The sequence below is a fragment of the Salarias fasciatus genome, chromosome 18 (genome assembly GCF_902148845.1).
Source record: "Salarias fasciatus chromosome 18, fSalaFa1.1, whole genome shotgun sequence".
NCBI classification, from domain to species: Eukaryota; Metazoa; Chordata; class Actinopteri; order Blenniiformes; family Blenniidae; genus Salarias; species Salarias fasciatus.
The window spans coordinates 4,622,035-4,682,366 of NC_043762.1; the positions used below are offsets into that span (position 1 = coordinate 4,622,035).

At 41.4% G+C, this 60,332-nt stretch overlaps 3 protein-coding genes across 4 annotated transcripts; all 3 read right to left on the minus strand.

Annotated features, from left to right (window-relative positions):
• Positions 1 to 1,074: 1,074 nt before the first annotated feature.
• LOC115405146 (uncharacterized) lies at positions 1,075 to 17,573 on the minus strand. Its single transcript, XM_030114623.1, has 4 exons — positions 17,449 to 17,573; positions 8,924 to 9,036; positions 1,678 to 1,986; positions 1,075 to 1,628 (listed from the first exon to the last, which is right to left on the minus strand). The coding sequence occupies exons 2-4, from the start codon at positions 9,030 to 9,032 to the stop codon at positions 1,432 to 1,434; spliced, it is 615 nt and encodes a 204-aa protein (XP_029970483.1). The 5' UTR covers positions 9,033 to 9,036; positions 17,449 to 17,573; the 3' UTR covers positions 1,075 to 1,431.
• A 16,144-nt stretch (positions 17,574 to 33,717) lies between these two features.
• Positions 33,718 to 41,927, minus strand: LOC115405144 (uncharacterized). Of its 2 annotated transcripts, XM_030114621.1 has the most exons (4): positions 38,972 to 39,185; positions 37,860 to 37,970; positions 34,530 to 34,829; positions 33,718 to 34,441 (listed from the first exon to the last, which is right to left on the minus strand). In XM_030114621.1, the coding sequence occupies exons 2-4, from the start codon at positions 37,966 to 37,968 to the stop codon at positions 34,275 to 34,277; spliced, it is 576 nt and encodes a 191-aa protein (XP_029970481.1). In that variant the 5' UTR covers positions 37,969 to 37,970; positions 38,972 to 39,185; the 3' UTR covers positions 33,718 to 34,274. The 2 variants fall into 2 exon arrangements, with proteins under 2 accessions (XP_029970481.1, XP_029970480.1); XM_030114620.1 differs by lacking the exons at positions 37,860 to 37,970; positions 38,972 to 39,185 and adding an exon at positions 41,687 to 41,927.
• Positions 41,928 to 49,826: 7,899 nt separating this feature from the next.
• LOC115405145 (uncharacterized) lies at positions 49,827 to 55,934 on the minus strand. Its single transcript, XM_030114622.1, has 3 exons — positions 55,696 to 55,934; positions 50,393 to 50,692; positions 49,827 to 50,304 (listed from the first exon to the last, which is right to left on the minus strand). The coding sequence occupies exons 1-3, from the start codon at positions 55,835 to 55,837 to the stop codon at positions 50,138 to 50,140; spliced, it is 609 nt and encodes a 202-aa protein (XP_029970482.1). The 5' UTR covers positions 55,838 to 55,934; the 3' UTR covers positions 49,827 to 50,137.
• Between the last annotated feature and the right edge of the window lie 4,398 nt (positions 55,935 to 60,332).

Consider the following 60,332-nt stretch of genomic DNA (forward strand, 5'->3'; position numbering starts at 1 on the left):
AAGTTTTATGTTTATGAGACCATCAAAATTGGTTCCGTAACCCAAGTGGTCTTGTAATGCTGGTGAGTAAACCTGAAAATTGGTTTCATAAACCATGTATCCCTACTCACACACACACACGTTTGTACAGCTATAGCTGTGAGAATACTCATTCACATAATGCATTTCCTAGCCCCTTACCCTAACCTGTGCCCTAAACCTAATGTAACCCTAAACCAAAAATCAAGTCTTAACCCTCAAAAAGGCCAAAAAAGGTCTGTCGAAAAGGGAGGACCGGTAAAAATGTCCTCACTTTCCAAAATTGTCCTCACTGTCAGGTTACAAACCCATGGTCCTCACAAAACATCCTCACAACTATAGCTGTACAAGCACTAACACACACACACACACACACACACACACACACACACACACACACACACACACACACACACACACCTGTTTATCTAAATATGAAAGCATTCATTTTTTATTTCTCATGAGGTTTTTGTCTCCATTTCTCTGAGCATTATTTGCATCATGTAAAAGTTGCTCGCTGTCAACAAGAAAAGCTTGAAGTCAAGAAGAGAAAAACAGAAGTTAACATGTTGAAATTAGACAAAGTTTTATTCTTTAAATTTAATGAATATAAAACACAGCATGATTAAAACCAGTAGCAAAAAAAAAAAAAAATTTTTAAATTAATTCAAATATCTATAAGACATCAGAAGATTGGTTGTTTGTTGTACTTTACTGTCATTTTCATAAACACTTTAACTTGTTAAATTGAGCAGTTTTTGACATCATATGAGTATTTTCAACAGTAACACCTAAGATAGATGAAACGACAAATGTTTGCTATACTTTTTTTTTTTAATTCCCATATTTTCTTTTCCTCGCTGATGCTGAACTTCTATGTATCTGAAAGTTTTAGTGGTCAGTTTCAATCGCATTGATCGCAATTTAATCGCATTGATCGCAATTAATCGTGATTAATTCATGGAGAACTGTCAAACAATTAAATTTTTTAAAGTTGAGATTAATTGCAATGAAGAATCTAATGCTCATAAATCAGTCCCAATGTCAGGAAAAAACACTATTATCCTCTAGTTCTTTTCTTTGACTCAATTGGCAGACCTCAATGGATTAATCGCGATTAAAATTGACAGCACTAGAAACTTTATCAAAACCAAATAACAAACCACATTTTATTGACTTTAATCAACAAAAGAAAGCAATTTATTTCAATAAAAATTGCTGGACTTCAGATCCTCTTGTTGTCTGCATAATTGTGTTGTTAGATGTGTTCAGGATAATGTTTACTTCTAAAATGTTTTTTGTTCTTGTTTGAGTAGAAATTTAAAAGCAAGGCTCTGACTTGACATTTATTTATTTCATTGTAAATTCTGTGGTTTTATGCCAGGTGTGAGTGAGACGTGAAGCTCTTGGAGGTCAGTCAGCATGTGTGGAGCTGGTGGACGGTCCTTTGTTTCTGAGGATCATCATCAGAGAGAGTCCAAAGCAGTAGACCACACTCTTCACTATCAGCACTGTGTACTGCAGGCAGAGCAGCCTCTCTCTGTACCAGTGTGGTGGAGGGACGGCTGGAGGATATATGACTGAAACAGACAGAGATAAAACAATCGGCACTCTGCTCCTCTAAATAATGACAGTGAATCACAGCTGAAGTCATCAAACCTTCTTTACCTTGCTCTGTTTCAGCCTCCACTGTTCCTCCCTCGTGCTTCACAGAGCAGCGATATTTTGTCTCAACATCATGCTGACCGAGCACCAAGATGGAGGTGGAGCGTCCCGACTCTCTGAGCTCCAGCTGCTCTCCCTCTCTGGAGTTCAGCTCCTCCAGGCCGCCGTTCTGCTTCAGTCTTTTCCAGGAGAACTGGACCTCAGGAGGGAACATGGCTGAGGCCACACACAGCAGGTGGTTCTTCAGGGGATCTCTGGAGGCTGCTGGGTACACGCTCACCACAGGCTTCACTACCCGCTGCTCTGGAATCAGACAGCAGCAACAAGCAGCACACACACACAACCACAAAGTCAACAGCAGCTTCCAGCTCTCAGCTACATTCAGTCTGATCCTGGAAACCACCTCAACTCTGATCAATCAGCTGATTGATGTGAACACAGTACAAAGGTCACTGCTCACTGTGTTCATGTTGATATCAGACTCTGTCTTCACCTCAGGTCCTCATGTGTTGCAGCTCACAGTGATTTTAACAGAGAAATAAAGTGGTCAGAGTTGGGGCCACACAGTGGAGTCAGTGTGAGAAAGTTCCTGCTTCACATCCAGGCTGAACTCAGAGGCCCTCATCTATCAATCGGTCGTACGCCGCCATACGGCCATATGAAAGACAGGATCAGCATTTGTCATTATGATCGTGATCGTACGGAAAGATGAAATCTCACGACAGGTCTGACAATCTTGTACACAATTTTGAGTCACTGTGGATTTGCGGTGCAGCACAACAAAATGTGGCGTGAAGATTATTACAAAGCAAACCTCAAGCATGTCATAACACACAAGCAGCACACATTCAGTACAGATTAAAAAGAAAAAAATAAAACATAAATAATGGTCTTACAGAATATCTAATAAAATTTCGCTACACAGCGCCGCAAGTGAGTTTTATCGCTGGTGTGTGAATTCATTTGCGCAACAAAATGGCGCCGTGCTATAGGCGCTTCAGTGTTATCGCTGGTACACAGGGTTGGGGAGTAACGGTGTTACGTAATCAGGATACAAAAAAATTGTAACTGTAATCCGTTACAGTACACGCAAAAAAAATTTAATCTCATTACAGGCACTTCTGATAAAAACACAGATTACTGAGCGGGATTACTTTTGAAAATCAAACGGAATATACCAGCTACAACAGACGCCATTAGGCGCGTCATCGACCCAGAAGTCGCCATCTTGGAGGTACTCCGTATCATACCGTATCAAAACAAAGCACGAGTCCTAAGGAAGATCCAGAGCGTTATCAAGAAAAATGGTAAATTATTGCCGTGTCATTGGTTGTGCCAATAGGTCAGACCGAGAAAAACATTTGGAATTATATAGACGTTGCCCTTCGACAGACTGGCGACCTGTCCAGGGTGTACCCCGCCTTCGCCCACAGCAGCTGGGATCGGCTCCAGTCACCCGCGACCCCGATAAGCGGTAGAAAATAAATGAATGAATGAATGAATAGACTTCCAAAAGTTATAAAAAAAAAAACCTGGGTGAGGAATGCCAAAAACTATGAGAGGAACGGAGGCGCTTGTGGTTAGCAACGCTTAACCAAGATCTACGAGGGAAAAATCTGGACAGCATCCGAATTTATTCAGCACATTTCTTGTCAGGTAAGTGAAACAGAGCGCAACAGTTTAAGCTTATTAATGACTTCATATGTTACTTTGATCATTCATAAACATTTAGCTTCTACAGAAACTTGAATTTTTCTGTCCCTAGCCTTAAGAGATGTATTACTCCTGAAAAAACAGTTTGTGCTAGATTTTTAAAGTATTTTTTGCAAAAAAAAAAAAAAAACCAAAAAAAACCAACATATTTCAGCTATCACACTATTTGTAGCCATCAGCCTGGTAATATTTGCGTTTTAATCAATTATTTAGAACCCCAACCCCTACGAAAGTGCTGGTCCCCAGTGAGGGTCCAGGAGGTGGGAGCCAACTCCTACGGATCTTTACCACCAATAAACCGTAGCTTCTCGAAATATCGGGCTTTCTCTTGTAACCCAAGGCCTTCCCGATATTCCTTTGCTTCTTCACTCCGTTTTGACGAGCTTTCGACATGGCTGAACGCACTCAAATTGTTCCATAACACACAATCGCGACTAAAATGAATGAATGAATGAATTAATTAATTAATTAATTTATTTATTTTTCGAACTTGTAAAAACGTATGCAGCTAATTTGTACATACAAAACAAAAAAATATTTAAAAAAAGTTAATACAAATCAAAGAAAACAAAAGAAAACATCAACATAGTTCGAAAAAAGGAGTAGGAGGAAGTAAAGACTTTTTTTTTAAAGATTCCTACCCCTTTTTAAGTTTTAAAGTCATACTTCAAGGAACATCCTGTAATATAATGACATAATATGACCAAATATAATATGCATAAACCGTGCAGATATCCTTATAAATACACAAAATATGCCCCCACATACCACAGAGTCATCCCCATAAATATATACTATACAATAACATAACTACAGTATAACAACAATATATCACTTTACACCACATGCATAACACTAAACACAATTCTTTTTGTTTTTTTATACTGTCAGTATGATTGTTTACACTGAGTATCTCCAATATGACGGCGCAGCGAGGGTACCGCCCAAGTCATGACGTTGGTGAAAACCCTCTATACAGACATTGTGACACTTTACGGCACTTTAGAGCACTTTACGGCACAAACCGCCACATCGTAGATCTATAAACAATAGACACCGTAGATATATAAATGATATGACGCCGCATCGACCGCCATCTTGGAGCAGCCTCCCGCTCTACTGATATGTTTAACCGTGAATGAAACAACCCGAGTTGCCATGAATTTTACCCCCTGCTGCTGGAGTCATGGCTGCTCCAGAGAGAGAGAGGAACTCATTTTTTTGCTGGAAACTGAGACATTTTGTATTTAAGTCAGATGAGGACCAGAACTTCTCTCTCCGTGGTCGACAATTCTGCCTCCCAGCTGTGAAAACGCTCTCAACATCCAGGGACTCATCAAACCTGAAGACACATCTACAGGTATGAAACACACCTGAACTCACAGTGAAGCTAAAGTGTTATTAGCCTGCTAACAGTAACCTGCTGCTGAGAACCTCAGCCTCACCAGGCTGAACTCAGAAGAATCTGATGGAGGCAATAATATCTTCAGCCTGTATGGAGGATTTACTGGAGACTGCATGTTTCCTTCTGTCACTGAGGAATGAATCAACTCTGAACTCTTGAAAAAATACTTTGCATGGCCGACCTGAACACAAAACCTGCTCCTCACTGCAGCAGTACAGCTACACCGCAGACTGAGGATAGAATATAAATGTGTGTTAACACTGTCAGCCCGGCTCCTGGTGCTGCTGCTGGACTGTAGAGCTACTAGAGGATCAGTCTGAACTGATGGTTCTGATCCTGAGTCAGAAAGAAAGAAGTCAGATTCTCAGTAGGGTAGAGGTTAAAGGTCATGTTGTTGGTATCAATTGGGGCTGAACACAGAGTTCAGCAGAGTTAAGAACCCTCAGAGCATTTAGTGTTTACTGTGTAGAGTTTCAATACACTGTGAGGACGACAGACGGTATTTGTCTTTATTTTTATGTTTGCTGGTGAAGTAATCTAAAAGTAACTAGAAGTAATCTGGTACGTTACTTTTTAATTGAAGTGATTAGAGTAAGTTACTGATTACATTTTTTGACAAATAACTTGTAATTGTACCGGATTACAATTTAAAAGTAACCCTCACAACCCTGCTGGTACAAATGTGCAAAACAAAACATCCTGCAGAAACATCACAACCCTCCTCATCGCCGTCTCCTGCACAGCAGCAGTGGGCACAGACCTGCGTATTCGCAGTGCTCCGTGGAAGGATATACCGGAGCACAGCAGTAGCAGCCGTAGACTCAGCCGCTGTGCGCCGGTATATCCTTCCGCTGAGCACTATGTTTGTGTTCTGTTGGAGCATTATTTAATTTTTTTATTCTTGTACTTTTTAATCTGTACTGAATGTGCTGCTTGTGCTTTATGACATGTTTAAAGTTTGCTTTATAATTATTTTCACGCTCTGCCTGGTTTTTCTGTGTTGCACCACAAATCCACAGTGACTCAGACTTGTGTACACGATGTCAGAGCTGTCGTGAGATTTCATCTTCCCGTACGATCACGATCATATTGGTAAATGCCAATCCCTTCTTCCATATGCCCGTGTGCCCATATACCGCCGTACTAACATTTGATAAATGAGGGCCATCGTGTTTTTGACTAAAATATGTTTTAGATGATACATTTAATGCTCTGACTTTACCTGGGGACCTAGATATACTGACAACTATTTTAATGATGTAAAACAGATCAATGAGATGAATCTATATATTTTCAAATAGTGGTTTGGAAACAACTAATACTTTCTACATGATATAATTAATGCTTTGTCTTTAACAGAAGTTCTGATATTGAATTATATGTGGAGCACATTTACCACATATATACCAATTTGAATGCTTTATTCAAAGGAGATAAGTCTAAAACAGATGTATTGAAAAGTGATCTGTTCAGTGTTTTTCGTCTCATTGATGGATAAAGATGGAGAACAACCGTGTTCACTCACATTCATTCATTCATAACCTATGCATGAGGGCAAAGTCCGGCCTGGACAGATCACCGGTTCATCTCACAGCGTTTGATTCTTTATTTTATTTTCATTTTAATTTATTTTGTTTTTCATTTTATTTTTGAACTTGTTCAGGAATTATGAACAATATTTCTAAGCTTATAAATTAAATTGACAGGCCCTTCAGCAGGAACTCAGTGTCACAAAAGTAAATCCAGTTTTGATCAAAATTTACATCCACCTTCAATAGTGACACAAGACTCAATGTGAAGAAGTTTTTAATTAAATTGTATTTTATCATTCCATTTTCAGATTTCAGAATTTTGGTTGAGATTAAAAACAACGTCCAGCAAAAAGAATTTCAGGAATCTCCAGTTTTATTTTGAAATATCCATTATTTCATGTAAAAGAAGCTAAACTCTATCTATCTATATATAAAGGTGATGTATAAATATTACCTTTTTTTTGTTGTTTTTATGTGTGTGGCTATGTTGACATGCAAAATTTCTTGATGTATTTGACAGATTAAGTACAACGCAAATATTTGTGTTTACCATGATGTAAATAATAAATTATCATCAGTGTGTTTTACATTTTGTTGTTTTTGTGGATCAGTGAATGACTGTTGTTTCAAATTACAAAAAATATCCGTTTTGATTTATAACAATTAAACTCATATTGTCACAGAAAATTTACACTGAAAGCCAAACTATTGATTATATTTTCAATGAAACATCAGCTTGTCAGTCAGGAAGTATCAACTTTCCAAAGTATCTGAGTTTACGATGAATTATCCCCTGCACTCTAAAAAGTAACTCAGAGGAGCTTCTAACACCACTTGATTTAATACATGGATCCAAGTAAAAAATTGTAATGAGTTGATTTTGAGAAACTTTCTAAGTTCCAAACCTATTTTTTTCAAGTTATGAAAAAGTTCTTAATGACATCAACTTAATTTTGCTTGCAGTTTGAACTCAAAATTCATTGTTGATGTGTTTAAAACAAAATTCAAGTTGTTATAACTTAACAAACTTGGCTTGATAATTTGATTTTGTCAATGTTGACTTCTCAATTTTAAGTTCCCTCTCGCCACACAACATGCCTGGACCAGTTGGACAGTGGGTTAGCAGGATGAAACACCTTGATACAAGCAACATTTCATGGTGACTAAAATTCATTTTTAGTCGGGTAAGGACACCACATCGGCATGGTTAGTGCTGGTCACAGCATAAAGGAAACAGGCTCTTTGAAGAATTTAACAATGATGATGGTAGTGCCGCAATGCATCATGGGAGTTTGGGATGAGATATTCAAGATTTAAACATTGATTTAATTATTTATTTCGATGTTCTGATGTTAATAGTGTTATTGGTAGTTGTGTTTGGTTGTGTTCTTGTTCACTTAATCTAAATAGTTTAGTTACTTTTTGTGTCAAACCTGGAATGAGAAGTATTGAGCATTTAATCTGCTCCTGCTACTACTCCAAAACTTGTAGTTCAACAAAACAGTTCCCAATTGCCACTGGGCTTATTAATAGCCTGATATTGCCTGTGCAGAATCGTATTCCCAAATACTCACAACATTACGGGTCAACAGAAACTGGCCATTTTAACAACTTAAAAGTGGACAGCCAATTTATTTGAGTTATCAACATAAAAATCTTGCATTTATTAAGTAAAGGCTCGTCCATGCTTCACATGTACGCGTTTCCGCGTCCGCTTTGGAAGGTCCGCGCACCACCGATGCGGACGCGCTTTCTCCCATGCTACATTTTGAGCTCAGCTGTGCGCGTCTCATGCAGGCGCGGTGATCCACGCAGCCTCGAGAAGCTTTTCCGGCTCTACAGACTGTTTATCTGCTCCTTTATTACGGTTTAGTTAGAGAAAATTAAGCACATACATTGTCAGTCCATTATCTTTAAGTATGAAAGTTTATTTAGCCTTTTTTTTCTGTTTCTGAATCGCGGGGGCGGCGCCGGAGCGATTAGTTACTTTTTCACTTCTGTCTGCAGACCTTCTCCTCCTCCAGACAGTCTGTCTCTCTTTCCACGAGTTTTTTACTCTTTCGGTGTCTTTAAGTGGAGCCATCAGGCTGGAGCTCCATCTACTTTCACTTTTACCGTCATGTTTTGTTTGCTATGGCGCTCTGGCGCACACTTCTGCGACCTGCGCGCTATGCACAACGCGGTCTCAATTTCTGGCTGCTGCGCGGACGTTCGCGGATCGGTCCGCGCGGACCCTAGCGGACAGGAATTCATGACGATTTTTATGTCACGCGGACCAACGCGCAACGCGCACCCACGCGGACATGTGAAGCATGGACGGGCCTTTAGCGGTACTTAAAATGATCTTTGCCTGATGACAAAAAATGAATTCACTCAAAGCAATATAGTTTGTTGATTCAATGTAATTTCTGAGGTTGCCATAACTTAAAAAGACTAATGCAAACTGTTGCGTTGATTTTTTTTGTTGAGTCTAGACATTTGTTTTTAGACTGTGCTGAAAAAATAAATTACCTTGAAATACACTCAAATGACACAAATGTTCCAGGTCTGCAAATAAAACAATGAATATGTTTTAAATGTTTGTTCTTACCTGTTACATACAGTTTAGTCCCAGAGCCAAAGATGTCCCACAGTGAGAAAGAGTGAAACAAAAACCCTCCTGCAGCTGAATGTGAGCTGAGCTGATGAGACTGTGTCATATTTCTGCTCCATGAAGAGTTTCTCTGATTCCATATCAACACATCGGCACGTACCAGGGCACCGCTGTGGATGCATTTCAGTTTTCAGCCCAACTAAGGGAGCCCAGTGACGTGGAGGAAGCGATGTGTTAATTTTGCTGTAAAACAGTGCAGAACAAAAGCGCGAACATGCTAATGCTAATACTACAGTGATCATCAACTGGCAGCCCGCGGGCTTTTTTTAAAAAAAAATTTTTATAGAAATTTTTTTTCCCTTGTCCTGTTCGGCAGTTGGGGCGTGCAATATTGTATGATTGTAGCCTTTTACTATCCGAACAGATTTTAATGTTAGCAGCAGGATGAGACTGAATCTCCTCCTGCTGCTGCCTTTATTTAAAGCTGGCATCCGGCATGGCTGCCGGACAGGACCGGGACGGAAACGCTCAGAGAGCGAGAGACAGAAAGAGATAAAGATAAAGAGAGGGAGGAAGGTGGGGGGGGGGGGGGGGCGGCACACATTCACAATGCAAAACAGTGTTGTCGACGCACCACACGCAACCAAGAACAATCCCAAACCCCAATCTAGACAACACCAAAACAGAGCTGGCAACCAACACAAAAAACTGACAGAACCATACATATATATATAATTTTTTTTTCTTTTTTTTCCCCCCTGACGAACCATAGTAGTGAACAGACCAGGCCACAAAAATAAAAGGAGGTGTAGGGAAGGAAGGAAATGCAAGGACACCACAAACCCTTTTTTTTTTTTTTTTTTGAGAATATAGCTAGTAGTGACTAGTAGTAAACTCAGGGCATGCATCAAGAGAGGTCTACTACAGATCACCATTAGTCTAACCACCACAAGAAGACGAGCTAACCGAGTTAAGTATGTGAAGAGTGATTAAAGATCAGCGTGATCATGCAAATATGATGGTGATAGTGATGGTGATAGTGATCATGCATATATGACCTCTGACCCCTGAGAAGGCCAGAAGCAGGCCAGAGAGGCCCTAAGAGCCCAGACAGCCGGCGGTCATCACAGAGCCCGGATCCAAGCCGCTCCCCCAGGCAGACGCCCCCGCTCCGGTTCAGAAATGGGGCAGAGGAAAGCCCCGGCCGAGGACCCCAGCAGTCCCGGGGCCCGGGCCCCGCGGAGCCATGACCGGCATGAGACCGTCCACCCTGGGCGCCGGACACCCGGGGCAGGCAGAGCCGAGAGCCCAAGGCCCAAGAGCCCTTGGGCTGAATATGGCCCGACGAACCGTCCAGGCAGGCCCGCAACGAGATTCCAACACACACACACACACACACGTGTGCACTCCCCCCCCCCACCATCCGCAAGTGGATGCACGCATTCCCCACCCCCAATATATTCGTCAATCGCAATTTTTTTTCCTGACAATTAAAGCTGCTGTAGGCAGGATTTTGCTAGTCAATGCTAATTTTTCTGTGTTTTCTTTGGATTAAATGTTAGAGTATCCATTGATAATCCTTTAGGAGTGTAGCATCCCAGATAGCATACGGATGTGGGCCACTTCAGGCAACAGTCTGGCACTGTAGGCATTCTTCTGGGCCACAAAAAACAGATGTAAGCCTAAACTGGCCCATGTGGTAAATACTACATTTGGCCCATACCTTATAAAACAAATATGGCCCATGTTTGGCAAATACGTGGCAGAGTAGGGAATAGTTATTCTGCAGGTGAACCAAGGCTGGGGCACATATGGTTCGGCACACGTGGCCCACCTTTGCTGAAACTCATTTGGGCCACTTTTGGCCGAAAGACGGCAATCAGCATCGACTAATCTGGATGTGAGCCTAAAGTGGCCCACATATGAGAAAACGCGCGTGACCCACCTTTGCTGAAACACATTTGGGCCAGTTTTGGCTGAAAGACGGCAGTGAGCATCGACTAATCTGGATGTGAGCCTAAAGTGGCCCGCATGTAACATGGTGGGGTCCATACTTTGTGAAGTACAAATGTTGCAGGGCAAGAAAAGACAAGAAAAGCTATGTTAGTTTGCTTCTCTCATTGAACAGCTGTCCACTATTACTTGCTCCTAGTTGTATCTACAATTTCAATTAGCAGACACTTTTGTCCAAAGCAACGTACAACAGATATAACATACAAACATTACACTCACATTTAAAACTAGGGACAATTTAGGGTGACCAATTAATCTGACATGCATGTTTTTGGACTGTGGGAGGAAGCCAGAATAGGGAACCCATGCAAACTCCACACAGAAAAGCCCCAAGCCCTGGCCAGTACTTGAACCCAGGACCCTCTTACTGTGAGACGAGAGCATTAACTACTACGCCACCATGAATAGCTATGCAAACTGCTACTGCTTTTCTTTTGTCCAGATCATCCGTTATTAACTAAACCATAAACATAAGATAAGATAAGATAAGATAAGATAAGAAAAGATGACTTTATATTCCTTTTTCAGTGGAATGTTCCATGATGTACCTGAACATATCACCCACAGTGACAGGTTTTTTTTTTTTTGTTTTGTTTGTTTGTTTGTTTTTTGTTAATGAAGTCAACTACTAAGTCTGTATGCCGTGAAGGATCATATCTTTATTCAAACTCTACTTTCCGTTATGGTTTTTCCTGCTTCAAGTCGGAGTTTTCCAAATTACCGAGTCCTTTAAATGCATCATATTTGAATTGACGAATGGGCACAAGGAAACAATTGCTGCAAACCTGCAGCTGTGACTTCTATCCAGAACAGAAGAGAAGTCATGGTGAGGTAAGTCCCTGAACAAAAAATAAAAGAATGAATTAATCTGTCTGTTGGAAACTTTTAGCTCTTATTGTTGGAATGTTACATTGTTTTGTCAGGTTGCCAGTGCTGCAAAAATATTAGGTAGTTAACATTCACTTTTATGTAAGGATAAAGTGACCAGTGCTGAAAAGGCGTGCCACACAGCTCACATGTAAGTCAGCTACAATACCTATTTTGCAGTATACGTGTGATGCTGTTCTACAGCAGAAATCAAGATGAAGCTGTCACCATATGTAAAAAAAAGAAAAAGAGGGTGAAGTACAGAACAAATCTCCCCAATTCTAAATGAATTGAACTCTATGTTTTATTACTGTAACTTCAGGTTAAATGTGAAGTTTGTCAGAGTGTTTGATCAAACTGCTTTACTCAAGTTCACTTGGCATGTATCAGTGCCATCTTTCATTGTTGTCTGAGCAAGAAGATATTGGGTCAGTGATCAGATGCCTTCAGATTCAATTTTTTTAAAAAACCTTTTTTTTTTTTTTTGGTTTCATGATAAGGTTTTTGTAGTTTGCACTTCACTGCAACCATGTCCAGTAACCACAGAGCTGCTTTACTGAGTCAACAAAATGTTCTTTTGTGCATTTCTTAAAGGGCCAGATGAAGATGAGATGATGCTGGGGCCGTGAATGTTTTGCAGTGAGCGTTGGAGGTCAACAAGTGTTCCACTGAGTCAGAATTTTGTTATTTTTTTATTTTGTTTTGCCTATTTTGGGGCACAGGTTAAAAAAATAAAGGATCATTAGTTCTTTACTTTTCACAAGTTGTTTCTCGTGTCTGGTTATTTCTTCATTTCTTCAGGAGGTATCTTCATCTTTGACCCTGATGAGTCCCAAGACTGGACCACTGCATGCCACCATTTAACACAATATCTGGAGGTACCGAAATAATATGTAGCCACAAATTCACACGACACCAGTTCTGCTTCATTTATATGATGTGTTCATGTTTGACCTAGAACTTTGTCATGGTATAGGCTCGACAAGATCTGCCCAGATAGCAAAAATTTTTCGGCCTATATGCAGCCCATACCTGACATGTTCACATGGCCCACGTACCCCATGGAATGATGGCACTTGGGAGGTCCGCTCCTGTTTGCCAAAAGTGGGCCACAATCAAGCCTTCACACTGCCAGATGTCAACCATAAACCGGCCAAATAAACCAGCACTCAACCAAATGTGGGCCACTAGCAAAATTCTTGTGGCCCATGTCTGGCCCATACCTGACATGTTCATACGGCCCACGTACCACATGGAATGATGGCACTTGGGAGGTCCGCTCCTGTTTGCCAAAAGTGGGCCACAACCAAGCCTTTACAATGCCAGATGTCAACCAAAAACAGGCCAAATAAACTTGCACTCACCCAAATTTGGGCCACTAGCAAAATTCTTTTGGCCCATATCTGGCCCATACCTGACATGTTCATACAGCCCACATACTGCATGGACTGATGGCACCTGGGAGGTCCGCTCCCGTGTGCCAAAAGTGGGCCACAACCAAGCCTTCACAATGCCAGATGTCAACCAAAAACAGGCCAAATAAACTTGCACTCAACCGAATGTGGGCCACTGTATGCTTTTATTCTGGCCCATATACGATATGGAATGATGGCACAAAGGTGGTCCACAGTTGTTTGCCAAAAGTGGGCCACAACCAAACCAGCACAGTGCCAAATGTCAGCCAAGAGGAGACCAAATAAATCAGCACTCACCCAAATTTGGGCCACTGTGCACAAAATTGTTTTGCTAATGGCCCACATTTGGTTGAGTTCTGGTAGATTTGGCCTGTTTATGGTTGACATCTGGCATTGTGAAGGCTTGGTTGTGGCCCACTTTCGGCAAACAGGAGCAGACCTCCCAAGTGCCATCATTCCATGCGGTATGTGGGCCATATGAACATGTCGGGTATGGGCCAGATATGGGCCATAAGAATTTTGCTATCTGGGATAATTGCACGACCGCGAGGGCACAGCATTTCCATCTGTCTCTGTTCTGAGCTGAAAAGGAATCTCAACAGCTCCAGGTGTCTTTGGCCAATCAGAAGAGCCCATGAGGCTCTAACCGTGATTGGTCGAGGGGCGTTCGTCGCACGTTCTTGTGGGAGGGGCTTAACTTGCGTAAGGGCGTGATGTCAGAGAAAACAGGACAGGATTGGCTGTGCTGGGTTTTAAATCGCCATCTTAGATGGTCAAACCGCCATCTTGCTTAGGTAACCCTAAGCAAGATGGCGGAGATGTGGAATCCTGCCTACAGCACCTTTAATCGTCTCCTAAAATTCCAAATCATGACAGCCCTAGTGCTCGCCTCATATTCGCTGCATATTAACTAGCAGGACGGGGTTTGGTACAGAGTTGGGTGAGGAGGGGAGAAGGGGTTGTCTGCAGAGCCAGAGAGCAGGCGCTGGACTAGATGAATGCATCCTGCAGCTGTTAGAAATTAATTAATTGTAAAACCGAGAAAGCACGCTTCATAAAGGCAAATTGAGCCGTGCAGGGCGTACCGTACGGTTCGGTTTTAAACCGTAAACCGTTGCACCCCTAGAAGTTACTAGTGTCATTGTATCTGAAATGACAAATTCCAAAATCTATGCCATCATGGCAGATGAGGCAAGGGATGAAAAATCAGAGCAGTTAGCCGTTTGTGTCAGGTATGTGTCAGAGGGGGCAGTGAAGGAACATTTCTTAGCACTTGCAGAGATAAAATCATTTGATGCTCAGTCCATTGCAAATGAGCTGCAGCAGCAGATCCAAAACAATGGTCTTGCAGAGCTTAAGTGTGTAGCACAAACGTATGATGGTGCAGCTGTCATGAGTGGGTCCACTGGAGGTGTACAGGCACATTTTAGAAGGCTCCATCCTGAAGCTATCTATGTGCATTGTTATGCTCATGAACTTAATCTGGTGTTGTGCCATACTTGCAAGGCCATCCCAGAGGCTGTGGAGCTTTTCAGCTTGTTGGAGTGTGTGTACTCATTCTTTCTTTAGCACCTCCCTAGTGAATCATCACAAGTTCATGGAGGCTCAGACAAGGCTTGGATTGACAACAGTTCAGCTTGTGCAACTTTCAAACACTCGCTGGGCGTGTCAGTTGCCATCCATCAACGCAGTTCTTGAGACACTGTCTGCCATTTTCGAGTGCCTTTCTTCCATTAGGTCCCCCATAGCTGTTGGCCTCAGAGCAAAGCTCTATAAGTTCTCAGCAGTATATGCACTACTGATGTTTCAGTCACTTCTGTCTGTAACTGAAGGACTCCACAAGCTGCTTCAGAAAAAGACTTTAGACTTGGCAGAAGCTTTGACCTGCAAACAAGCAGTGTGTGACACTCTTAAGGGCAAACGCACAGACACATTTGCCACAGAGCTGTATGAGAGAGCCAAAGCCCTGTGCGACACCCACAGTATCCCTGAACCAGGTGCCAAGACAAGGCATAAACAGAGGAAAATGCAGGATTTTGTGCTGGAGGCATCTGCAGGTTCACGCACTGAATCGACCAACTCAGACACATTGAAAAGAGAGTTACTTTTCCCTTGTGTGGACAGGATGGTTGGTGAGCTTGAGCAAAACTTTTGCAGTGTAGACGCAGGGCTACTAGAAGGCATCCAGGCATGCAGTCCTAAATCTGAGAACTTCTTGAGTGAATCACTCTTGAGGGAACTTGCAAGACACTACAGCATTGACTTGAAAACAGAGGCGGTTCTGGTGGCCAGAAGCTTTCTTGCTTGGAAAACAGAAGCTGGATGTTCACCCACAGATATGTTGTCTGTACACAACCTCCTTGATTCAGACATGTTTCCCTCTCTGAAGGCAACCATCCAAGTTGCCCTGACAGTGCCTGTAAGCAGCTGCTCATGTGAAAGGTCCTTCAGTGCACTGCGTCGTCTGCACTCCTGGCTGCGTCAAACAATGGGTCAGAAAAGACTTCACAGTCTTGCAGTCATGTCAGTTGAGACAGATGTGCTTCAGCATCTCAGTCACAACAGAGTGATCGACAGATTTGAGACCCTTAAAAACAGACGCCATTCTTTGATCCTTCCACCCACCAAGTATCTTCCAATAGTGGCCATGTTATTTAAAACTGGTGTAACTTGTGACACCACAGTGCTCTTTGTATATAGTTTTGAATAATACATGTGGCTGGGCTCTTAATGAATAAGACGTATTTGTGAAATATGGCACTGTAACTATATGTGTTTTTTTTTCTTTGTTGTTAATGCTGTAAACATTCTTCCTGTGTTTGTTGTTGTATTGTATGAAAAATCTAAAGGTTGCTTAAAACTTTTACATACTAATCTGTTCAACCATACTACTCTGTTAAATCTGTCCAAAAAAGTGGAAAAGTGGACCTAGTGACGCCTCTGGTGCCACAACTTTTTTGGAGTTATTGCTTTTGACACAGTGGACATCACAGTTTAATAAATACACTGAGACACCTGGTGGACCTCTCTGGTACTCTTCCTAACTGGTTCAGTTCTTATCTCACAGATCCATGTTTTATGTAAGTATGGATCCATGTATGTAAACCATGAAATTAGGTGTGGGGTTCTCCAAGGCTCAATTTTAGGTCCCATTCTTTTTAACCTCTACATGCTTCCTCTTGGGGACGTCATCAGGAGACATGGCATCAGTTTCCACGGTTACGCCGTGTTTCCACCGGACACGTTTACACGACTGCTTTCGCTCGACAAATGACACCGCGCTGCGCTCGACGCCGACTTCTATTGCTGGTACAAATATGTTCAACAAAAAATCCTGCAGAAACATCGCTGTCTCCTGCACAGCAGCAGTGGGCAGGATTCGTCTGATGTTTGTCCCACAGTCCTGTGTCTGTCTGTATGTCTCTCTCTCTCTCTCTCGCTCTCTCTCTCTCTCTCTCTCTCTCTCTCGCGCTCTCTCTCTCTCTCTCTCTCTCTCTCTCTCTCTCTCTCTCTCTCTGCGCATACTGATCGATGGTGCGGTTTTTGCTCTTTTTTGTTTTTGACTGTTTTTACTGTTCAGCACTTTGCCTTTTTTTATGGATATGAAAAGTGCTTTTACAAATAAAGATTGGGATTGAGATGGCTCCGACTGCCACCAGCGCTGCTCTGTATTTGGCATGGAGAAGTCAGCTGCGGCTCCGGGCGAGGCCCCGGCATCTGTGGCATTACGTGTTTGGAGGTGGGATTTCTATTGAGGGCCTGGGCTCTCATTGGCCACTGGCGCCAGCTGGTGATCCATAAAAGTGTTGTCTCTTTGTCTGCTCCCCCGTTGACCTCACGAATCTGCCCGCCTACTGGCGTTTCACTTCCGTGTTCTTCGGTGCCTCGCGGCAGGTAAGAGGAGCTCCGCTCTTCTTGGAAATTTGTAAAAATCCCTTTCTAATTAGAGCATATATTTTTAGCACGGACAGTCGTTCATCTAGACGCAGACCTACGCCTCTCGCGGCACGATCGCTGGTAAGCGTATTTTTCATTCGTTGGGGTACAGGGCTCCTGTAGCTAAGTTAGCTTAGCTTGAGCCTAACTTAGCTTCTGTATTGTCGCTCGGCAACCAGTGCAGCTCTCGGCTCGAGCCTCTCCCTTTTGAGGAGCTGCATTTCAGCTCAAAAGTGGTAAGGAATGTCTGTTATTGTGGTGTTTGAGCTCCAACATTCCAATCTAATATTCCTTCTCCACTTCTACTTCAGACGCTGCTGTTTTGCCCTGCCTCGACACTTTGCTACAAATTATTTGTCGCTTTGCTGCTTTTGCACTCTGCTGTCGCTGCTTGCTGCTGTGTAGACCTGTCCTGCTGCGGTCTGTACTGCTCTTAAACTCTCCCTGCTTTCAGTGTGGCCGCCGTTAGGATGGCGCCTTGTCTAACCACAGGGAGGGTTTGATTTCTGGTCATTGCATCTGGATGGTGAATACTACAATGTCTCGTCGAAGAAGGGCTGCGCAATTGGGACACTGTTTGTCCCTCCCTCCATTGTGGGAAAACTGAAATTAATTTTTTTATAAATTGTAATATTTGTTTTGTTCTGTTCTAGGAGCTGGTGGTGGAGTCAAGTGGTGGAGGTGGTGGATTCCCCTGGTGGTGGTCGTCTCCTTTTAGTTTGTGGTGCACTTCCTTTTTTTATTTTGCTGTGTCGAGTCTGTGTGTTTGCCTTTAGTCTAAGGTTTCTACCCCCTTCGGTTCTCCCCCTCCCCAGTCACGGTTAAAGCGATACTTCAACATTTTGGCAAATTGGCCCGTTTAGCACAATTCATTAGTCATTTCGAACAGTATACTTACTTTTTTTGTGAGGGCGAGCTGTTGTTTATTCAGAGGTGAGTCGGGGAAGGTTTTCAGGACGGACACAATGGAAGTGGATGGTATTTTGGTCCCCCCTCGTCAAACTCATCAAATACACAATATAACAACCCCAAAACACTTTGGTGGGCAAATTATAATCCTCACATTCACTACGCTGTGAAGTATTAACGCAAAATTACGAGACTGAGTTGTTTATGCGAAGATTGCTAAGACGGAACTACTTGTCTGGGCGTAGTGATTTCAAAAGACAAAGTAGTTCCCAGTATTTGCTTCAGTGTCGTAACGCTACAATATTATTTGTTGGTGTTCCACAGCGTAGTGAATGTGCGGATTATAATTTGCCCACCAAAGTGTTTTGGGGTTGTTGGATTGTGTATTTGATGAGTTTGACGAGGGGGAACCAAAATACCATCCACTTCCATTGTGTCCGTCCCGAAAACCTTCCCCGACTCACCTCTGAATAAACAACAGCTTGCCCTCACAAAAAAAGTAAGTATGCTGTTCGAAATGACTAAATAATTGCGCTAAATGGGCCAATTTGCCAAAATGTTGAAGTATCGCTTTAAGCTCCAGCTCCTAGCCCTTTTTCCACTGCAAGTGTGTGTGGCTGCTTCACTATTTTTAGCAATTTTTGGCCTTTAAAAAAAACACTGTTATCATAAAGTATTGTCTTAAATAATTTTTTTTTTTTTGTAAATAAAACCTGTCAAAACCTAACCGACTAGTCTCCGCCTCTCAGTAAGGTTATGAATCTGTGTGCTTTGGCTATAATTCCCTAGGTGCAATTCCTGGGGTGGCGTTGTTGGGTTTTTTTTAGTCAATAGCGAGATTGATAAATTACAATACCGCTCCACGCCACACATGCTGCCCTATGGAGGCGGCCTGAGCTTGCCCACTGAGCAAAAAGACGTTGAATCAACGTCTTTTTAAGGTCATTGTTGGACGTCCCAGCAAGTTACCAACAAGGTACAGAATGTAATGCCATATGACGTCTTTTTTTACGTAATTTCGACGTCGGGTATCGACGTCACCAGGACCTTCAGACAAGGGCCATAAAAAAGAGGGGAAAATATAATTTAAATTGACCAAAATCTAATCACCGGCTTTGCTCTCCGAGTTTCAGGCATATGCCTTCAGTCACTTCAGCATTTCATTACAGACGGGTGACACACAAGATTCGAACTCACGACTTATTGTTCAGCAATCCTCAGCCGTACCTGTTGAGCTGTTAGTTTATTGAGTATTTCATCAGTAAACGGGAGGGTGACCACTATTTTACGGAAAACTACTTCTCCTGAAATACAGCGCAATACACACGAAACAAAGTGGTGGTTTTAAAAATGTTTGTTTTGTGTTTCTCCAAAGTTCACAATTTGTTGAAAATACGAACTAAATTTAACCGCTTGCGTGGCTCTTTTATTAGACATCTATCTTTACGAGACAATGAAAACAAACAGACTCAAGGAAAAAAATACAAGGCGGGGTTAACATTCACATAAACACTTTTTCAGTGGTAAATTATTATTATTTATACTGCTTACTATGCATAAAGTTCCATTGTAGAAGGTGACATGCTTGCCAAGGTTATTTTCCTATTACTTCATTTGAATCAATCACCAGCAGACGCTAACTCGAAATGCATAAAGACGGCATCCAACATCCTGACAAGCCAAGGTACAGCAAAATTCACAGGCACAGGAAACTACGATCACAATCCAATTCTTTTTAAACAGATTTTATTGCAAAAACTTCACAGTACTCAAAATACCGGACCAGTGACGAATCTGCAGCTAACTCTTCCTCGGCATCCGCTGTGCCAGCATGCCATGGTGCTGATTGTCCTCAAAAGGGACTGTGACCGGCCAGTCCAAGGTGGCTCCAGACTACCGTTGGTCCACAAAACAGGAATCAGGGTTCCCCGACAAGCGCTGGACTAGCGATTAAGGGAAAAACACTTAATTAGCCCGACAGCAGCGTCTCCAGCTCCGTGGCTTTCGCAGTAAAGTTACGCATCTGACACACCTCCACTTCCGGTTTCACTCAGTCAAGTTAATATACGCTATGGCAGCCAATAAGTGAACACAGACACAGAACTTCCTGTCTGTCGCCCTTCAAAATAAAACAAAAATAAAATAAATCAAAACCCATTTCATACATAATACGTCATTTCTCATCTCGTTCAGATGGTAAACATTTTTAATCAAGGAACATAAAGTTTCCCCCGACTTTCAAATGTTCAACCGCATGTAGACGTCGACATTGGGTCCTAATTTAGACGTCCAGATCTTCAACGTCATCTAGAGGTCGAAATTGGGTAATAATAAGACGTCTAAATACCTCACCTATTTGGTCTGTGGAACAGTCTGCAGTCTGAAATCCGTGTTCCCACAAAGACCTTGTATCTGCAGAATTGGGACTGGAGCCAAGTGATCACTGTCGTCGAGTCTGACCACATCACGGTCTCACGTAGTGGCAGAGTGAGTTCCTCCCGGACCATCTTGGCCAGCTGGGCTCCAATGAGTGCTGCACAGAGTTTTAGCCAGGGGATCGACTGTTGCTTCCGGGGGGCAACTCTGGAACGTGCCAAGACGAAGGCTACGTGAACTTTGCCAGCTCCATCAGTCATGCATCGGTCATTCGGAGGTACACTACTGACCCGTAGGCAGTCTCGGATGCATTGCTGAACACATGCAGATCGATCTTGCTATTGTCCATGTCGATGGTCGAAGGGAAGTAACTCCTGGGGAGGGTGATCTTGTGAAGCATCGGAAGCTCCTCCTCCCATTCTCTCCACTTCTGGGTGAGGTTGCCAGGGACAATGTCATCCCAGCCTTGCTCTTTTGTCCACAGTTCCCGCACCAAGACCTTGGCTCTGGTGCTGAAGGGCAGAGTGTACCCTAACGGATCATACTGACTGGCGAGCGTGCGATAGATACTTCTTCTGGTGGTCGGTTGTATCTCTGTGGGGGTGCTCCGATAGTGCAGAGTGTCTGACTTGAAGCGCCAAATGAGGCCCAGCGTCATCTCATGCGCTTCCCCGGGGCCCTGCGCCACCCAGGTCTCACTGCTTGTAGCCTTGGCATCAGGTGGGAGCTGACTAAGGACGGCAGGATTGCTACTCGCCCACTGGCGTAAGTCAAAACCCCCCTTGGCCAGTAGGGTTTTCAGCTCCATTACCAGCTTCTTGGCTTTTCCTTCTGTGGCGACACTTTGTAGACAGTTGTTTTCGTAGAAGCACCTTTCCACACTGCGACGAGCCTCCTCTGTTGCCTCAGGGTCTTCCAGGACATGACGCTGTAGCGCCAACATCTCGCAGCATGGGCTACACGTCGTCCCGAAAGGTAGCACCTCCCACTGGTAGGTTGATGGGTGTTCGTCAGTAGGGTCATCTCTCCACAGGAACCTCAGTAGGGGCTTGTCCTCCTCCAGAAGCCGGACCTGGTGGAACATCCCCTTTATGTCCCCGCTGATGGACACGCGGTCCTGGCGAAATCGCCGGAGGACTCCAAGAAGGGATGGTCCTAGGGTGGGACCTGGGAGCAGACATTTGTTGAGACACTGACTGCCAACCTGAAAGCTGCAGTTGAAGACCAGCCGGTTCTTTCCATTGTGGCTAACTTTGTGGTGCAGCAGGTACCAGGCCTCCTTTGTGATTTCAGCCCTGCTGTCGAGTTTCTTGACATAACCAGCGACCACCAACTTGTTCATCTCCTCTCTGTAGATCTCAGCTTGGTGAGGATCTCTGGCCAGCCTTCTCTCTGTGCTCTTGAGGTAGTTGCTGACCACCTCCTTTGGGACGTGCAAGGTGGGCATGTCCTCTCTTCTCAGGAGTGGGGTGGCGTACCTCTGCACTCCCTCGATGTTTACTCTGATGGTCTTCTTCTCAAGGAGAGCCACAGCGTACTTATCCTCCTTCGATCGCACCATCTCCTTCTCGTTCTTGAATGGCAGGATGTCTAACTGCCAAAGCCGTTCCACGTGACTGAGGAGGGCTGTGTCTGCTGAAGTTGCTTTACTGTAGAGGCACTGGGTCAGGGCAGGTCTCTGGTTGGAGATGTGAAATGGACCTTGTAGGGTCAATCCCAGTCTGGTTTTGATTGTGGCAGGACATCCTCTGGGTCCCAGGTAGACGGTGTCTACTGGAGTGATGAGGTCGATGTGGTCTGAGCCAATCAGGATCGTTGGTGTTGCTCCACTGATCGGTGGTATGGGCAGGTTGCGGAGGTGCTGGTGCTTCTCTTGGAGCTGTGAAATGGGGTAGTCATACTGAGAGAGTGCAATCTGCTGACTGGTGAATACATTGCTGATGGTGTACTGTCTCTCTGGTTGACCAGCTGGTGAGATGGTGAGGGCGACCTGCTCACCGCTGATCTCTTTGACGTCTCGACGAATCGTGCTGATGGTCAGCACTTCTCTTGGTCCCCGGACACCCAACTGAAGAGCTGCTGAATGGAGAAGCAGGGTTTTCTCTGAACCATCATCCAAAACAGCATAGGTGTCCAACATCCGTCCTTGGTAATGTAGGTGGACTTGCACTATCTTCAACATAACTTTCGAGCTCCCACTCTTAGCCGGATCCACATACATGATCTTGGACTCAGTGTCAGCAACCCTCTCCTTGGTCCATTGGTTGACATCATGCAGGACGTCTCAGTGCACAGCAGAACAACGACCACATTTCCTTTTCAGGGTGCGCTCTGAAGCTCTGTGACCCTTGCAAGCACACCTCCAACACCTTTGATCTTTCTGGATCCAGTCTCTTGCTTGTTCGGTGCTCAGTCTTTTGAACGCCTCGCAGCTCGAGAGCCAGTGTTCTTTGTTGCAGTAGTGACAATCTGGACTCCTCTTGTCTTTAGTCTGTTTTGAGACGCCTCCCTTGCTGGCGGCGTGTGACTGTTTTTGTTCTGGTTCTCCGACTGTGTGCATTACAGTAGCAGTTCTCCATTGACCCTTTGCTTTGCTGTCCCTCTTTTCTCTTAGGGACGGACCTGGGAGGAGCACATCCAGGCTGAGACTGCGGACCTCATCCTTTAGAAAGGTTGCAAGATCGATCAGGGAGGATCCTAGTTTGTTAGGGTGGAGTCGATTCTGCACGCGTCTGAACCTCTTCTGTCTGAATGGAGGGAGCTTCTCCAGGATGCGCTTTACGCTTGAGCTGCTGTTGAGCTCACAGAGTCCCTCCTCACCCTGGCACCTCAGCATCCCCACAAGGTTTTGCACCTTTATGAACAGGTCCTCCAGTGCTTGGTTGTCACGGATCGGGGGTAATTTCTCGATGATGGAGATCTCTGTGAGGATTAAGTCCCAAGGGCGGCCGTAGCGGTCATCTCAGGCTGCGATGGATTCTGAGTAGGGTTTGTCAGACCAGCCGAATGCTGAGATCATCATACGGGCTCTGGGGACTTTGACATGTTGCAGCAGGATCGTGTATTTGTACCTCTCATCATAGGTGTCAGCGAGGAGGGAGTCTAGGCACATACACAGTTCCAGGTACTGGGCTCTATCTTCTACTTCGAAGTTGGGGAAAGTGGGCAGGCTGTGCTGTACGAGAGAGCAGGCTGGTGGTTAGGCGAAGTGGGGGTCACTGGAGTTTGGCTGTTCTTAGGTGGAGGTGTTATGATGTCAGCCTGTGTAGGTCCTGACCACTGGCGGACCACTGAGGGGGGTGCTGGGTTTGGGGGCGACTGCTCTCTCTTAGGGACTGTAAAGTTGATGGGGGCAGGGGCTGAGTCTGAGGAGTTGAGTTTATGGCCTGAGAGTGGGGGCACCGTCCACTTCTGCTGCTCGACTGCCAGTCCCTCTCGGCGGCGGCTCAGTGGTCCGTTTTTGTCTGGTTCCTTCTGAATCTGATCCAGTGCATGCCTCTCTCTACTGTACTCTACTTCACCCTGATGATCTGGAGAATGTTCCCTAGAAAGCCTCTGTGAAGTCCTCCTCGAGGGTCGGGCTGAAGACCGTTGTGTGAGGCTGTGAATGACTTCACCAATAAACTGCATAGACTGCTTCATGGTGTTTTCACTCTGTTTTGTTAGCTCCTTCATTGCCTGGATCATGGCCTGGGTCTACTGCGATGCAACATGAGCCTGTATCCGTTCCCTTTCCAGTGCGATTTCAGCCTGCTGGGTCATAACTTGTGCTTGTATGCGCTCCCTCTCCAGAGCTGCTTCATCCTGGTGGCGCTCTCTCTCCAGAGCAGCCTCCTCTTGATGTCTGACCATGTCAAACAGTCTGGCTTCACTTCTCCTTGACCCAACTGAGCTATCTGAGTTCGGGCTGTCAGGTCTGGGTTGAACCACACTAGACTGGTTGTGGTCCTGGTCATCTACGAGGTCATTGTCAGGGTAGTCAGGTGCATCGAACCGAGCTGGCAGTCTGGCTACATTATCTGCACTGCGGCTGATGGGTAAGTCAGCTCGCGTGCTCATCTTACGACAGGCTAGACTGGCAGAGCTATGGGTGCGCTGACCCATTGAACCATGACTGGGAAGGGGACCTGTGACATACTCATTTAGATATCTGGGCTTGTTCAGGGTTCATTTGGGGTGTACTGGGGCTTTGTCTGATCTGTCTCTGGAGTGTCCATTACTAGCCATAGTAGCTATACTAAATCATAATCTGGCTCGAAGGACCAAAAATTGTAATGGCGGTTATTAAAATTAAATCAAAGACTGTATGTTAACTAAACCCAAAATATGGCGCTGTGTACAGCCACCGGCGTACTGCTATGTACTTGAAATTTAAAGAGGACACTCCACTAAATAACTTGGGGAGGGAGACAGGATGGCAATCATGAAGACAGATATCTATATAAAAAAAAATGATCAGAATGAAACACACAATGCAATACCACAATACAATGTCGTATTCCTAACTAACTAAACAAATCAAATTCCCTTTCTAATTAAATAATACCGTTGCGGCCGGGTGGAGCTCATTACTTGGATGAAGGTCCTGGAAGCTGACGAAGATCCTGGAAGCTGATGACAAAGGTCCTGGAAGCTAACGATGATTACGATGACGATAGTTGCGGCACTGCAGACGAAGCAGAGGGACGAAGTGCTGATGTCCCGAACGATGATAATCCACTGGCAGTGACAAGGTCCGAACGAATTCCGATTGTTACTCACCGCCTTGGTATTTGTAGACGATCAGCCGACGATGCGAGCTAATGCTAATTAGCCAGTAGCATCCCTCCTCATATACGCGCACCAAGCGCGCTGACGCCGCCACGAGATCTCTTCTTGGAAAGCCCACGCTATACAGCTACAGCTCCAGCTTCATTAGATTCCACACCAGCGGCCAACAAAACGAAAGAAGTAGTACCCACTTCTGTGCTCTGAGTTACATCCGCACATGTAGGACGAGAAACTTCCCCACAATGCCCCGGAACGCACATAAAAAAGATACACGGGAAGCATTCAATTACAACACAGAAAGTAGGACATATGAACTTTCAGGTATTTCACATTCAAAGAACATAAACAAATAAACAGAAACACGTGATAACATTTCACCATGAAGGGCAGAGAAGACTCACATAAACTATTAACAAAATTATTTCAAACATCATAAACTAACATGAGCCTTCACTACAGACAGACAGGTGCAGGTCAGTGTGACCTCCTTTGTTCCAGGTGGAGTTTTCTGGCTCCTGATTGGCTGGAAACACTCACCTGAACACAGACAGCAGAGAGCAGCAACTGTAAGGAAAAGCATTGTGTGCAGTGGTGTTTCCTCTGGAGGAGCTGAGGAGAAGTGGAGCTCTGATGCAGCCGAGGCCAAACAAGGACGAGCTGTTTGAGCAGACGAGCTCATGTGGTTTCTAACAGCTCCTCAAACCTCCCATCAGCCCACAGATAAGCTGCTGATTGACAGCTCAGCTGAGGCTGCTCTGTGGTTTCAGCCAGATGAGAGAAAATAATCTGAGGACGAAAACACTGAGAATATTTATTTTCTCACATATTTAGTTTTTGGATTGATAAGTTTTGTATCATACAAAATGTTCTCTTGACTGGATGTTCTCTTACTCACTTTACTGGATTTTTGTTCAACCTTGTATCATAACAAGAATAATGGCCTCATTTTATATAATGTCTTATTCAGTGTGTTTTATTATATTACTGATGAGATTATGTTATATAGTACAGGTTTTATTTTCTTCAGTTTTTCCAACTCAACATGAAAGTCATATCATAGGAGCAGGACTGCAATTATTAAAGTACCTGTTAATGTTGCTGTATTATTACTGTTTCTGACACATTATTTCTTGTCCATCATGGTTTGAAAACATTGGTGAATATTGGCTGCAGTCTCCTGCCACCATATGCTGGATAAAGAAATCACATTTTTTAATGACCACAAAACCAAAATGTATCAAGTTGAAGTGATTGAACATGTTGAATCTGAATATTTTAGATTATTTTGCTTCTATCTGAACTCAGAAACAAAAACATGCTCTCTCTCTATTTGCCTCGATACACCATGTTTAGTTTTCCTGTCCTGCTCAGACAGATGTTGGGATCTTTGTCTGATCATGACATGGAATTTTGATTCTATTTAAATGTTTTATTTCCAGTAAAACATGTAAAATTAAAAAACATTTCCAGAACATGATGACCTCATTTCCACAGCTTCCACAGACCAGGATGAAGTTCAACCAGGACCACAGCCAAGGCCTCATGGAGGACCTGAGAAAATCCTTTCTGCCATCAGCAGCACTGTGGAGTGGTGTTATGCTCTGAGAGGCTTTTAGACCAACACTGAACGGCTTCTTCAGGTACTAAGACATTTAAACATTATGAGTTTTTGTAAAACAGGGGCTTTGTGTGTGTATGTCTGTCTGGGATTTTTTTTTGTATTAAACACAGAGAGGCTGTGATGGACTGTTTGGTTGAGTTTTTTCAATGTAAATGAGATCATGGAAGCAATAAAGACAATAGAAACCCGACACAGCAGTCATTATAATCTTATGGCAAATTTGAAAAGACAAGTAATTAATAACTGATATTATGCAAATTATTATGATATATATGTAAATTAGTGTAAGAAAAATATTAACATTTTTGATAATTATTGATATCATGATTATCATGATATGTAAGAATTATTTATACTTGTATTTAATTTTGCAGCAGAACATAAGAGAGGACAATGAAAGAGAAAGTATCCTGCAGAAGAGCTGATGGACATGAAACATGTTGAGTTAAAGTCCAGAAAAACCAGCAGACTGGACGACTTTATGGTTCAGTATCAACTGTCACACACCGCCCTCCTCAAGGAATCTGGAGACTCTAAAAGATCTTCCAACAAAGTCAGTGACCACATTTACTGCTTATTTCCAGAGTCATAACCCAAAACTGTCCTTTCATCATTTTTAATATTTCATACATTTTTTTTAAGATTGATCGACTATATGTTCATCAGAAGAGTAACATTTTTTTTTTTATACAGAAAAACTATATTTTGTATATAATTGTCAAACTGTACAGTAGCTTTAACAATGTCTAATATATATTCAGATGTATTTCTAACACATCTGTCCTAACTCAGGGTTAGGGAAGGGAAATAAGTTTAATGAACAGTTACTGAAAGTTTCTTTATCAGAAATACTGAGTGGATCTTCAGAAATTGAAAATGCAACGACAACCCAGAAAACATCTACTTTGAAAAGTTTTACAAAGAATAAAGGAAATTAAATTATAATCCTCCTGAACGGTGAACTGAACTGCATTAATGTTCATATTTAATTTCATCTCAATCATTACTTCTCTCTTTTTAAACCTCACATCATCAGTGGTTCTTAGGCTATTTGATGTTTTAAACCAAACAAACTAAACAAACTAAACTTACAGGTGTCAATGTGGGAAAGAATATTTTCAAGATGGAAATGTGAAAGTGAGATATTGAACGAAAAACAAAATGCAATAGAAAAGAAGAGAATTCTAATCAGTAACAGGGACCTCCAGGACTCCAACAACAGCCCTGACCTCTGACCCTGACTCAAGTCTCTCCCCCATCCCCAGCAGGAGTTCCTGTCAGTAGAAAAAAAAACCCAGACCGTTTGACTGATTAATTATTTTTTTGTTTTTGCTGCCTGCTGGTGGAAAACAGGAGGACTGACACTTTGAAATTAGTCTTAAAAGAACATTGTGTGTTGTGTTGTGTTGTGTTGTGTAAGGTAAGGTAAGGTAAGGTAAGGTACTTTATTGGTCATTATACAGTGAATGTACAACGAAATTTGTTTCTCTGCATTTAACCCATCCATCGATGCCACTGAGGCATTCCGTATGGAGCAGTGGGCAGCTGCGGGGAGCGCCCGGGGACTCATCTCCAGATGTGGGGTCAGGTTGTGTTGTGTTGTGTTGTGTTGTGTTGTGTTGTGTTGTACAGCAGGGCTCTGCAACCTTTAAGACCTAAAGTTTTGTTTTTGTGGCTTTGTTCGTCTGGAGCCCCAAAGCAAATTCAGCCTTTAAAATGAGGTGAAAGCAACTCATGAAGTTTCATATATAGATTTTATGCACATACTACGTATTTTTTATTTATTAACCATTTATGAAGTTTAAATCCAGAAGAGCAAACATTTAACCTATTTTTTTTTTGTACATGGTTTTAACAGTTCCACTCCTCTTTTCAAGCTTTTTTGTTGACAATTTTGAACATTTTGCTTTGACTTGTTTTTAAGCCGTTTTGGACCCAAAATTCATTCTCTTGTGTTAGAAATTCTAGACATTTCAAATTTTTGAATCCATTCTGTAATTTTTTCCTCATTTTTTGTGGTTTTAGCGTGTTTTCTCAATTCTACTTGTATTTTCTTTTGATTCCCTTTTTGAACCAAGAGTGACTGATCACATATAATTTAGAAATAAGTGAAATGTTTCTTCCTCGTTCATGTTGTGAAGGCCTCATGGAGCCACTACAGAGGGACTAAAGAGCCACATGTGGCTCCAGAGCCACAGGTTGCAGAGGATTCCCGTTATACAGGATCAAAGTGTAACAATAAGTTTGACTCAAACTTGCTTCAGAAATCGTCATGAATGGTTTTACAGGAAACCCCTGGCCATGGCTGCAGTTCAGTGGAATTATGTGTGATTTTACTTTGCTTCACTGTGAGAAATGCACCAAAGCGGCTGAAAAAAGCAAAGACTGTCACATAAACCTGTGGAATGAAAAATGAAGGAGAAAGAACCTCGTGGGGAGATGAGACACTGTGTCAGTTTAACCAGCAGAGGGCAGCACCATGAAGGTTTTCTCTGATTCTCCACAAGAAGAGTGAGAAATGAGTGAAAAGCCTCATCTGTGCAGGTCTGGAGAACTGCAGAAGGAAGATAGATAGATAGATAGATAGATAGATAGATAGATAGATAGATAGAGTTTGATCAGATATTATAACTCCTGTGACCATAGGCGTCAGTTTCGGGGGGACGGGGGGACGTGTCCCCCCCACTTTTTTTGCCAGAGATCATTTTTTCTGCACCACATTCAAATCCTTCACGTGTAAGCCAGTGTAACCACAGTTACTTTCAATAGTTTAGAAAATTCCGGTGCTCCTGAACGCACCACTCGCATTGCAGAGACAATGCAGACTCTCGAGGACACTTGCAGCTGCTGTAAATTTGCGTCCGTTCTAAGGTGAAGCTCCGACCCAGCGCGCGCTTTATCTTCTGATCGTACCTGTGGTGAATTTAAAAAAAACTTGTTTAATTCATGTAATAATTATGTTTTGAATAAAATTCACACCATGTTATCTGCTCCGCTACTGTTAAAATTAAAAGTCACCACTGAGTACTGCTGCAATTTCAATATATTAAAACCTTTTCATCTGCATCTTTGCAGCCGATGAAACCATCCGATAACGACCGAGTTTATTAACCCTTGATGTACGGAAGCATAGCTTTCTGGAGCTTTAGCTGTCGCCAGTCAGCCGTTAGCTTAGCTTTAAGCCATTATAGTAATGAGTAAAGAAACTTGGTCAGTACACCAGGGTCTGGCCCTCTGCAGATCTAAATGACGTACAGAAATTATCTTTATACACACATGCAGAGCTCCAAGTCACTAATAACAGAAAATAATCGTACAAGCGCTACAATTTCTAATCCTTTAAAGATCGTCTCTGAGAAGAAAAATTACTATTTGGACAAGGAGGTAATGCATCATTTCACTGCAAAAGCTCCTGATGGTTGAATAAGGCGATATTGTTTTTTTAAAACAAAGTGCAGCTCTTGTCTTCTCCGTTTTAGTGTATTTCCGTGGCATTACAGTGCTGTCTAAAAGGCCTGACATGTATGATGTGTGGTCTTATTCATGTGGTGTGGATGCAGATGTTTCCTTCAGCAAATGTTCAGTCCTCTTTTCACCTCTGCTTGGTAGTACCAGTTGGGATGGAACAGAGCTGACGTTGTCAGTAGTTGACTTACCTTCCTTGGAGTTGCACCAGATATTGCAAATGAAGCTACAATTTGCATTTGACTTTCTTAAAAGTGTATGAATATGTTAATTAATGAGAATTGTATTGAAATATGTGAATAGGGATGCATTTTATATTGTTTGAACTCTAAATGTCGTGAAAGTACTGCAGTTTATTATTCATACAAATTGGAGATGTGAATGCTTTAGTGCAGGCTTTTTTTTATTTAGAGATGACTGCACCTTGGACATTTAACATTGAACATTTAACACTATCATAACAAATGGAGCTAAACACACTGAAATTATTATTTTGTCCCTAACAGTACTGACATCGTGAGGGCTGGAAGTCCTATAAGTCCAGGCAGACAACAAGACAAGAGCTTCATTTTTAAAAGTGCCCAAAAACATTGGCCCGCCGTTCTGAAGTGCCAATGAAGGCATTACATATGTCCTTCTTGTCCATCTTCCACAGCTTGTCTTTGTGGACATGGCAGACAGCCACACTGTTGAACCTTGCATGGGACATTGTGGAGCAGAGCCACGTTTTCAGTCGCTGCAGAGCACTGAAGCTTCTCTCCGCTTCACAAGAGGATACTGGGACCACCAGCAAGAGCCTGACCAGGGTCTCCACCTGGCTGAAGAGCCTCCAAACCTCTGGTACCATGCTCTTTAGTATTTCTGTAACCCCTTTGGTGGTGTTGAACTGATGATTTGTTTTCAACATGGCAAGTTGGATTTGCAATGTTTGCATATCAAGCTCTGGATACACATCAAGCATGTCAGTGCTGTTTCTGATGTTTCCACAAATCAGCAGGTTCTCCAGCCTGACAAGGTTGTTCAGGCCTTCCTGGTCAAATCGATCAGTCAGATGGCTGGTGACTGTGTCGATGGCTGTGAAGAACTCCTCAGGGGTTGCAGGGGTGTGATGCTGCGCTGGACCACCATACCGTTTCGATGGTTTTCTGACCTAGCTGTAGTGGCACAAGATCCACGGATGAGATGAGGTTTGAAACTTCCTCATAGAGGACTTTAAAGGTATGCTCCGATCTCATGGAGAGAATGTCCTGTCTGACACACTGTACTGCCTGTAACATCCCACCAATTGTTGTTGTTCTTCCCTGTAGACTGGCATTCAGATTTTCCAACCTCATCAGGAGATGTTGCCACCACGAAGACACCCCCCCAGCGAAGGAGCCCTGACCCCCACCCCAAGACAGCGCCAACCACCCACAGCCATCAGGCCACCCCCACCTACATCTGACCCCCAAAGTGGGGGACCCCCAAAGTCCTCCCCTTACAATAAGTGATGGGGCTGATCACAGAGGACTAGAGGGAACCAGATTCGGCTCATTGATCCTTTGAACAGACAAGACTTTTCATCTTGAAGACACTGACACTTTCACTGACAGGAAAACTTGCTTTTCAGGAATGAACTGTCCATTTTGAACAAGTGACAGGCTCATGCAGATCATCAACTGGGTTTTGTGGTTTGTTGGAATTGTTTTGAGAAATGTATTCACTGCTGTGCAAATGTAGAAAGTGATGTGAGAAAATGCACCAAAACAACTGAGAAAAAACAAAAACAAAACAAAGAAACTCATCAGAGGATTGAGACAGTGTCATTAAACCAGCAGAGGGCAGCACAATGAAGGGTTTTTCTTATTCTCCACAGGTAGAGTTACAAACAAGAAAGAAAACAGCATATCTGGTAGTTTGCATGTTATGGATAGGCAGATTTCGAAAAAAAAAATCGTAAATTATTTAAAATGCACTTTTTTCCAAATGTTAATTCAAATATAATTTGTACTAAATAATGTAGGGACGATCTTCAGGGAAATGAAGTTTACTTGAGAAATTTTTGGAAAGAAAATGTGAAACATGTTTGATCACTTCTATATAACTTTGCAAGGTATGTTGTGGGGGGAGACAGACGCACTGGAGTGGACTGATAATGATTCATTGTGTAGTTTATACCCAGATGCAAAATGGGAAAATGCTGTGACTGTGGTTCATCCATGTGACTATTGTCTGTATTGGAGAACATACATACTTTTTATAATCAGTCAAAAACACTACACAAACATGCTGAGTGTGTGTGTGTGTGTGTGTGTGTGTGTGTGTGTGTGTTAACCACATTCAGTTTCATGGATCATGTTTCATTTACTTTAATTATCACTGATTCAGTTTTGAGATCATGTTGATGTGATTCTCTTTGCTGATGACAATGTTGTTTCCATGAAAGACCAAACTCGGCCTCTCATTGTTTTTTCATTGATGCTCATGACATGAAGTGAATTCAATAAAACAGATTTTTATTCTTCCTCATGGTGTAGCAGCAATATGAGCTTCAGGTGTGTGTCTGTTTGGAGGGATCAGATGAAAGATGGAACCACAGAAAGAATAGAAAGAAGTGAGTTTCATGAGTGTGAGCAGCAGCAGATGTGAATTTGTTCTCTGTGGTTATTAGAACAGATAAAAAAATGTTAACAGCTCAACACATTTCCTTCACTGTTGCAGAAAGGATGTGTGGTTTCTGCTCTGCAGCCTCCACACTGTGAACTTTAAGTTTCTCGTTATTAACATGACGGTTACAACTCTCTTCTTCTATGGGAGAAAAGTCCGGATATTCAGAAAAGAGAAACAAAGCCCACAGTCTCCTGATGACTGCAAGACTCCAGTTTTCACAGTGTCAGATCAGATTTTATGATTACTTTTAGTGCACACACACACACACACACACACACACACACACACACACACACACACACACACACACGCCCAGTCTTGTATTTCTATCCTTGTGGGGACCGTCCATTGACTCCCATTCATGTCTAGCCCCTAACCCTGACCCTTACCCTAACCCTAACCCACACCACAACAAAGCCTAACCCTAAAGAAATGTTTTTGCACTTTTACTTTTTTCAGTAACAACAACATGGTCAAGAAAACACTGTTTCTCCTACTTAGGACCGGAAAAAGGTCCCCACAAGGCACGTCATTTCACGTTTTGCTATCCTTGTGGGGACATTTGGCCCCAACAAGGATAGAAATACGAGAACACACACACACACACACTCACACCTGTTTATCTAAATAGGAAAGCATTTATGTTTTAATTCTCATGAGGTTTTTGTCTCCATTTCTCTGAGCATTATTTGCGTCATGTAAAAGTTGCTCGCTGTCAACAAGAAAAGCTTGAAGTCAAGAAGAGAAAAACAGAAGTTAACATGTTGAAATTGGACAAAGTTTTATTCTTTAAATTTAATGAATATAAAACACAGCATGATGAAAACCAGTAGCAAAAAAAGCCTTTTTTAAATTAACTCAAATATCTATAAGACATCAGAAGATTGGCTGTTTGTTGTACTTTACCGTCATCTTTGTAAGTTTTTGACATCATATGAGTATTTTCATAAGTAACACCTAAGATAGATGAAACGACAAATGTTTTTATTTTTTTTTTTTTAAATTCCCATATTTTCTTTTCCTCGCTGATGCTGAACTCCTATGTATCTTAAACTTAATAAAAACCAAATAACAAACCACATTTTATTGACTTTAATCAACAAAAGAAAGCAATTTATTTCAATAAAAATTGCTGGACTTCAGATCCTCTTGTTGTCTGCATAACTGTGTTGTTAGATGTGTTCAGGATAATGTTTATTTCTAAAATGTTTTTTGTTCTTGTTTGAGTAGAAATTTAAAAGCCAAGCTCTGACTTGACATGTATTTATTTCATTGTAAATTCTGTGGTTTTATGCCAGGTGTGAGTGAGACGTGAAGCTCTTGGAGGTCAGTCAGCATGTGTGGAGCTGGTGGACGGTCCTTTGTTTCTGAGGATCATCATCAGAGAGAGTCCAAAGCAGTAGACCACACTCTTCACTATCAGCACTGTGTACTGCAGGCAGAGCAGCCTCTCTCTGTACCAGTGTGGTGGAGGGACGGCTGGAGGATATATGACTGAAACGGACAGAGATAAAACAATCGGCACTCTGCTCCTCTAAATAATGACAGTGAATCACAGCTAAAGTCATCAAACCTTCTTTACCTTGCTCTGTTTCAGCCTCCACTGTTCCTCCCTCGTGCTTCACAGAGCAGCGATATTTTGTCTCAACATCATGCTGACCGAGCACCAAGATGGAGGTGGAGCGTCCCGACTCTCTGAGCTCCAGCTGCTCTCCCTCTCTGGAGTTCAGCTCCTCCAGGTCGCCGTTCTGCTTCAGTCTTTTCCAGGAGAACTGGACCTCAGGAGGGAACATGGTTGAGGCCACACACAGCAGGTGGTTCTTCAGGGGATCTCTGGAGGCTGCTGGGTACACGCTCACCACGGGCTTCACTACCTGCTGCTCTGGAATCAGACAGCAGCAACAAGCAGCACACACACACAACCACAAAGTCAACAGCAGCTTCCAGCTCTCAGCTACATTCAGTCTGATCCTGGAAACCACCTCAACTCTGATCAATCAGCTGATTGATGTGAACACAGTACAAAGGTCACTGCTCACTGTGTTCATGTTGATATCAGACTCTGTCTTCACCTCAGGTCCTCATGTGTTGCAGCTCACAGTGATTTTTAACAGAGAAATAAAGTGGTCAGAGTCGGGGCCACACAGTGGAGTCAGTGTGAGAAAGTTCCTGCTTCACATCCAGGCTGAACTCAGAGGCCCTCATCTATCAATCGGTCGTACGCCGCCATACGGCCATATGAAAGACAGGATCAGCATTTTTCATTATGATCGTGATCGTACGGAAAGATGAAATCTCACGACAGGTCTGACAATCTTGTACACAATTTTGAGTCACTGTGGATTTGCGGTGCAGCACAACAAAATGTGGCGTGAAGATAATTACAAAGCAAGCCTCAAGCATGTCATTACACACAAGCAGCACAGATTCAGCACAGATTAAAAAGAAAAAATTAAAACATAAATAATGGTCTTACAGAATATCTAATAAAATTTCGCTACACCGCATCGCTCTTGTGTGAATTCATTTGCTCAACAAAATGGCGCCGCGCTATAGGCGCTCGAGTGTTATCACTGGTACAAATATGCAAAACAAAACATCCTGCAGAAACATCACAACCCTCCTCATCGCCGTCTCCTGCACAGCAGCAGTGGGCACAGACCTGAGCATTCGCAGTGCTCCGTGGAAGGATATACCGGAGCACAGCAGCAGCAGCCGTAGACTCAGCCGCTGTGCGCCGGTATATCCTTCCGCTGAGCACTATGCTTGTGCAGATCTGTGTATCAAAACGTTATTTTAACCTTGTATGAACCAACATTGTATGAAGACTTCTAAAAATTGTCGTTAATTTTGTTCAGTGTATTATTGATTATTGATTTTCTTCAGCCAGATTTTCTCCTCCAGTCTAATAAAATGTTTGACTAAACGTCCACTGTCTGTATTTAATCTCCCTTTAGCTAATATGTTAGTTCTCGGCCACTGGCATCACATCACTGATTAAAATAAATCATTTTCTTAACTTTAGAGTTTATTTACATTTCAGAATTGGTTCTTCAGGTCCTGTCTCCTCTGTCCAGCCCCCAGTGGAGCCTCCATCTGCTGCTTCCTACATCGGGTCCTCTCATGGCCCCGGCGCAACAAAAGTCGCTCCATCGGCGAATGCAATATTGTGTAAAACTGCACAGACCAAAATAAAGTCACTCACCTTCTCGGGGCTAAACAGCAGCGTTTCCCCCGCTTCGTCTGAGCGTCTGAAGCTGCTGCACAGCAGTTTGTGTCTTTTCGCACAGTTAAAACAGCGCTCATCTCCGTGGCAGGATGGACAAGCAGTTATTGAACGTTAAAAATCCGTCATTAATCCTACAAGGGTAAACTTTATTAGATATTCTGTTGGAGCATTATTTAATTTTTTTATTTTTGTACTTTTTAATCTGTACTGAATATTTGCTGCTTGTACTTTATGACATGTTTAAAGTTTGCTTTATAACTATTTTCACGCTCTGCCAGGTTTTTCTGTGTTGCACCACAAATCCACAGTGACTCAGACTTGTGTACACGATGTCAGAGCTGTCGTGAGATTTCATCTTCCCGTACGATCACGATCATATTGGTAAATGCCAATCCCTTCTTCCATATGCCCGTGTGCCCATATACCGCCGTACTAACATTTGATAAATGAGGGCCATCGTGTTTTTGACTAACATATGTTTTAGATGATACATTTAATGCTCTGACTTTACCTGGGGACCAAGATATACTGACGATTATTTTAATGATGTAAAACAGATCAATGAGATGAATCTATATACTATCAAATAGTGGTTTGGAAACAACTAATACTTTCTACATGATATAATTAATGCTTTGTCTTTAACAGAAGTTCTGATATTGAATTATATGTGGAGCACATTTACCACATATATACCAATTTGAATGCTTTATTCAAAGGACATAAGTCTAAAACAGATGTATTGAAAAGTGACCTGTTCAGTGTTTTGTCGTCACACTAATAGATAAAGATGGAGAACAACTGTGTTCACTCACATTCATTCATTCATAACCTATGCATGAGGGCAAAGTCCAGCCTGGACAGATCACCGGTTCATCTCACAGCGTTGGATTCTTTATTTTATTTTCATTTTAATTTATGTTGTTTTTCATTTTATTTTTGAACTTGTTCAGGAATTATGAACAATATTTCTAAGCTTATAAATTAAATTGACCGGCCCTTCATCAGGAACTCAGTGTCACAAAAGTAAATCCAGTTTTGATCAAAATTTAAATTCACCTTCAGTAGTGACACAAGACTCAATGTGAAGAAGTTTTTCATTAAATTGTATTTTATCATTAAATTTTCAGATTTCAGAAATTTGGATGAGATTAAAAACAACATCCAGCAAAAAAGAATTTCAGGAATCTCCAATTTTATTTTGAAATATCCATCATTTCATGTAAAAGAAGCTTTTTTTTGTTTTTATGTGTGTGGCTATGTTGACATCCGAAATTTCTTGATGTATTTGACAGATTAAGTACAATGCAAATATTTGTGTTTACCATGTGTTTACCATGATGTAAATAATAATTATTATCAGTGTGTTTCACATTTTGTTGTTTTTGTGGATCAGTGAATGATCAGTTTTGTTGTTTCAAATTACAAAAAATATCCGTTTTGATTTATAACAATTAAACTCATATTGTCACAGAAAATTTACATTGAAAGCCAAACTATTGATTATATTTTCAATGAAACATCAGCTTGTCAGTCAGGAAGTATCAACTTTCCAAAGTATCTGAGTTTACCATGAATTATCTCCTGCTGAAAAAATAAATTACCTTGAAATACACTCAAATGACACAAATGTTCCAGGTCTGCAAATAAAACAATGAATATGTATTAAATGTTTGTTCTTACCTGTTACATACAGTTTAGTCCCAGAGCCCCAGATGTCCCACAGTGAGAAAGAGTGAAACAAAAACCCTCCTGCAGCTGAATGTGAGCTGAGCTGATGAGACTGTGTCATATTTCTGCTCCATGAAGAGTTTCTCTGATTCCATATCAACACATCTGTCTCTGGTTTCTTTGATCCAGCAGCTCAGCTCTGATGATCATGTCTGTCTCTTGGTCAGTTCACAGCTTTAGTCCACATGGAGCAGATCTGGACTAAAATACTGACTGATAGAAAAAAAGGAAACTTTTTTAATCTGTTGGTCTGCAGAAGATGAACTTCATGAAATAAATGGGTTTAGTCTGAACTCCACCAGAAGCTGGAGATTTTTATTGTCACACTAAAATAAAGCAACAAATACAAAATGCCTTTTGTTTGCAATAATTCAGAGAATTGTCTGTAAGTACTTAAATGAGACTTAAACTTTTGACAGCAACCTCATCATCATGTTCCTGCTGGAATTTCTAAATTTCTTATACTGTGTGATATTTATGACAGAAGTGAAAGAAATATTTCATCTGTTCAGATATTTCAAGATGTGTCGCTGCCATTTAATTCATTATCTGCTCCAGCATCCTTGACCTGACCTGGAAATATTGATTGCAGAATATAATGATTCAACATGTTCAGGTTTAATACAATTATAAATAGTGCCACACAGTGGCGTCACTCTGCCTATTTTAGGGGGGCTATGGAGGGGGTCAATGATGGTCCTCTGGACAGCAGTCAGATCAGCAGTCTTCCCCATACTTGTGATTTAGTTTACTGAACCAAGCTGAGTGTTTTTCAAGGCTCAGGAAACACTTGCAGGTGTTTCGAGTTATTTAGACGATTCAAGTGATTAGTTAAATAGCCTACTAGTATACTTTTTCATGATATTCTAATATTTTGAGATAGGATTTTTGAGTTTTCTTAAGCTGTAAGCCATAATCAGCAATATTAAAATAATAAAATGCTTGAAATATTTCAGTTGATTTGTAATGAATCCAGAATGTATGACATTTTTGTTTTTTTAATTGCATTTCAGAAAATAAAGAACTTTATCACAATATTCTAATTTTCTGAGACAGTCCTGTATTTCTTCTCCACTTCTACTTCAGACGCTGCTGTTTTGCCCTGCCTCGACACTTTGCTACAAATTATTTGTCGCTTTGCTGCTTTTGCACTCTGCTGTCGCTGCTTGCTGCTGTGTAGACCTGTCCTGCCGCGGCCTGTACTGCTCTTAAACTCTCCCTGCTTTCAGTGTAGCCGCCGTTAGGATGGCGCCTCGTCTAACCACAGGGAGGGTTTGATTTCTGGTCATTGCATCTGGATGGTGAATACTACAATGTCTCGTCGAAGGAGGGCTGCGCAATTGTGACACTGTTTATCCCTCCCTCCATTGTGGGAAAACTGAAATTAATTTTTTTATAAATTGTAATATTTGTTTTGTTCTGTTCTAGGAGCTGGTGTTGGAGTCAAGTGGTGGAGGTGGTGGATTCCCCTGGTGGTGTTTGTCTCCGGTTAGTTTGTGGTGCACTTCCTTTTTTTATTTTGCTGTGTCGAGTCTGTGTGTTTGCCTTTAGTCTAAGGTTTCTACCCCCTTCGGTTCTCCCCCTCCCCAGTCACGGTTAAGCTCCAGCTCCGAGCCCTTTTTCCACTGCAAGTATGTGTGGTTGCTTCACTATTTTTAGCAATTTTTGGCCTTTTAAAAAAACACTGTTATAATAAAGTATTGTCTTAAATAATTTTTTCTTTGGTAAATAAAACCTGTCAAAACCTAACCGACTAGTCTCCGCCTCTCAGTGAGGTTATGAATCTGTGTGCTTTGGCTATAATTCCCTAGGTGCAATTCCTGGGGTGGCGTTGTTGGTTTTTTTTCAGTCAATAGCGAGATTGATAAATTACAATACCGCTCCGCGCCACACATGCTGCCCTCCAGAGGCAGTCTGAGCTCGGTGAGTTCCAGCGTCTTCTGCAGGAGCTGCGCCTGGACGGCCGGTTCCAGCACTGCTTCAGGCTGACGCTGTGTTTCCACCAGAAGCAGTGTGCCGCTCGCTGCTCGCCTTGGCATCACGCCAACTGTTCTGCGTGGTCGGAGCCCTGCTGCCCTACGTCAGCACGTCCGTGAAGACCTCCATGCTGATAAGCTGTCCTGGCGCGAATTTGCTTGAAAAGTTCAATTATTTCAACTTGAGCTACAAGCGACGAGTGACGAAGCGGCGGGCGGGGATCGTTGAGCGGTGGGCGGCGGCAAGTGGCAGTGCAAGTCGACGGGCACACAATTTTTTTGCTGGAAACGCTCGCCGGCCGTCGCCCGCCGCTCAAGATTGAGCGACAACCGCGCGACACATTGACTTTGTATGTAATCTCATCGTGCGAAAAATTTGCGTCGCGTCCGGCAGAAACACGGCGTTAACATTCTTGCTCCTTCTTATTTAGCTGATCTGTTTTTACCATATCGACCCTCGGGGCCCTGAGGTCCTCTGGCAGCGGCCTGCTGTGCGTTCCAAAAGCCAGAACCAAGACCCACGGTGAGGCGGCCTATAGCCACTACGACCCCCGCCTGTGGAACAGTCTGCGGGAGAACCTCAGGACCGTTGATATTTTTAAAGGAAGATTAAAGACACACCTTTTTAAACAGAGCGACTGCCAATACTTCTCTTACTTTCATCACTATTTATGCAATTCTATCCTTTATTATTATGTACCTTTACTTCTTTATTTTCACTTCTTCATCTCATCTTACTTATTTCACATCAGCTTTGTATCACACCTTATATTCTACAGTCTTCAGTTGATTAATTCCACTGTTTCCTGAGGGGGGTCGTTCACTCTGGGACCCTGAGCCGGTGAGTTGCTCTCCCTGAGCATGTTCTCCCTGAGCCTGTGTGGATTCTCTCAGGGTCTTCATCTTCCATATTTCATAGACATGCTTGTTGTGTGTCAGTGGTTTTCTGTTCCTCTGTGTTTGTTCTGCGTTGGAATATTGGTGTCTCCCTGCTCTTCACCCAATGTCAGCTGAAATAAGTGTTTCCTCTCTGAGAGCCTGACTTGGAAAACATGAGGATGAACTGGAGTCATTCCAGCTGAGGATCAAAACAGGAGAATTATCTTCCTTGGCTGAAATGATCTGTTTAATTTAACTCACTAATTTTTATTTTTACCAGAGAGTTTTATTAAATCTGTTGTCTTGTTATTTGGTGTGAGTGATGTTCAGATATACACATAAAACATGCATTTTAAGCTTGTCTCATTTAAAATTGATGAAAAAGAAGAAGAAACTCTCTAATTTCAGTGTGTTTGTAAGACTGAGTGAAATATGTGAACCTGCTCTCTGGTTTACTGTTTACTTCCTGTCACACTATTTGACATCAGTTGGTTTTTGTTCAGGCTGCAGGGATCATTTCTCACTGTGGTTAAACCACAGGAGCAGTAGTAGGAGGCTGAATGAGCTGATTTAATTTTTTTAATCTTTAACTCCCAGCCATTAGCAGTCCTCTCAGCTGAGAAATCGTCTCTCTCAGATTGATCAGTGAATGAATCTACTTTACCATCTCTGATAACAACAATGATTCTGAATGTTTCTGTGTCTTTCTTCTGGTACCAGAATACATAGTAACAGTGATCAGTTCCTCCACAGCTGAAGGAGACTGTTTCCCCGACTCTCCTGGTCAATGTTAGATCTTCCTGAATCAGCTCTGCTGCCATGGCAACCAGCGCTGTGGAGACACAGACAGACAGGTGCAGGTCAGTGTGACCTCCTTTGTTCCAGGTGGAGTTTTCTGGCTCCTGATTGGCTGGAAACACTCACCTGAACACAGACAGCAGAGAGCAGCAGCTGGGAGGAAAAGCATTGTGTGCAGTGGTGTTTCCTCTGGAGGAGCTGAGGAGAAGTGGAGCTCTGATGCAGCCGAGGCCAAACAAGGACGAGCTGTTTGAGCAGACGAGCTCATGTGGTTTCTAACAGCTCCTCAAACCTCCCATCAGCCCACAGATAAGCTGCTGATTGACAGCTCAGCTGAGGCTGCTCTGTGGTTTCATCTGGCTGAATCCAGCCTGAAGAGAGAAAAGAACACTGAGAATATTTATTTTCTCACATATTTAGGTTTTAGGGTGATAAGTTTTGTGTCATACAAAATGTTCTCTTGACTGGATGTTCTCTTACTCACTTTACTGGATTTTTGTTCAACCTTGTATCATAACAAGAATAATGTCCTCATTTTATATAATGTCTGATTCAATGTCTTGTATTATATTACTGATGAGATTATGTTATATAGTACAGGTTTTATTTTCTTCAGTTTTTCCAACTCAACATGAAAGTCATCATCGGAGCAGGACTGTCATTATTAAAGTACCTGTTAATGTTCCTGTATTATTACTGTTTCTGACACATTATTTCTTGTCCATCGTGGTTTGAAAACATTGGTGGAATATTATCTACAGTCTCCTGCCACCATATGCTGGATAAAGAAATCACATTTATTAAAGACCAGAAAACCAAAATATATCAAGTTGAAGTGATTGAACATATTAAATCAGAATATTTTACATTATTTTGCTTCGATCTGAACTCAGAAACAAAAACATGCCAGAAGAGTTGACACATGGACTCAGTGGGGGTTTCTGTGGATCACCAAGGAACCAAGACATTACCCACAATCCTTCAGTCCTATTGTTTCCTCTCTCTCTATTTGCCTCGATACACCATGTTTAGTTTTCCTGTCCTGCTCAGACAGATGTTGGGATCTTTGTCTGATCATGACATGGAATTTTGATTCTATTTAAATGTTTTATTTCCAGTAAAACATGTAAAATTAAAAAACATTTCCAGAACATGATGACCTCATTTCCACAGCTTCCACAGACCAGGATGAAGTTCAACCAGGACCACAGCCGAGGCCTCATGGAGGACCTGAGAAAATCCTTTCTGCCATCAGCAGCACTGTGGAGTGGTGTTATGCTCTGAGAGGCTTTCAGACCAACACTGAACGGCTTCTTCAGGTACTAAGACATATAAGCATTATGAGTTTTTGTAAAACAGGGGCTTTGTGTGTGTATGTCTGTGTCTGGGATTTTTTTGTAGACGTGTATTAAACACAGAGAGGCTGTGATGGACTGTTTGGTTTTGTTTTTTCAATGTAAATGAGACCATGGAAGAAATAAAGACAATAGAAACCCTACACAGCAGTCATTATAATGTTATGGCAAATTTGAAAAGACAAGTAATTAATAACTGATATTATGCAAATTATTATCATATATATGTAAATTAGTGTAAGAAAAATATTAACGTTTTTGATAATTATTGATATCATGATTATCATGATTATATGTAAGAATTATTTATACTTGTATTTAATTTTGCAGCAGAACATAAGAGAGGACAATGAAAGAGAAAGTATCCTGCAGAAGAGCTGATGGACATGAAACATGTTGAGTTAAAGTCCAGAAAAACCAGCAGACTGGACGACTTTATGGTTCAGTATCAACTGTCACACACCGCCCTCCTCAAGGAATCTGGAGACTCTAAAAGATCTTCCAACAAAGTTAGTGACCACATTTACTGCTTATTTCTGGGATCAAAACCCAAAACTCTACTTTAACCATTTTTATTATTTCATATATTTTTTTTAAAGATTGATACACTATCAGAAAAGTAACACATATGTTTTTTTATACAGAAAATCGATATTTTGTATATAATTATCAAACTGTACAGTAGCTTTAACAATGTCTAATATATATTCAGATGTATTTCTAACCCATCTGTCCTAACTCAGGGTTAGGGAAGGGAAATAAGTTTAATGAACAGTTACTGAAAGTTTCTTTATCAGAAATACTGAGTGGATCTTCAGAAACTGAAAATGCAACGACAGCCCAGAAAACATCTACTTTGAAAAGTTTAACAAAGAATAAAGGAAATTAAATTATAATCCTCCTGAACGGTGAACTGAACTGAGCATTAATGTTCATCTTTAAATTCATCTCAATGATTACTGCTATCTTTTTAAACCTCACATCATCAGTGGTTCTTAGGCTCTTAGATATTTTAAACCAAACAAACTAAACTTACAGGTGTCAATTTGGGAAAGAATATTTTCAAGATGGAAACGTGAAAGTGAGATATTGAACTAAAAAAAAATGTAATAAAGAAGAGAACGCTAATCAGTAACAGGGACCTCCAGGACTCCAACAACAGCCTTGACCTCTGACCCTGACTCAAGACTCTCCCCCATCTCCAGCAGGACTTCCTGTCAGTAGAAAAAAAAAACCCAGACTGTTTGACTGATTAATATATTGTGGTTTTTGCTGCCTGCTGGTGGAAAACAGGAGGAGTGACACTTTGAAATTTGTCTTAAAAGAACATTGTGTGTTGTGTTGTGTTGTGTTGTGTTGTGTTGTGTTGTGTTGTGTTGTGTTGTGTTGTGTTGTGTTGTGTTGTGTTGTGTTGTACAGCAGGGCTCTGCAACCTTGAAGACCTAAAGTTTTGTTTTTGTGACTTTTCACTTAGTGATGTTCGTCTGGAGCCCCAAAGAGAATTCAGCCTTTAAAATGAGGTGAAAGCAACTCATGAAGTTTCATATATAGATTTTATGCATATACTACGTATTTTTTATTTATTAACCATTTATGAAGTTTAAATCCAGAAGAGCAAACATTTAACCTATTTTTTTTGTACATGGTTTTAACAGTTCCACTCCTCTTTTCAAGCTTTTTGGTTGACAATTTTGAAAATTTTGCTTTGACTTGTTTTTAAGCCGTTTTGGACCCAAATTTCATTTTCTTGTGTTAGAAATCCTAGACATTTCAAATTTTTGAATCCATTCTATAATTTCTTCCTCATTTTTTGTGGTTTTAGCGTGTTTTCTCAATTCTACTTGTACTTTCCTTTGATTCCCTTTTGAACCAAGAGTGACTGATCACATATAATTTAGAAATAAGTGAAATGTTTCTTCCTCGTTCATGTTGTGAAGGCCTCATGGAGCCACTACAGAGGGACTAAAGAGCCACATGTGGCTCCAGAGCCACAGGTTGCAGAGGATTCCCGTTATACAGGATCGAAGTGTAACAATAAGTTTGAGTCAAACTTGCTTCTGAAATCGTCATGAATGGTTTTACAGGAAACTCCTGGCCATGGCTGCAGTTCAGTGGAATTATGTGTGATTTTACTTTGCTTCGCTGTGAGAAATGCACCAAAGCAGCTGAAAAAAGCAAAGACTGTCACATAAACCTGTGGAATGAAAAATGAAGGAGAAAGAACCTCGTGAGGAGATTGAGACACTGTGTCAGTTTAACCAGCAGAGGGCAGCACAATGAAGGTTTTCTCTGATTCTCCACAAGAAGAGTGAGAAATGAGTGAAAAGTCTCATCTGTGCAGGTCTGGAGAACTGCAGAAGGAAGATAGATAGATAGATAGATAGATAGAGTTTGATCAGATATTATAACTCCTGTGACCATAGGCGTCAGTTTCGGGGGGACGGGGGGACGTGTCCCCCCCACTTTTTTTGCCAGAGATCATTTTGTCTGCACCACATTCAAATCCTTCACGTGTAAGCCAGTGTAACCACAGTTACTTTCAATAGTTTAGAAAATTCCGGTGCTCCTGAACGCACCACTCGCATTGCAGAGACAATGCAGACTCTCGAGGACACTCGCAGCTGCTGTAAATTTGCGTCCGTTCTAAGGTGAAGCTCCGACCCAGCGCGCGCTTTTTCTTCTGATCGTACCTGTGCTGAATTAAAAAAAAAACTTGTTTAATTCATGTAATAATTATGTTTTGAATAAAATTCACACCATGTTATCTGCTCCGCTACTGTTAAAATTAAAAGTCACCACTGAGTACTGCTGCAATTTCAATATATTAAAACCTTTTCATCTGCATCTTTGCAGCCGATGAAACCATCCGATAACGACCGAGTTTATTAACCCTTGATGTACGGAAGCATAGCTTTCTGGAGCTTTAGCTGTCGCCAGTCAGCCGTTAGCTTAGCTTTAAGCCATTATAGTAATTAGTAAAGAAACTTGGTCAGTACAGCAGGGTCTGGCCCTCTGCAGATCTAAATGACGCACAGAAATTATCTTTATACACACATGCAGAGGTCAAAGTCACTAATAACAGAAAATAATCGTACAAGCGCTACAATTTCTAATCCTTTTAAGATCGTCTCTGAGAAGAAAAATTACTATTTGGACAAGGAGGTAATGCATCATTTCGCTGCAAAAGCTCCTGATGGTTGAATAAGGCGATATTGTTTTTTTAAAACAAAGTGCAGCTCTTGTCTTCTCCGTTTTAGTCTATTCCTGTGGCATTACAGTGCTGTCTAAAAGGCCTGACATGTATGATGTGTGGTCTTATTCATGTGGTGTGGATGCAGATGTTTCCTTCAGCAAATGTTCAGTCCTCTTTTCACCTCTGCTTGGTAGTACCAGTTGGGATGGAACAGAGCTGATGTTATCAGTAGCTGACTTACCTTCCTTGGAGTGGCACCAGATATTGCAAATGAAGCTACAATTTGCATTTGACTTTCTCAACAGTGTATGAATATATTAATTAATGAGAATTGTATTGAAATATGTGAATAGGGGTGTATTTTATATTGTTTGAACTCTAAAGGTCGTGAAAGTACTGCAGTTTATTATTCATACAAATTGGAGATGTGAATGCTTTAGTGCAGGCTTTTTTTATTTAGAGATGACTGCACCTTGGACATTTAACATTGAACATTTAACACTATCATAACAAATGGAGCTAAACGCAATCAAATTATTATTTTGTCCCTAACAGTACTGAAATCGTGAGGGCTGGAAGTCCTATAAGTCCAGGCAGACAACAAGACAAGAGCTTCATTTTTAAAAGTGCCCAAAAACATTGGCCCGCCGTTCTGAAGTGCCAATGAAGGCATTACATATGTCCTTCTTGTCCATCTTCCGCAGCTTGTCTTTGTGGACATGGCAGACAGCCACACTGTTGAACCTTGCCTGGGACATTGTGGAACGGAGCCACGTTTTCAGTCGCCGCAGAGCACTGAAGCTTCTCTCCGCTTCACAAGAGGATACTGGGACCACCAGCAAGAGCCTGACCAGGGTCTCCACCTGGCTGAAGAGCCTCCAAACCTCTGGTACCATGCTCTTTAGTATTTCTGTAACCCCTTTGGTGGTGTTGAACTGATGATTTGTTTTCAACATGGCAAGTTGGATTTGCAATGTTTGCATATCAAGCTCTGGATACACATCAAGCATGTCAGTGCTGTTTCTGATGTTTCCACAAATCAGCAGGTTCTCCAGCCTGACAAGGTTGTTCAGGCCTTCCTGGTCAAATCGATCAGTCAGATGGCTGGTGACTGTGTCGATGGCTGTGAGGAATTCTACACGGAAGAACTCCTCAGGGGTTGCAGGGGTGTGATGCTGCTCTGGACCACCATACCGTTTCGATGGTTTTCTGACGTGAAGCAGCTGTAGTGGCACAAGATCCACGGATGAGATGAGGTTTGAAACTTCCTCATAGAGGACTTTAAAGGTATGCTCCGATCTCATGGAGAGAATGTCCTGTTTGACACACTGTACTGCCTGTAACATCCCACCAATTGTTGTTGTTCTTCCCTGTAGACTGGCATTCAAATTTTCCAACCTCATCAGGAGATGTTGCCACCACGAAGACACCCCCCCAGCAAAGGAGCCCTGACCCCCACCCCAAGACAGCGCCAACCACCCACAGCCATCAGGCCACCCCCACCTACATCTGACCCCAAAAGTGGGGGACCCCCAAAGTCCTCTCCTTACAATAAGTGATGGGGCTGATCACAGGAGACTAGGAGGAACCAGATTCGGCTCATTGATCCTTTGAACAGACAAGACTTTTCATCTTGAAGACACTGACACTTTCACTGACAGGAAAACTTGCTTTTCAGGAATGAACTGTCCATTTTGAACAAGTGACAGGCTCATGCAGATCATCAACTGGGTTTTGTGGTTTGTTGGAATTGTTTTGAGAAATGCATTCACTGCTGTGCAAATGTAGAAAGTGATGTGAGAAAATGCACCAAAACAACTGAGAAAAAACAAAAACTAAACAAAGAAACTCATCAGAGGATTGAGACAGTGTCATTTAACCAGCAGAGGGCAGCACAATGAAGGGTTTTTCTTATTCTCCACAGGTAGAGTTACAAACAAGAAAGAAAACTGCATATCTGGCAGTTTGCATGTTATGGATAGGCAGACAGACTTAGGAAAAAAATCGTAAATGATTTAAAATGCACATTTTTCCAAATGTTAATTCAAATATAATTTGTACTAAATCATGTAGGGACGATCTTCAGGGAAATGAAGTTTACTTGAGAGATTTTTGGAAAGAAAATGTGAAACATGTTTGATCACTTCTATATAACTTTGCAAGGTATGTTGTGGGGGGAGACAGACGCACTGGAGTGGACTGATAATGATTCATTGTGTAGTTTATACCCAGATGCAAAATGGAAAAATGCTGTAACTGTGGTTCATCCATGTGACTATTGTTGCCTGTATTGGAGAACATACATACTTTTTATAATCAGTCAAAAACACTACACAGACATGCTGAGTGTGTGTGTGTGTGTGTGTGTGTGTGTGTTAACCACATTCAGTTTCATGTATCATGTTTCATTTACTTTAATTATCACTGATTCAGTTTTGAGATCATGTTGATGTGATTCTCTTTGCTGATGACAATGTTGTTTCCATGAAAGACCAAACTCGGCCTCTCATTGTTTTTTCATTGATGCTCATGACATGAAGTGAATTCAATAAAACAGATTTTTATTCTTCCTCATGGTGTAACAGCAATATGAGCTTCAGGTGTGTGTCTGTTTGGAGGGATCAGATGAAAGATGGAACCACAGAGAGAATAGAAAGAAGTGAGTTTCATGAGTGTGAGCAGCAGAAGATGTGAATTTGTTCTCTGTGGTTATTAGAACAGATACAAAAATGTTAACAGCTCAACATATTTCCTTCACTGTAGCAGACAGGATGTGTGGTTTCTGCTCTGCAGCCTCCACACTGTGAACTTTAAGTTTCTCGTTATTAACATGACGGTTACAACTCTCTTCCTCTATGGGAGAAAAGTCCGGATATTCAGAAAAGAGAAACAAAGCCTGCAGTCTCCTGATGACTGCAAGACTCCAGTTTTCACAGTGTTAGATCAGATTTTATGATTACTTTTAGTGCACACACACACACACACACACACATGTCTGTACAGCTATAGCTGTGAGGACACTCATTGACATAATGCATTTCCTAGCCCCTTACCCGAACTGTGCCCTAAACCTAATTGTAACCCTAAACCAGAAATCAAGTCTTAACCCTCAAAAAGGTCAAAAAAGGTCTGTCGAAAAGGGAGGACCGGCAAAAATGTCCTCACTTTCCAAAATTGTCCTCACTGTAAGGTTAGAAACCCATGGTCCTCACAGAACGTCCTCACAACTGTAGCTGTACAAGCACACACACACACACACACACACACACACACACACACACACACACACACACACACACACACACACACACACACACACCTGTTTATCTAAATATGAAAGCATTCATGTTTTAATTCTCATGAGGTTTTTGTCTCCATTTCTCTGAGCATTATTTGCGTCATGTAAAAGTTGCTCGCTGTCAACAAGAAAAGCTTGAAGTCAAGAAGAGAAAAACAGAAGTTAACATGTTGAAATTAAAGTTTTATTCTTTAAATGTATTGAATATAAAACACAGCATGATGAAAACCAGTAGCAAAAAAGAAAAACTTTTTTAAATTAACTCAAACATCTATAAGACATCAGAAGATTGGCTGTTTGTTGTACTTTACCGTCATCTTCGTAAGTTTTTGACATCATATGAGTATTTTCAAAAGTAACACCTAAGATAGATGAAACAACAAATGTTTTTTATACTTTTTTTTAAATTCCCATATTTTCTTTTCCTCGCTGATGCTGAACTCCTATGTATCTGAAACTTTATCAAAACCAAATAACAAACCACATTTTATTGACTTTAATCAACAAAAGAAAGCAATTTATTTCAATAAAAATTGCTGGACTTCAGATCCTCTTGTTGTCTGCATAACTGTGTTGTTAGATGTGTTCAGGATAATGTTTACTTCTAAAATGTTTTTTGTTCTTGTTTGAGTAGAAATTTAAAAGCAAGGCTCTGACTTGACATTTATTTATTTCATTGTAAATTCTGTGGTTTTATGCCAGGTGTGAGTGAGACGTGAAGCTCTTGGAGGTCAGTCAGCATGTGTGGAGCTGGTGGACGGTCCTTTGTTTCTGAGGATCATCATCAGAGAGAGTCCAAAGCAGTAGACCACACTCTTCACTATCAGCACTGTGTACTGCAGGCAGAGCAGCCTCTCTCTGTACCAGTGTGGTGGAGGGACGGCTGGAGGATATATGACTGAAACAGACAGAGATAAAACAATCGGCACTCTGCTCCTCTAAGTAGTGACAGTGAATCACAGCTAAAGTCATCAAACCTTCTTTACCTTGCTCTGTTTCAGCCTCCACTGTTCCTCCCTCGTGCTTCACAGAGCAGCGATATTTTGTTTCAACATCATGCTGACCGAGCACCAAGATGGCGGTGGAGCGTCCCGACTCTCTGAGCTCCAGCTGCTCTCCCTCTCTGGAGTTCAGCTCCTCCAGGCCGCCGTTCTGCTTCAGTCTTTTCCAGGAGAACTGGACCTCAGGAGGGACCATGGCTGAGGCCACACACAGCAGGTGGTTCTTCAGGGGATCTCTGGAGGCTGCTGGGTACACGCTCACCACGGGCTTCACTACCTGCTGCTCTGGAATCAGACAGCAGCAACAAGCAGCACACACACACAACCACAAAGTCAACAGCAGCTTCCAGCTCTCAGCTACATTCAGTCTGATCCTGGAAACCACCTCAACTCTGATCAATCAGCTGATTGATGTGAACACAGTACAAAGGTCACTGCTCACTGTGTTCATGTTGATATCAGACTCTGTCTTCACCTCAGGTCCTCATGTGTTGCAGCTCACAGTGATTTTTAACAGAGAAATAAAGTGGTCAGAGTCGGGGCCACACAGTGGAGTCAGTGTGAGAAAGTTCCTGCTTCACATCCAGGCTGAACTCAGACTGAGTTTATGTGTGGAGTTTGCATGTTCTTCATGAGCGTCTATTGCTTTTTTCCAGGTTTACTGGTTTCCTCCAGTCTAAAAACAGCTTTTGAGTCTGACTAGTAACTCTAAAGTAGTTGTATCTGTGTTCATGTGAGAGACTCGTGTTTTGTCTTCACTCAGATAAAGTCGGAGGAAAACAGCGTTCAGTCAGAATCTTTATTTTTGTTGATTATGTAACACAATATTTGGATTAATGAATTTTAATATCTTATAAAAAATATTTTAATGAGGAATCTGAGTGTTACAAAACGTGTTTATATTAACATTTATAATGGTTTTGACTACAACATATTTTAGATTATATATTTAATTCTCTGACTTTACCTGGAGTCCCGGATGTACAGAAGATTAATGTCATGATGTAAAACAGTCAGATCAATGAGTTGAGTTTATATTATTTAAAAAAAAAAAAAAAGTCATGTGGAAACAACTAATACTTTCTCCATAACGTAATTAAGCTTTTGTCTTTACCAGAAGTTCTGATGTTGAATTATATGTGGAGCACATTTACCACATATATACCAATTTGAATGCCTTATTCAAAGGAGATAAGTCTCAAACAAATGTAATAAAAAGTGACCTGTTCAGCGTTTTGTCGTCACACTGATGGATGAAGATGGAGAACAACAGCGTTGATTCATTCATTCATAACTTATGCGTGAGGACAGAGTGCGGCCTGTACAGGTCAGCAGTTCATCACACAGTGTCAGATTCTTTATTTTATTCATCTTGTTGTTTTATATCACAATCTGTTACATTAATGACATTTAATCTCGCAATGACAATAATTTCAGGAAGGATCTGGGTGTTGTTAAAAATGTTTTTGTTCTGTTTTGTGTGAAGCTGATTAGTTCATTCTAATACAACATGAAGTGATACCAAGCTTTTCATTTTATGTTTAAAGTTGTTCAGGAATTATAACAATATTTTTAAGCTTCTATTAAATTGACAGGCCCTTCAGCAGGAACTCAGTGTCACAAAAGTAAATCCAGTTTTCATCAAAATGTTTACATCCACCTTCAGTAGTGACACAAGACTCAGTGTGAAGAAGTTTTTCATTAAATTGTATTTTATCATTCCATTTTTAGATTTCAGAATTTTGGTTGAGATTAAAAACAACGTCCAGCAAAAAGAATTTCAGGAATCTCCCATTTTATTTTGAAATATCCATTATTTCATGTAAAAGAAGCTAAACTCTCTGGACACAATTAAAAAGTGAAAGATCACCTTTTTTGTGTTTTAATGTGTGGTTATGTTGACATCAGACTTTTTTATGTATTTGACAGATTAACTGCAACACAAATATTTGTGTTTTCCATGATGGCAACATTAAATTATCATCAGTGTATTTCACTTTTTGTTGTTTTTGTGGATCAGTGAATGATCAGTTTTGTTGTTTCAAATTACAAAAAATATCCGTTTTGATTTATAACAATTAAACTCATATTGTCACAGAAAAATTACATTGAAAGTTAAACTATTGATTATATTTTCAATGAAACATCAGCTTGTCAGTCAGGAAGTATCAACTTTCCAAAGTATCTGAGTTTACCATGAATTATCTCCTGCTGGATAAATAAATGACCTTGAAATGCACTGAAATGACACAAATGTTCCAGGTCTGCAAATAAAACAATGAATATGTATTAAATGTTTGTTCTTACCTGTTACATACAGTTTAGTCCCAGAGCCAAAGATCCTCCCACAGTGAGAAAGAGTGAAACAAAAACCCTCCTGCAGCTGAATGTGAGCTGAGCTGATGAGACTGTGTCATATTTCTGCTCCATGAAGAGTTTCTCTGATTTCATATCAACACATCTGTCTCTGGTTTCTTTGATCCAGCAGCTCAGCTCTGATGATCATGTCTGTCTCTTGGTCAGTTCACAGCTTTAGTCCACATGGAGCAGATCTGGACTAAAATACTAACTGTTGGACTGAAAGGAAACTTTTTTTTACTCTCTTGGTCACCAGAAGATAAAATTCATGAAATAAATGAGTTTAGTCTGAACTCCACCAGAAGCTGGAGATTTTCTTTCTTCACACTATAATAAAGCAACAAATACAAAATGCCTTTTGTTCACAATAATTCAGAGAATTGTCTGTGAGTACTTTAGTAAGACTTGATCTTTTGACAGCATCATCATCATGTTCCTGCTGCAATTTGTAACTTTCTGATATTGTGTGATATTTATGACAGAGGTGAAAGAAATATCTCATCTGTTCAGACATTTCAAGATGTGTCGCTGCCATTTAATTCATTCATAGATCTGCTCCAGCATCCATGACCTGACCTGGAAATACTGATTGCAGAATATAATGATTCAAATAATATTCAGTTTTAATGAAATTATAAATAGTACCTCAACTTTTTTGGAGTTATTTCTTTCCACACAGTAGACATAAAATTTTAATAATAGATTGAGTCACCTGGTGGTCCTCTGTGGTACTGTTCTTCACTGGTTCGGTTCTTAAATCACAGATCCATGTTTTTATGTCAGTATGGATACATGTTCCTCAGGAACCCATGAAATTAGATGTGGGGTTCCCCAAGGCTCAGTTTGAGATCTCTTTCTTCTTAACCTCAGCATGCTTCCTCTTGGGGACGTCATCAGGAGACACACATCAGTTTCCATAGTTACGCTGATGACACTCAGCTGTGCATCATCGTGTCTCCTGATGACTCAGGGCCAATAGAGCGGAGGTGCTCATGCAGCTTTTATCTCCTGTCGGTTAGATTACTGTAATGCCTTGCTCTCTGGTCTCAGCAAAAGAGGATTTCAAACCTCCAATTATTACAAAACTCAGCCACACATGTACTGACGACCAGGGGGCGGGGCCACATTACACCAGTTTTAAAGTCGCTGTATTGTCTTCCTGTCTGCTTCAGGATGGATTATAAGGTTCTCTTATTTGTTTTTAAATGTCTTAACGTTCTTATTTAGCTCTTTTGCTTTTTTTATATGAAAAGTTCAATAGAAATAAAGTTTGATTTGATTTGAGTTTTATTGGAAACGTGTGAAGAATCCATGAAAACCTTCCCAGGTTCAGGTAGAACATGAAGACTCTCCATAGAAAGACTGAAGCCTGAATCAGCAGGTTTTCTCATTGTGAAGCTGAAGTCTTCATCACTTCCTTGTTGTGCTGCTCTGATTCCATCTCCTGATAGAACTGAAGTGATTCTGCTTGGTTCCAGTTTTCACAGTATTGATTACATATCTTGTTCTGAAAAACACAGCTGGACATCTGCTGTGGCTCTGTGATTCTGTGTGTTTTAGTTGAAACATCTTTGCTTCAGTTTTCCAGATCAGAACTCTTCTCTGAGTCTGACTGAACATGAACTCAGAAAGTAGCGTCTAAAACAGACGGAATTTTTCATGATCACTGCATGAAGACTTTACTTCTGGAGCAAAAACTGTCAGCTGAAGTTTCAACCTGCTGATGTGAAAGTTAACGAGACTTTTAGAGGATCAACGGTTAAATTTAATGAGAAGACTGGAGCTTACAAAATAAAAGTCAAGGTTTTTTTTTTTTTTAGGATGTTTTTCTAAAGGACTTTCTGATGATGGAGGATTTCCTGTGTTGTTGTTTCAGGTATTTAGTTGTAAATATGGTCTTGTCTTTAGTGCTCTATCCTCTCAACTAGAAAACCCAGGTTCAGTTCCAGGTCCTGCTGTTTGATGTTTGCATGTTCTCCCTGAGCCTGTGTGGATTCTCTCAGGTTCTTCATCTTCCCATATTTTATAGACATGCTTGTTGTGTGTCGTGGTTTTCTGTTCCTCTGTTTGTTCTGTGTTGGAATATTGGTGTCTCCCTGCTCTTCACCAAATGTCAGCTGACATAAGTGTTTCCTCTCTGAGAGCCTGACTTGGAAAACATGAGGATGAACTGGAGTCATTCCAGCTGTGGATCAAAACAGGAGAATGATCTTCCTTTATGATATTTGGCTGAAATAATAAAATTCATGATGCTCAATGATATTTTTGATGAAATACACAGTTATGTTTAAACAGTCTGACTGATGTTCAGACATTTGTAAAATGATGCAAATTAACATGATTTAATTTTAAACTGATAGAAATGAATAAGAAACTCACTAAACTAAGAGTGTTTGAGACTCAGACTGAGGTGGAGTGAAATATGTGAACCTGCTCTCTGGTTTACTGTTTACTTCCTGTCACACACTTTATTGATATCAGTTGGTTTTTGTTCAGGCTGCAGGGATCATTTCTCACTGTGGTAGAACCAACAGGAGCAGTAGTAGGAGGCTGAATGATCTGATTTAATTTTGTTAATCTTTAATTCATAGACATTTTGTTTTTTCACACCTGTGAAATCCTTTATCTGAGGATGATTGTATTCTGTATATACTGCACCATTATCAGTATCAATGCGAAGAATCACTCTGAATGTTTCTGTGTCTTTCTTCTGGTACCAGAATACATAGCTACTGCCACACTGAACAGCTCCATCACAGCTGAAGGAGACTGTGTCCCCGACTCTCCTGGTCAATGTTAAATCGTCCTGAATCAGCTCTGCTGCCATGGCAACCAGCGCTGTGGAGACACAGACAGACAGGTGCAGGTCAGTGTGACCTCCTTTGTTCCAGGTGGAGTTTTCTGGCTCCTGATTGGCTGGAAACACTCACCTGAACACAGACAGCAGAGAGCAGCAGCTGGGAGGAAAAGCATTGTGTGCAGTGGTGTTTCCTCTGGAGGAGCTGAGGAGAAGTGGAGCTCTGATGCAGCCGAGGCCAAACAAGGACGAGCTGTTTGAGCAGACGAGCTCATGTGGTTTCTAACAGCTCCTCAAACCTCCCATCAGCCCACAGATAAGCTGCTGATTGACAGCTCAGCTGAGGCTGCTCTGTGGTTTCATCTGGCTGAATCCAGCCTGAAGAGAGAAAAAAACACTGAGAATATTTATTTTCTCACATATTTAGGTTTTATGGTGATAAGTTTAGTGTCATGAATGTTATCTTTCAGTCGAACTAAGGAAAACAACGATTAGCCAAATCTCTCTCTCTCTCTCTCTCTCACACACACACACACACACACACAGAGATGCATATAGATGCTTTTTCAGAAAAAAAATATAAAGACATTTCTGAATTGTTTAACACAAACTAAACTCAAGTGCAAATGCAGAACTATTCCTGAGCCTTCTTGGTCTCGTGCTTGGACCATAATAACCTCAAACTTTTTTTTTCATCATTTAGAGTTATTTTTCCTCTCGCTGATATGATACAGTTGAAACTGTTCTTCAGTATTTATGACTCCACAAAATTTAAGTTTAACCTCAGATCACAACAATATCGGTCTGTTTTGATATAATGTCTTATTCAATGTTTTTCATAACAGTATTCATTACTTTATATTAGGCTTATATTACATATAATATCTAAATTATGTAAATTACATATGTTATTAAAGTGCTTGTTAATGTCACTGTTGCATGTTATACAGTAGAAATTGTTCTTGCCAGCATTTATGAGCTCACTGGATTTTTGTTCAACCTCACATCATAACAACAATAATGACCTCATTTTTTCTTATGTCTTATTCATTGTCTTTTATTATTTATCAGATGATGTTATACAGTAGCATTTTTATTTTCTTCTTTTTATCCAACTCAATATGAAAGTCATATCATAGGAGCAGGACTGTCATTATTAAAGTACCTGTTAAAGTACTGTATTATTACTGTTTCTGACACATTATTTCATGTCCATCATGGCTTTGAAAACTTTGTTGGAATATTATCTTCAGTCTCCTGCCACCATATGCTGGATAAAGAAATCACATTTATTAAAGACCAGAAAACCAAAATATATCAAGTTGAAGTGATTGAACATGTTAAATCTGAACATTTTAGATTATTTTGCTTTGATCTGAACTCAGAAACAAAAACATGCAGATGAATTGACACGTGGACTCAATGGGGGTTTCTGTGGATCACCAAGGAACCAAGACATGACCATAAAAAATGTAAGAATAAACTATTTCCATCAATATGATGAGCTCATTTCCACAGCTTCCACAGACCAGGATGAAGTTCAATCAGGACCACAGCCAAGGCCTCATGGAGGACCTGAGAAAATCCTCTCTGCCATCAGCAGCACTGTGGAGTGGTGTTATGCTCTGAGAGGCTTTTAGACCAACACTGAACCTCTTCTTCAGGTGTGGAAACATTTAAACATTACTTTTTTGCAAAAAAGGGGCTTTGTGTGTGTATGTCCTGTGTCTGGGATTTTTTTTGTAGCTGTGTATTAAACACAGAGAGGCTGTGATGGACTGTTTGGTTTTGTTTTTTCAATGCAAATGAGACCATGGAAGCAATAAAGACAATAGAAACCCCACTGAGAGTACAGCAGCCATTATAATCTTATGGCAAATTTGAAAAGACATTAATGACTGATATTATGCAAATTGTTAGGATGATATATGTAAATCAGTGTAAGAAAAATATTAACTTTGTCAATAATTATTGGTATCTTTATTCGTTATTTGTAGGAATTATTTATGTTTAAAATGTGCAGCAGAACATAAGAGAGGACAATGAAAGAGAAAGTATCCTGCAGAAGAGCTGATGGACATGAAACATGTTGAGTTAAAGTCCAGAAAAACCAGCAGACTGGACGACTTTATGGTTCAGTATCAACTGTCACACACCGCCCTCCTCAAGGAATCTGGAGACTCTAAAAGATCTTCCAACAAAGTTAGTGACCACATTTACTGCTTATTTCCAGAGTCATAACCCAAAACTCTACTTTCACCATTTTTAATATTTTCTGCATTTTTTTGTCAGATTGATAGACGATATGTTTATCAGAAAAGTAACAAATATTTTTTAATAAACAGAATATCTATATTTTGTATATAATTATAATAAACTGTGCAGTAGCTTCAGCAATGTCTCAGAGATTCTCTGATGTGTTTCTAATACATCTATCTTAACTGTTGAGGATGGAGTTTTCCTCCGGGCCGGGCTCCCCTCTGACTGCTCCTCCAACCTTACAGATTCTTTCTTGGATCCCAAATAGAGTGCAGAATTAAAGAGCCCCAATGCAGATTCCCAACGCTTATTACAATTTATTTGTGCGAAGCCTCCAGACAGAATTCTGGTCCTCTGTGTCCCCAGTCTGTCCTCAAGCAGCCCTCACCGACAGAGTCAGAGCGAAAAGGCGAAGTCTAATCTAATGTGTGTGTTTTTATCAAGTCTTCCGCTCACAGGCGGGGGGACTTCTTCATTCTTCTGGCTCACTCCTCACTGGAGCTGGTCTGGGCTGGTTGAACCTCTGCTTCTCACACACTGATGTGGAAACGGTGTTCCTCCCGTTGTTCCAGCACAGCCGCTCTGCCTGATAAGGATTTGTCTTTCTGCACAGAGACACTCAGAAGTCCTTGCATGAACATTAGTGTGTGTCTGATGAGACGAGCAAGATTATGAGTTCACAAGCTGTAATTTTCCATTTTAATAAATAGAACAGAAAACAGTAAAATAGTAATAGAAACAGTAAATGTCGACATAACTCAGGGTTAGGGAAGGGAAATATATGAACAATTACTGAAAGTCTGTTTCACTCCATATCTTCATCAGAAATAATGAGTGGATCTTGAGAAACTGAAAATGCAACGACAACCCAGAAAACTTTTAGTTTGAAAAGTTTCACAAAGAAGAAAGTAGAAGGAATTACATTCTAATCCTCCTGAACGGTGAACTGAACTGAACCATTAATGTTCATCTTTCAGTTAATTTCAATGATTACTGTTCTCCTCTTTTTAAACCTCACATCACCAGTGGCTCGTTTTAGGCTGTTAGATGTATAGAACCAAACAAACTACACTTGCAGGTGTCAATTTGGTAGCTAAAGAAAAAATAAAAAATTCAACATGAGATGGAAAAGTGAAAGTGACGTGTTGAAATAAAAAAAAAGTGAAATAATAAAAAAGAAGAGAACTCTCATCAGTCACAGAGACCTCCAGGGCTCCAACAGCAGCCTTCACCTCTGACCCCGACTCAAGACTCTCCACCATCCCCAGCAGGAGCTCCTGTCAGTAGAAACACCCCAGAGAGCTTGAATGATTAGAATATTGTGGTTTTGCTGCCTCCTGGTGGACAACAGGAGGAGTGACACAAGAATGTTGTCTGAAAAAGAATATTGTGTGTTGTGCTGTTATAGAGCAGAACTCTGCAACCTTGAAGACCAAAAGAGCCGTTTTTGTGACCAAGTGAAGTTGGTCTGGAGCCCCAAATTAAATTCAACCTTTGAAATAAGGTGAAAGCAGCTCATGAAGTTTCATATATCGCTTTGATGCTCATACAGCTATATTTGTTGAAGCATTTATGAAGTTTAAACTCAGAAGAGTGAACATTTTATTACATTCAACCTATTTTTCGGACCTGATTTTAACAGTTCTGTTTCTCTTTTCAAACTTTTTTGTTGACAATTTTGAAATTTCAGCTGTTTTAGACATTTAACCTATTTTTAAGCCATTTTTCATGCTTCTTGGCAATAGACCTCATGGTAATAAACTCGGTAATACTACAACATTTTTTCTGACAAGCATAGTAAGAGGCATGTTGTCAGCACACTATATTTCAGATTGTTACCTCCGCCAGGAGGTTATGTAATCATGTCGGTTTGTTGGTCGGTTGGTTGGTTGGTTGGTTTGATAGCAAGATCCCGGAAAAAGTAATTGACGGATTGCAATGAAACTTTGTGGAAAGGTGGGTCTTGGGGTAACTTAGAATTGATAGAATTTTGGTGATGATCCGGATCACTGTCTGGATCCAGGAATGTTTTAAAGGATTCTTTATCATTGAGAGATAGGGAGTCTTTCACATGGTTGGGCAGGCCCGCCGACAGGGGGCGACAAACGCCTGGTTCACACAGGACGCGCCGCCTCCGACGCGGAAGTGGGAAACGCAGCGTACCGACTGTCAGATCGGCGCAACTGTTAACCTATCTGACGGTTCATACAGGAGACGCAGAGGGACCGCGGCGTCCGTAGCGGCTCGCGCCGTGGACCGCGGCCGCTCTGCTCCTCTCTATTTTCTCCACGAGCTGCACGCCGTGCACCGTCAGTTGTAAAGCTGGACAGAGCAGATCACACCACACAGGAACTCTGGAACGGAAAATACGAGATAATCTGGTCAATTTTCGAATTGAAGTGAAGTAAAATAACATAAATTTTGTCACTTTTCGGTTTTCCTTGTTAGATAAACACACACACACACAGACACACACACACACAGGGAGAGAGGGCGACAGGGCGACAGAGA

Coding starts and splice junctions, on each gene's coding strand:
- LOC115405146 (XM_030114623.1), bottom strand. CDS start 9,032: ATGACACAGTCTCATCAGCTCAGCTCACATTCAGCTGCAGGAGGGTTT. Junction 1,987..8,923: donor GACTAAACTGTATGTAACAG/GTAAGAACAAAC, acceptor GTCTGATTCCAG/AGCAGCGGGTAGTGAAGCCT. Junction 1,629..1,677: donor AACAGAGCAAGGTAAAGAAG/GTTTGATGACTT, acceptor AGAGGAGCAGAG/TGCCGATTGTTTTATCTCTG.
- LOC115405144 (XM_030114620.1), bottom strand. CDS start 41,828: ATGAGCTCGTCTGCTCAAACAGCTCGTCCTTGTTTGGCCTCGGCTGCA. Junction 34,830..41,686: donor TCTCTGCTGTCTGTGTTCAG/GTGAGTGTTTCC, acceptor GTCTGATTCCAG/AGCAGCAGGTAGTGAAGCCC. Junction 34,442..34,529: donor GGAGGCTGAAACAGAGCAAG/GTAAAGAAGGTT, acceptor TGTCCGTTTCAG/TCATATATCCTCCAGCCGTC.
- LOC115405145 (XM_030114622.1), bottom strand. CDS start 55,837: ATGAGCTCGTCTGCTCAAACAGCTCGTCCTTGTTTGGCCTCGGCTGCA. Junction 50,693..55,695: donor TCTCTGCTGTCTGTGTTCAG/GTGAGTGTTTCC, acceptor GTCTGATTCCAG/AGCAGCAGGTAGTGAAGCCC. Junction 50,305..50,392: donor GGAGGCTGAAACAGAGCAAG/GTAAAGAAGGTT, acceptor TGTCTGTTTCAG/TCATATATCCTCCAGCCGTC.